General features: G+C 46.5%; 1 protein-coding gene across 2 annotated transcripts; it reads left to right on the forward strand.

Annotated features, from left to right (window-relative positions):
- Window positions 1-13634: 13634 nt before the first annotated feature.
- PKP1 (plakophilin 1) lies at window positions 13635-60699 on the forward strand. Of its 2 annotated transcripts, XM_075055345.1 has the most exons (14): window positions 13635-14015; window positions 21172-21272; window positions 30878-31302; window positions 40035-40179; window positions 41767-41974; window positions 42678-42855; window positions 45010-45124; window positions 46327-46482; window positions 46585-46761; window positions 48791-48944; window positions 49401-49587; window positions 54462-54546; window positions 55849-55949; window positions 56998-60692. In XM_075055345.1, exons 1-13 carry the CDS (start codon window positions 13814-13816, stop codon window positions 55918-55920), a joined length of 2205 nt encoding a protein of 734 aa, XP_074911446.1. In that variant the 5' UTR covers window positions 13635-13813; the 3' UTR covers window positions 55921-55949; window positions 56998-60692. The 2 variants fall into 2 exon arrangements, 1 of the variants encoding a protein (XP_074911446.1); XR_012654107.1 differs by having other exon boundaries at window positions 54462-55949; window positions 56998-60699.
- Window positions 60700-60948: the final 249 nt, after the last annotated feature.

Consider the following 60948-nt stretch of genomic DNA (forward strand, 5'->3'; position numbering starts at 1 on the left):
ATTAGCACAGGCTGTCTGTTCGTGACTTTAGAGGGGTGCAGGCACTGAAAGCTAATATTGTCTGGGTTAGTCACCCTCAAATGCTCTGGGATGCCTGGCTGAAACTCTGCTGCAATTGGCAATGCAATGAAGTAAAACTGGACAAGTCTGGAGTATTTCTAAACCCTCTGCAGCATGTCTCAGCAGTGATTCAGCATCTGATGGGAGTCCAGCAGCTGCCCATCTCAGCTGAACCTCTCATGTGATTTAGGCAGTTGGTGCAAAGCTGCAGCTCACAGGGCACTTCCCTGCCATGCTTACAGTGATGGTCATCCAAAGCAGATTTCCTACAGGGTAGCACGTCAAGATGTACAAGCTTCTTAAGCTCTGTCTCAACACAAATGGACCTGTTAGTAATGCTGACAGTGCAAAGCTGGATGGAGGTGTTGACCAGACCATAATTTCCTGCCTAATCTTACTTCTGGGCCTGGTAACATGAAAGACAAAACAAAAACACTGCAGCAAGGATGATGTTAGCTGTTCACTGCTAAAGTCAGGTGAGGTGAATACAGTGTGGACTGGATCTCCATCTGTGTTAGCACTGAACGTGGTCTATGGGCCATAGGCGTGTGATTAAACTAAGCGCTGCGGTATCTGATGGAGCTCACTGTTGTTCAAGGAGTTTTATTTTAAGCCAGGATGCAGCAGGCATCACCAGTTCAGTAAAAGGTGATGCTGTGTGCACTCGGTTATTCTGACAGCAGCCTCAGGAGGCACCTTGATTCATGGAAAAGATCCCGTTAAGCCACAAGGAGCTGGGGTGTTTGCACAAAGATAAGGAAATCATTGGAACATCCTTGCAGCTCACCTGCTATTGTTGTAAAAAGGGACTTTTGAGGCCTTCAGCTTCACTCCTTTCTGTCTGCCCAGCCCTGGCACCACCAGAAGGACTGGTTGTCTGTCCCACAGGGTGTGGTTCTCCTAGGGGTCAGAGCTATCTGAAAGCTCAACAAAAAAAGGATCATGCTGAAATGAAACTTGAGTAACATCACCAGAGTAGCAAACCATAATGTGCTTGTACTGGCTGACACTTGTTTCTCTTAGCCTCCCCGGTGACACCAGCTCGTCCTCACCCTCAGCAGGCACGACCTTCTCCAGCAGATGCAGATTTGCATGACAGACCCAGAGGCACTGACCTATGAAGTTCTGTTATCCTGCAAATGACATTTCCTCTTATTTGCTCGCTCCTGTGCAAGTGAAGCCGCTCTCTGACCTGGTCTGAACCTCTGGTCTGGGCAATGCCATTCCCTCTAGGGTGGCCTCGGAGTAGCTGGAGTTTCCAGAGGTGCTGGCTTGTGCAGCTCTTTTTGTCTACAGCTCTGCCTTTCTCCCCCACCTTGTCCATGTACAGCTGCCTGCCCTTTGTGCAGTCCCTTTGGTGGGATGGTGGCTGCTTCCCCCCTTGCCTGCTGCTGCTTTTGCTGCTGTAACTGCTTAGCACTGTGCAGGCAAAACCAGATTTCTCTGCCCTCTTTCCCCTCCTCTCCCTTACCCACCATACCCCAGCTCCTTTGCTGGCAGCAGCAGCCACCCCAGCTTTCCACATCTCTGATGTAAGGCTGGCAGCGGGCTGAGGTTGTTTTGCTTCCTCCAGCAGACTGCCGCCTGCCTTGCCTCTGCCTACACCCGGCTCTTGGCTCTTCTGCCTTGGTGTGGCACGTAGTGGCCTTTGTTCTCACCCGTTGCATGGCGAGCAGATGAAAGCCGACTGTGAAGCATAATTTATAGCTAGCTTGAAACACAGTTTTGGCAGGGCAAAGCACGCCAAAAGATGTAGCAATGCCTGAGGAGCTGCGCTCATACTGCTTATCAAATGATGCTTGAAAGGCTCAGTAATGCAAGAGAAGGGTTGAGTTGCTCAATTCTAGCAGAGGATAAACTGCCTCTATTACAGGGACACGTGTTTGGGAGCAAGGAGCTGATAGTTGGCTTTTGAAAACTTGTCCAGCAAGGCAAATCACAGCTTCAGGAGCCTCGGTCCAAAATGCAGCAAGGCTGCAGGAGAGTGCCTGTGCACATACCTAAACAAGGCTGCACCACCTCCCCTTTCCACCCTTCTAGAAAACTGCCCCAGAAAGGAGCTCATTGCCTTTAATACAATCAAATTTGTGAGTAAGCTTCACACCAATGACCCTGAAATCTCTGGGCAGCCGGAATTCGGTGCCGGCACACCCCGCAGGGGTGCATGCTAACTGCACAGTTACCTCCAGCCACCAGGAAAGCCTGGCCGTGGGTCGGACACGTGGCAGCCTATGCTCAATCAGGCAGACAGCAACGACCAGCCGCTGCAGCAGCCCTCTTCTGCTGAGCAAACTATGTGCTGCTGCAGGTCCAGTGCAGAGCCCTGGGCAGCATGCGAGGAGTGCGTGCCGGCATGGACCACACACCCTGGGAGCACAGCTTGCCTCTTCCAAGCTGGTCATGTGGCAGATGCCCAGAGCATCCCTGCCACTGCTTGTCTCTGCTGTGAGATGCCGCTGTCCTGGCTGCTGGCCCTCTGTGGTGGAGGGAGTCTCATGGTGCTCGAGGAAGGGCAGGATTTTAATGTTGCAGAGTGCGAAGGAAGCTCAAAAAGTCTCCTGGTCCTTCCCCTGCTCCAGTGCAGGACAGTGCAAATGACCCTTGCTCAAAAGGGGTGTCTGTCTTCTCCTTAAAGACTTCCAGTGCTGTAGGCTCCATGCATTACTGGGTACAAGGCACTTGCCCCAGATCACTAGCAGCTGCTTTTTTTCCCCTCAAGACCCCTTTTTCAGTCTGCTGGTAGGAAGAGTCCAGCAACTACCCTCCCCATTACCTGCCCCCAGCAGCCAGGATAGGTGAGAGTTTGGGTGCAGCCTCCTGTCCCCTGGAGTAACGTCAGTTGTGAAACCCTGGGACAATGCTGAACCTTTAGGACACCTGTGTTTCCTGTGTGGGAAGGACCAGGCACTGAGGAAAGATGCTGTGATGCTGCAGAAGCTGTTTCAACAGCTGTGTTGGGGTTATTGAGCTTTTTGGGTTGCTGGGGGCCTTAGAGAAATCTGGACCACACATGGATCTTCTGCTGGTGTCTCATATGTGTTTGTGTCCCAACATGGAGACACAGTGACCTATCTGCCTAGGTATACATGTGCTGCCAAGGAGGGGGATCCAGGGAGCAGCTCCAGTCCTGACCCAAGTTCCTCCATCATCAGCTCACTCTTCAGCTTTGTTTTGAGTTATTCCACCCAGCTCTCTCCAGGACAAAGCCTGGGTTTCATGCTATAAAATCCCTACCCCACCACTGCCCTCCAATTATTTCTGACATTTGAGCCAGACAGAAAAAAAACGCCTCTGAGAATAATAATTACGTTGTAGGCCACCACGTGGTCCAAAGAGCATGATCTGTAGACGCAGCCTGCTCTGAAGAGGGACATCCCAAAGCAGGGTGGCCAGGAGCCTGTCTCTGGGGATTAGTCTCTATCCCTCTTGAATTAGCTGTGATGACACCACCAATGTTGCTAAGCAGGGAAGACCTTCAGGGCTTCCATGGGGTGGGTGGGAATCCACACATACTTCTGTGTCCTAGCCATTGGGACAGGACTTTTTGTACTGCCCAAAGCCGAAAAAGTGTCCTAGTTGCAAATTTGTCCTCTTTTCCTTCCCACAGCCAGTTTAAATGCTTTGAATGCCATGTGCTGTGCCAAGGACAAGTAGTTTCCCTTCCCAAGGAGGTCCCCCTCCTTCAAAAGCTCCTGCTCTGCTGCTGCAAGGTGCCCTTTCCTCTCCCATTCAGTTGCCCATGAGGGCAGAAAATTTCCAGGACTTGAGGCCTCAAATAGAATATGGAGTAGAGATTTCTAGAAAATTTGTGTTAAAACACATTTCTGCACAGAAGGCTCTTAATTTTATTGTATATTGTCAAATCAACTTAAATCAGAGATTAAAAATTGTTTGGGGCAGCTGCCACTTAATAACTAGTGAAACATCCTTTCTGGTTTTCTAGATCAAACATTTGTACAAAATGTCAGACTGTTTTTATTACAAGAGGAAGACGAGTTACTTTGATCTACAGAAGCAAGGTAAGATTTTTTTTTTCAGTCATTCCTAAGCAGTAGAGCAGTCCTTAATGATTTAATTTTAATGAAATTATATATGTATTTCAACCTCAGCAGTTACTGTGTCTTTAAAGAAAAGAGAAATTTCTTTCTGGTGTGACAGAAGTAGTGAACCTACGCTGCAACCATGGCATCTTCTCACTGTAAATCATTAGCCTTGAGTTTTGCAGAAATGGCAAACAAACTTGGTAGACCCAGTCTTAGCCACGGTTTAGCTGCCAGACTGCTCATTCCTACCTTTTCAAAGGGATGTTTGCAGTCCCCTAGATGTTATGAATGACTTTGTAGTTAAAAATGACTATATTTGGCCAGTTTGGTTGCACAGTGATCATCCCTAGTCTGTGCACTGAAACAAGTCCATGAAGTTGCTGGTCAACTTGCTTAAAAACCCGTTTTTCCCTTGTCAGAGAAGACAGTGGGGCCAGAGCACGCCACGTATGGGGAGGCTGAAGGAGGTGGTGCCTTCAGCCAGGAGAAGCAGAGGTTACCCAGCAGCCTTCCTCCACCACAGGAGGAAGGGCCAGGTCCTTCTCCAAGGTGCACTGAGAAAGGACAAGTGACACTGCAGAAGCTGCAACAGGGACAATTTCACCTGTGCATAAGGAAAAAGCTTTTTCCCATGAGAGACATGCAGCCCTTGAATGGGATATTTTATTGAAGTTATTCAAAACAAAACTGGGCAAGGACTGGAGCACCCTAAGCTGCCTTTGCAGTGAGCCCTACTTTGAACATGACGTTAGACTCGGGACCTTTCAAAGTCCCTTCCAACCTAAACCTTTCTATGATTTTCAGGGCAGTGACACACACACACACATGTGGTAGCTTATTGCATCCTACAGAAGACTTGAAAAAGGGAGATGACCCTTGACAATGACATATCTCACTCGGGCTTTGGCAGCTTAGAAAATGGTAGGAGGAACTGGCGCAAAAACCACAGCCTGCTTTCTCTGCACCAGGGCATGTCATGTGTAGGACATTCCTGCACAGATGACTTGGTTAGTCGTCTCCATTATAAAAAAGGGGTGGGCGTGTGCTGTCCTCCAGCAGCATGGCGGCAGGTGAGGGATGCACTCTGGAGGATGAGCCTCCTGTTGTCCTCCTTGATTTTGTCATGGTCAAGACATCAGAACCCAGCTGAAGGCCAAGCGCCGTTTCTGCCCCCAACTTCATTTTGGACTTGCCAGCCAGCGTCGCCAAGTCCCTCCATGGTGCCTGGGGCTGCCGGGATGCAGAGCAGGAGCCCAGCCAACTAGCCAGGAGGCGGGATAAATTGCATCCTTAAACCAAGGCCGAGGGGAGGTGCACACCTCCTCTGCCCTGAGCTCTTTGAGCTTGGGTGTTGGAGCCAGGTCAGGCTGTCCCGGCAGAGGGGTAGCCATGCTTGCTCCCTAGCGCATGGTGCCACAGGGAGAGGGGCTGGGCAGGCAACACCCTGCTTCCTGGTGCAGACCAGCTTCCCCCCTGCACATATAGATAGGACTGCAAAAATTTAGCCTGGCGCTTCAGCATAATTCCAATGGAGAGGGGATTTTGCAAGAAGCCCTGGCAAAAGGGACTCGGAGGCCATGCAAGGATCAGCACTGAGTGTGCAGGTATGACCTGGATGGTTGAACATCCTCTTGGATGTCAGGGAAGCTCTTTGCCTCATCTCGAGCACTGTTACCTGAAGATGGTTCATGTGCCCAGCCATAAATCAGCTTTGAAAATCTGTTTTTCCCTGTTTAGTCTGAAGGTGAACATGTGAATACTTGTCCATCTTGAAAATCCAACTCAGGATGGACTCTTTCTGGAAAGCAGACACGAGTGAAACAGATAACCCCTGTATGACATGCAGATTAGCCTAAAATATTATCTCTACTTGCTAGTGTTAGATTTCACTATTAAAATAAACAATATCCTTCAGAAATAATGTTAGTAGCATGACTCACATAAATCTATTGATTGTTTCATAGTAGTTTTTAACAGTGTTTCATAATTTATTTAGAAAAGAGAATGAGCTTCTAGGTAATCTGGTTCATCCTTTATTATCATCAAAGTTCCTCCCCACACCTCACAGTGGATGCCAGATAAGTAAATAATGTCCTGAGAGGACTGCCTCTGCCCCACGCTGGATGTCCATGTACCCTCTTCATCCTCCCATGCCACTTTGATTCCTTGTGCTTGACCCTGGCACCACAGGACCTCTGGGCCCTTGGGATGGGGTGGGATAGAGGACATGTCCCCATGGGTCAGCCCTGCTCCACGTGTCTCCCACCCGGTGAGCATCCCCAGCATGGAGCAGAGATGTGCTACCACAGCGCATGGCATCCCAGAGCCTTTCCTGATGGGAGCCTGGTGCCTTTCACTCGGTCTTGGGAGTAACTTGGGAGTCTGTGTCCTCTTCTCAATCATCTTCTCTTTTCCTCCTTGGCCAGGGCTCCTCGCAGCAACTGAGGCTCCTTAAAGGACGGCAGGGGGGATGCCACCACCCTGCATGTAGGTGGAGGAAGGTCTCCCTCAGCAAGGCCCAGGGCATCTCATACCAGGGAGGAATTAGGTGCTGTGCAAGCATCAGAGCCTTCCCAAATGCAAAACAGCAAGGAGGATGGGGAGACAAAGTCCTCTAGCAGCTGCTTTTCCAAAGGAGGGGATGTGAATGTCTTCAATGTGACTGATGAAGGACATCGTTACCCACCACAGATCCCAGTGGGCAGCAGTGCCAAGTGGTGCTGGTGTCAGATACCGATGGGATTAATGCTGCAGGACACTACGTGCATGAGGTCAGCCCAATTTTTCAATCTGGAGAGGACCCACCTACATTGGCAGTTGTACACAAACTCTCTTGGAGTTTGGGTAGGCAAGAGGCCAGGCCTGGAGGACCAGTAGTGAGATGGCATCACCACAAACTGATGATCCTAGTGCTCCGGCTGCTCTGATCCTCCCTGTGAGAGGGCAGCCATGTCAATGTGAAGCAGTATGTTTGTGCTTAAGCTAGGATGACACTCTGATGGGACTCCCTATCGCAGGGTGTGGGGAGAAATAAAACCCTGTTCCAAAGCCCTGCACTGGAATGATGCTCTGGAGGGAAGGGAAAAGGCTCTGCTGATGCCAGGAGCATCTGCACCTCCCTGCAGAGCACACAATGATGGAGCGATGGTGCTGCCAGATGGGGTGTGGGCACAAGGCCATGCGTAACCCAGTGGAGCACCTGGCGTTTGCCATGGCATGGTTCACAGGCCACGCGGCGCTCACAGCCCTCCTCTGCTCTTGGTCACACCCCATGTTCCCCATCTGTCTCAGGGGACTATGGCATGATCATGTCCCTCTCCCCACTCCCCTTATCAGAGGCTGCTTTAACGAGTCGGGTCACACTAGGATGTGTTGCTAAATCATTACATAAGCTGGTCCATGAGGTTTCCTCCCCCACCAGCCATGCAGGGGATTTCACAACGCCGTGGAATCGAGGGCATCCTCATGCCATTTACATGCTTACTCCCTTTCTAAATTTTGTCCTGTCACCTCTGTACCTTTCACGATGGGAACAAGCTCTCCCTTCCCTGCAGCAGTTTCTGAGCTGGTCCAGATTGCTACGGGCACGGGGAGGTGAGGAGTCTAGGTACCATACTGGTGGAGGTGTCTGTCTACCTACACTTCTCCACCTGGGTCCCAGCTGGGGCAGACCGTTCACATGTCTTTGGTTGCAGTCACCTCCCTGAACTGTGTCTTGACTTATGGTGGGCATGGGCTCAAGTCGTCTCCTTGACTTTTTGCACAGTGCATTCATATGCCCCTGGGCCTGGCAGCATCACCTCTGGAGATGGTGCCCCACACCCCTGCCCTCCCTCCAACTGCTCCTGGAAGCAGCAGATGCACCTGGCAGGACCTGACTTGACTGCATTTACAGGACACCACCCAGGTAATGCTCATGCACCCCACGGCGCCTCCAAAACACACTTAGGTTGTCTCTAGGGCTTTTCGTGGCAGTGTGAGCTCTTCTCCCCCACGAGTGTGGTTATTCCAACCCCAGCCATTCTCAAACACTGCCTCCATTGACAACCAGCTTCCTCTGGACTTGCCGGACATGGGATGGCATGGAGAAAGGGGACCCTTCAACCCATTAAACATCTAGAAACAAAAGAGACACTAGTTAGGTCCTTGGGTGGTCCTCAAAACCTAGAGAAACAGAGGAGGTAGATGAAGCTAGGGAGAAGGTGTCTACCACAGAGGCCTGTCAGGTCTTCTGGGCATGGTCAAGCAGGATTCTCTGTCACTTGGCAGCCTGTAGCAGGAACACAACCTTGCTGAAGGGCTGCCACATCCTCACAGGCAGCCACAAGAGCCCAGACTCGAGTGCACATGGCTGGACATGGTGGGCAGCAGCATGACACAGACATGTACACCAAGCTCCCACCTCAAGAGCAATGCCCACTTTCAAGGGAAGACTCTTGCAGCAATCCCAGGTAATTGCTCCCCGAGAACAGGCTGCAACACCACCAAAGTTAAATGCCATGAGCACAAGGAGTCCCTCATTGCACCCATCCCCTCCCACATGTTTGCTCCTGCCGATGTAACAACCTGCTACTGAGGTGCAGCAGAACCAGGGAAGTCCTTGGGAGAGGGCCAACCCCAGAGAACCTGAGCTGGGATCTTCATGCAGCCTCCTGGGACTCTGTCTGCAAAGGAGCTCATTATCCCAGACTCACTCAAACACTGTTGCAAGCTTTGCCCTTGGGCTGCTAGGCAAGGACTGGAGCAAGGAGGGGCTTTGCCAGCAGGGTCCCACATGGTAAGACTTGGTGTGAAGCATCTCCCCCACAGTGCATCTCCTTCACAGAGATGGGTGAAGAGACAGCTACAGGCTGAGATCACCCTGAACTGGACATTGCCCTGGCAGAGAGTACTGGGCAGATATGGGAGGAGATCAGCAGCTCCTTGACCGATTTTGTAGAGGCTCCTCAAATGAGATGGGGACACAAGGAGATGAAAACTGGGTGGACTGGCCAACTTGATGGTCTTCTCCTGGAAGGGAAGCAGCATTCCTTCCTTCTCCATCACCATCCTCCCCTCCCAGGGCACCTGTCTGGTGCCTGCCCTTCCCTGGCAGCTGCGTGGCCTCTCCTGGTGCTTGTTTCCAGAGTGACCTGCTGACCAAGGCATGTCCCTTTTTAGCTGCTGACAAGCCTGCACAGCCCTCTGAACTGTAAGCAGTTCTGAGTTGCAATGTAGTTGCTCATCAAAGGTGGGACCTGGGTTGTGACTGTTTGACAGGGGATGTCTGAGTGTAGGGAAGGGCAGAGGGGACAATCTGTTTCCTCAGCCTTGATAGTGCTGACTCTGGACCTGCTGTCATGCACCTGCAGGTTCCTGCACAGGGCTTCAAGGGTGGCCTCCAGCCCACAGACTTCCTGCCCTGCTTCGTGTCCCCTTGTGTGCATTACACGCGCCATCTGCCACAAACAGGGGCAGCCAAAGCAGGGAACCAGGAACATGAGCCCATGGAGGTCCAGCTGACAAGGGCAAGGGCTTGGCCTGCTCTTCAGCCCCAACATGGTCAGGAGTGGAGCACAGGACACACAAGGAAAGGCTGGGAGAGCTGGGTTTGTTCAGACTGAAGAAGGGAAAGTTTGGAGGGATCTTACAGCGCTCTGCAGCTAATTAACTGGAGGATGCAGACAAGATGGAGCCAGATCTTCTGAGGTGCATGAGGAGAGGAAGAGGGGCAACTGGAACAAGCTGGAACATGGGAAATTCCTCTTAGATACCTGGAAAAAAAATTCACCATGAGGGCAGAGAGGCTGTGGGATCTCCATCAAACCTCAGCTGGACAAGGTCTGCAGCAACTGGGTCCTGAACTGGTTCAGCAAAGCTGGCCCTGCTTTGGGCAGAGGGTCAGTCCCTTCCCATATAAGTTATTCCATGTTTCTGTTAGGGCACACCTTAATGATGCATTAATATTGTTCCCAGGTACTTTATCTACATTACGCAAGGCTTTCATCTTGCTGCATGTAGCCTTGCAGCGGCTTTACATGAGCCATCCTCCCTTTTCATAAAGAAATCAGGGATTTCCTTACTTTCCTCACCTAGGCTCCCATCCACAATGGGGGATCTCTGGGGCTTGGTGAAGTCTACCTGCTTTGCCAAGGGCCAGCCCATGATCTGCCCAGCTCTGTTGCCTTCTCATCCTCCCACAGCACCACCCCAAAAACATCTCAATGCCACACATTTGCGAGGAGTGGAGGGAAGTTTTTGCTCAAGAACAACCTGTCCACATGTCTCAGCAGGCTTCTGCGTGGCTTTCCTCAACTTGGCAACTCGATGCTCACTTTCAGCTGGATCCTGATTACCCTGTTGGATCTGAGCTCTCCCTCTGGCCCGTTCCTGTGGTGCTTTCTGGTCCCACAGAAGAAAGAGAGCCTTTCATGAGAGGCAGAGCAAAACTAAGGCTTTGCAAATCTGAAGAGCAGGCTTCCTCCTGGAGAAACTATGCCAGGCTCTGGGAACTCTTAGCTGTGCTGGGGCGAGGCTGAGTCACTGCTCAGAAAATGGCATTATCCTGGGAAATACAAGAAATTCCCAGCACTCTTACCTCTGTCCCTCCTGGTGACCACCTGCCCTGAAGAAGTAGTAAACCAAGGTGATAAAAAAGCAACCACAGCAGGACTCCCTGTCACCAATTTTGGGGACCAACTATTTTTCCCCGGCAGATTTTGCAGCAATCTGTAGAGACTTTCAGCTCAGGAGCGCCTGACAAGTTTGAACAGCAAACCCTGCACCACTCTGGGAGCAGTATTGGGCCAGCGAGCCCTTTGATTGCAATCAGTGAGTTGGCAGGAATCCCAGGAACTCGTACAAAAATGCTTTGAAGAGGCCAGATGCACAAGGCGTGTCCCTGTGTGGGGTGCGGAGTGGTGATTCATGGCATCGCCATGCGATGCTTGCTGTGCGCACATGCAGCCGTTGGACCACAGCGAAGGCCCTCATCTCCCTCAAATCACCGGTTGCCTATTTCTTTTCTTTTTTTTTTAAGCTTCCAATCTTTTGCTGATTGTACCCCAAATTCGGCACTGGTTTTGTTTCCCTTTCAGCCTTCCCCCGCTGCTGCCTGTGAGCTCCAGACAGAAAGGCAGACAGGGAATTTGCTTGAGGCGCTGGTAGATGCAAGCTCTGCTGCTGCGCCGGTGCTGTGCCGGGCTTGCTGGGGATGACACTCACCATGCCCTGCTAAGTAAGCATCCCGAGCCCGTGATTCAGAGCAGAAACAGCAGTTTGCATAGAGGTGCAATAAACTCCTTTATTTAAGTACCTTCTGCTCTTTTAGAGCTGGATTTGAAGCCTGTTGCAAAAAAAACGGGAGATTCCCTCCCTTGGGCTAGACCATGCAAACTCGCCTGAAGAAACTGTTGTTTCTTGAAAGCCTCTGTAAGCTCCTTGTCCCCAGCCCCGCAGCCCAGCTCAGCATTTTGGGCGAGTTATGAAACAGGGCATATGCCAGAGCGTAACATTTGTATTATCCGCCAGCAAATGACGGGATGTGATAAACACTTGGCTCTCCCGTGCGGGGACAGGGTGAGGGCTGTTCCTTGCCGTGGGGCAAATGACATTAGAGGTTTGCAAGAGCTGGGCACTTTGTTGTGCAGAAGCCATCTGACGCTGACAGCCTGTCATTGATTTGCGAAAACATCATTTGGCATCGATAACAAGCTTTCAGGAGAAACAAGTAGGACAGAGCAAAACAACACCCAGGTATTGCTTTGCTGTTCACTACCCGGACTAGAAGTCCCCACTCTGTGAATGCACAGGAGCAACAGAAAATCCTCCTCCATCTCACTGGGCATCATCCACCTGGTCTTGGACAGCACTCGTCCCTCATCCTGGCTGGCCTTTCTTGGGCATGGTTTAAATGTCCAGGCTGGTTGAGTGATGGAGCAGAGTGAAGCCACTGCATCCCCTGGGTGAGGTGTCAGGAAGTGGGGGGAGGGGGGACCAAAGGTAATTACCCTCTAGTTGCTCTAGTCCTGTGCCTCCTTGACAAAGCTTGGGTTTCTGCTGTTGGGTTTCACTGGCGGAGAATCCTGGACCACCAGAAGAGGAAGGTGCACAACATTCATCTTCCCCAGCAGCATGCCCTGTGTTTTCTGATACTGCTCTTATTCCTATGAAATACAAAATATGGCACCTGCATGCTCACAAGCCACCATGGAAACATGAAACCTGATGAATGGGAATGAAATAAAGTGCTTTCCTGCTGCTTTCAAGGAAGTACCAAGCATCTGTGAGCTGAAGGCACCAGGCCTGTGGGCAGCCAGACCCTGGGCACATATGATTCCCACCAGAGAGAAACCCCACAAGTCCTCTCCACTACAGCACCCTCCATCTAGCAGTGTGGAGGAGCTTGCTCCTCCTGGCCCTTCTCCGGGCTGTGTGCTGACACAAGCACCCAGGACCCAGTCCTGGGGGGCTCAGGAAGCCTCTGCCCTGGGCACCCTCCTCTTGGCCTCCCACCTGATGGGGTTTGTGCCTCTTCTGTATCAGCCTCTTGTGGCTTGGCAGCTTTGTCAGTGCTTGCTGTGACCTGAAACTGGTCACACCAGCACCAAGGTGTTCCGTTCTCTGCAAACGAGTTGCTGCAGTGTGGCTTGGCAGAGAGAAAATTCTTTGCTCAAATTCATAACCTGGCATGTCATTTCTTGTACAGCCATTTTATCTTCTATTCTGCTTTCTAAAAGTCCTATTTTTCTCCATGTTACCCCAAGTTACTTGCAAAGATTGCCCCAACTCTTTGCCTGGTGGCTGCCCTGATTTCTCCATAGGGTTGTCCCTGCAAAAAGTGGGACCCCCTTTGGGAAGTGTTCTCACCCCCATGGACGCAGCAGCACCCTGCAGTCAGCAGGACCCTCCATGACCCCTACTTTAGGTGCTCTGCAGGTGACCCTGCAGCCCTGGGCTCAGCAGGGTGGTTTTGCAACTTGTGCAGGCAGAGGAAGTTTTTGCAAATGGGGATCTGGACACATTGACCCAGGAGCATCTCAGCAGGATGGAGGCTGGACACCCAGGTAGGAATGGGCACTGCGGGCAGTGTTGCTCCTCTGACCCATGGTGTATGCAATACTAGCAGGGGTGTCCCCAGGCTCTTGGAACTGAGACACAATTTTGATCCAGTTTAGACTAAGGGGAATAATAAAATACAAGATGAGCAGGCTGTGGTGTGAGATCCTCCAGCCTCCAGCTGCTGAAGAGCACCGTTTCCTACCCAGACCACAAAGCCTCAACCATGAGCCCTTCACAGTGAAGGGGACAGTGATGTCCATCCCCAACCTTCACGCCTCAAGCTTTGCCCGCTCCCCCTTAGTACCCACACACCCCCTCGACCCACCCGTTTCTCCACAGGCTGGGGGAGGCAGGTTTGGGGCGAGGGCAGCAGGGAGCCACGTGCCCTGCAGCGGCGGCGCGGGGGCTGCGAGCGAGCCGCGGCGGGGAGCGCGTGGGTGTGTGCAGGCAGGGCTGTATATCCAGTCTGGCAGAGGGTGTGCCTGCTCACACGCTGGGGAGCTGAGCCAGGAGCAGGAGCCCTGAGACACCCTCGGCTGGGGGACGTATGGCAAGGAGGGGTTCGGGAGATTAACCCCAGCACAAGACGCGTTTGCTGTCGCCTTGTGTTGTGCGCAGTCAGGTGAAGTGCAGCCCCCTCTCCCCCGCAGCCCCACGGTCTGCTTGCAGCCATGCTTCTCTTTCCACTGAAAACAGCGTTGGCTCATGAGTGTTTCCAAGACCAGGCCAGCTCCACTCTGGCTCTGCCCTCGGACCACAAGCTGAAAACTAAGGGCACAGGAAAACAGCGGGTCCAAGAGCAAGTGATGATGACGGTGAAGCGGCAGAAGCAAAAGTCGTCTGTGTCGTCGAGCGTGGGCCACTCCAACCGAGGTAAAATCCCACCATGCTCTGGACAGCAAGGGGGTCCCCGCTGGGGACAGAGCAGATGCTATGGGGTGCTTTTGTGGGGTTTTGTTTGTGGGGGACAGACCAGTTCACATCTTTCACGGGTTACCCTGGGCAGGGGATGCTGAGGTCTCTTGCACTGGATGGAAGAGTTAGGACAAGACGTGGAGCTGGATGCATCGACCCCCTCCCTGGTGGAGCTGATCTCCTGGGAGTGCCGTACTGCTCCACATCCCTGAGGCACTTGGACATTTCATTGTGGTGCTATTAACCATTTGTTCCCTGGCTCTAAAGCTGGGGTAGCTGCCTAACCTTTGCAAATCCTTCCTCTGCGAGTGCCCCTATGGTTGGAATCCTCCAGACCCATGCCCTCCTGTGGATGGCCAAAGCTAATAGCATTGCTCTTCCACCATGCCATGGGGCCGGGAGCTGGCCACAAGCCGAGGCTCGGCTGTGTCCTGAGCATTGTGGAAGGTGGCGAGCAGGCAGCTCTGCCTACACAGGACACAAACCTGAGCTCGGGATTCACCTCTAAAGCTCCCAACACGTCTCCCATTTGCAGACTGAGAAGTGTGGGAGCCTCCAGGACACCCCATTGTGAGTGGTAGGAAGGAGATGAGTTAGGAGGAGAGATGTCCTTTTCTCACCACAGTGGCTTGCATTGGTTCAGTGGGGATGCTTTGCAGCCCCCTCCATTTTGCAGATGGGTAGAAAGGGGTGTAGGGGTCCAGGCAGCTGCTCCACCTCCATGCACTGAGTCTGTGCTACAGAAGGCAAGCAATCAGCTGAGTCCTGGAGCCAGGTTTCCTACTGGAATATCTTCCTCTTTGGGTCAAGGCTTGGCATATGGTTTTCTTCACCGTCCTTGCATCTGGAGAAGGCTGATTTGGAGGTAAACCCCAGCTTTCCCCAGCTGGGAGCTGCAAACCCAGAGGGCTGCGACAGCCACAGTGCAAAACCTCCTGGCTCTCAGAGGTGTTTTTACCAGCAGCTGCAGTGAGCTCACTGGCCTGGCTGAGTTCACCGGGAAGAGGAAAGCCCGAGGCTTTTGGGGAGAAGGGGGTGCCAGGGCTGGGACTGAACTGTTCAGCCACGTCCAGAGTAAGCAGCATGTAGAGGGGTGTTTGCTGGAAAGCTGATAAGCTGGGCCGGTCTCTGCCACCTCTTTCAGGGACTATGGCTTGCCCGGCAGCTTTTCCAAGTTGGATCATGAGGCTGAATCCAGCACTGGTGAGGTGTCATGGTCCAGACACACGTTTTGGGCTGGTTTACCAAGAGAATCCAGGTGGCATTATGCTGATGGGTGGAAAGTGGAGGTGGTGCTCCTGTAGGTGCCATCCTGGCTGTATGTGTTGCAGTTGCTGCGATGGAGGGAATAGAGCAGCTTCACGGTGGATGCCATGTGTACAGTGACCCGTGATGGGCACTGCCAGGAACAAATCTCTGCTTTCTCTTTTTTTGTGTGTTTGTGGACATAGACTCCAAGGGGTGGGCGGGGGATGGGGCAAGGAGAGCTTTCTTCTGCCACCAAAATGGAAGATGCAAATCTCCTCCTACCTCAGGAGGGTTTATTGCTTAAGGTGCCAGACCTGACAAAATAAAATACAAACCAGGATGAGACAAGAGGCTCTGGATGGGGACTGGGGCACTGCCAGCCTCCCTTTCCAATGGATGGGTATTTCAAGGGGAAGCAGGCAGAGAGATATCTCCCATTGCTTCCCATAGGCAGGAAAAAAAGGGAGGCAGAGAGGGATTATTCCACTTCGAGAGAAGCCCAGGTGAAACCTCTGGGAAAGGAAAAAAAAAACCAAATTCCCAAGCTGCCCGTCTCTGCTTGACAGGCTGAAGCTAAACCCCTCCTCCAGACACTTTTGGAAATGTCTAGGAATGGGAATTGCGTGGTAATGTGCAGCTCTGGTTTCTGTGTCCCAGGGAAGCTGAGTCACGTCCAGCTCCCAGGAGCTGCCTCCAAACACAGGGCTGAGGCCGTCCCATTCCCACTGCGGGGAGGTTGGCCAGCATGAAGGTCCTGATGGCTGATTCACCCTGGCAGCTGCTCTCTCTGCGTTTCTGGACAGAACCCCAGAAGGGCAAGAAGTTGCCATTTGTTCTTGGGGTTTTCTCCTGGGCTGAAGCCTGAGAGGGTCAGGCAAAAATTTCAAATATTGATTTTCACTGATGTAGGTCCAAAGGTTAGCTAAGCAGACCTAATGAGAAGCATTAATGTTTCCTACAAACAGACTGCATGGGTCTGTGAGGGGTGGATGTCTGCCTGTTCAAATGCTCCTCCAACAGCAGCTACCTGCATCCCCCCATGATTTCTCAGAGATGCTTCTCAAAGGCAGCACAAGCTGGGGAATTCACAAAGCCCCTTGATAAATTTTCGAGTGCTTTGTTCCTTCTGCACCCAGACAGTTTCCTGCATGCTTCTGGTTAGGTGTTGGTCCGGGTCCAGCCATCTGTTGTTGCATTTTCATCTGTGGTTTGAGCAGGAGCTGAAGCGTGGTGCAGAGTTTCCCCCAGCTTCAGCAACACATGCGCCTGTGTATGTAGGATGGAGAGCATCAACATGGACCCCTCTTGCATGTAGCAGGGATGGGCGTTGTTGTATCCCATAACTGGAGTTTCTTTAGAGGGTCGACAGATGTTCCCTCAATGTCCTGCTAATTGATGGATACATAAAATTAGTTGGTTATTTTGTGTCCAGCAGATCAAGGCATTGTGGCCACTCTCTGAAGATCTGATGTCACCCAATATGTGCACAAGCCACAGCAGGGCAAGATGATCCATCTGGGCTCACACTGCTGTGCATTAGCATAGGGCAGTGAGCGGAAACCAGTTGCTAGCAGCATAATCCTGCACCCACAGTGGGGTGTTTTCTCAGCACAGCAGCTATGGCTATTTCCAAGGACGGCTGCAGAGTTTTGGGTCTGTGGGGTCTGCCCTAGGGCATATCTGCCCTTCTCACCATGGGACTAGCTAACTGGATGGCTCCCTCTGAATTTGCGAGTAATGCATATTTCCAGGGAAAATGAATTTCAGTGGCATAGCAGGAGAAAAGGCCAAACTGAACCAGCTCCTCATAGCCAACAGTGCTAGTCTGCAAAGTCCTCTGGCTAAAGAAAAGGTTTGCCAGACAGTCGTCACTGGCTGGCAGGCTACAGCAGGAAGCAAAGATCTGAGGAAACCCAATTGAGGAGTGTCGTATTCAACTGTCTGTGATTTAGAGGTTTGCTATGCTGGCTGTGGCTGAGAAGGGAGAAATCCCACCTAGCTCTAATGGGGTTCATTACTCTGATGTGAAGGAAAGAGGAGATTTTGGAGATAGTAAGTCTTTTGAAGACTTCTGTAACCTTCCCCCAGCATGAGATGATTCAGTGAAAGCCATCCACTCTTCCACAAACCTTAGATTACTGGTATAGAAAAAAATGCCAAAACTCTTCAGCTCATAGGCCAGAAGGCAGAAATGAAGTTTGGTCATTCCTGCAAGAATCTCAACTTCTGGGATTTCACTAACACCTCTCTCCTAGGAGGCATCCATGCTTTGCTTTGTGCCTCCCACAGGCCCTCTTCTCTTACTACGTTTTTCCTATGTTTAATCATCCTTCTTGTTTTAAAGCCATGCATAGTTTATTATGTAACTTGTCTAGCCTGCATTACCAGTGACTGGTTCTTGTCTTGCCTTTCCCTTCCACAGATTAATATTTATTAACACACATCCATTTCCACAATGGTCCCTGTTAGCTTTATTTGTCTGGCTGAAGTCTTTCACTGTCATGCTTGAAATATGGCACTTTTAACACAATTCTTCTCCTTGCCATCAGTCTCTTAGCTTCAAGGGGTGTAAAGTTGCCTTTGAACAACATAAATAACTCATTAAGCACAGGTGTATTGGGTTAGATGGAAATCTTAGTTTGCTCTGTGATGATTGATAACAGCTGATATAGAGTGGAGGATGCAAGGTGAGCACTTAGTGGGTCTCCTGGTGATTAAGTGCAAGATCTTGCCGTTCTTACCTGTTGTAGTTAGTTTTTACCCTCGTGAACCGTCCACTGAAGTTAAATGAGATTTTAGATTGACCAGGTTTTGAAGGAAATGCCTTGGGGGAATGACAATTTGGGGGTGGGAGAGAGGGGTCCCTATGACAGCCCAGTCAGCACCTGAGAGCCCTCAGGGGTATTTTCTGCCCACAGCCACCGTTGCTGGGAGGCTGTGCTTCATCTCAGTGATTCTCATCCATGTCTTTTCTGTCTCTATCCCATCTGTTATCTACTACTAATACAGTAGCTCTTTGTTTGTCCAAGTGCAAGTGGGCACTTCAGAGACCTAAACAGCTGCTTGAATGACAACAAATGGGACACAGGCTTATGGACATAGCTATAAAAAAGCACCAGGGAGGCATCTTCCCCAAAGAGCATTTCCACCCCCTGCCAAAATGTTTTTTTCAGGAGGTAGTCTGTTTTTATCCCAGATTGTCAGGATCTGTGACCAGCTTGTATGGTCTTTACCCTTGAGGTGGATGAAAAGAGGAATATCCTTCCTCTTCCTCAGGCTGGTGATACACCTCCAAGCTGGCTCTCAAGATGAACCAGGCAGAGAAGTGTCTAAACTCACAGGACTAAACAAAGTTGATGCTTGCTTTAGCCACCTCCATCAGAAAATCCCCAGGTTTTTCCTGGCCTTCAGACTGAGCTCTCCAAGCAATAAATCACAGTTGTGTGGTGGCAGGAGAAGCACCTTCTCCAACCAGCAAGGCAGCTTCAAAATGCCTCGAACATTTGAGGTAATATATAATTATATATTTATAAGCTCTTATATACAAGTTCTTGGAGGTGAAGGCAACTCTTCAATGACTGAAGAACATAAAGTTGCATAAACTGCCTGGTCTTTTGAATTTGGCCATGTAGCGGTGAATTTATACAAGAAAATTAGAGATGTGCCTAAACTGGCTTATTTTTGGTGTCTCCTTGCTCAACCCCAAAGTCTTTAGTGCAGTGCATGGCAAGAATGGATCCTGAAAGGAAAAGCATGGTCCCAGGGAGGACTGGTCAGATTAACCTATGAGTCATGTCCAGAAATCCTTTCTTCCAACTACTCACTTGGTATCAGGAAAATGCTCCCAGGTGCTCCTGCCTGCAGTTACATGATGTTTGCACAGAACAAGAGGTTGATTATAAGAAGGAATTCCCAGGAAACTGTTACCATGGGACTGTTTTATCTTTGTGCTCAGAGCTGTTGTTATTAGCTAACTCTGTCTCTTGGTGAATAATCTGGCCCAAACTTACCATTTCAAGCCCTGCCTTGCTTCTGCTGAAGCCCCACACTAATGTCCTGATCTGGAGTTTCAGGGAAAAGCCAGGGTGGAGAGGGAAGCACAGAGTGAAGAGCACAGCTGAATTGTATCTCCTGTAGCATGTTGATGGCCATTTCCTTGCCTTATCAGAAAGTTCTGTGCAACTTAATATATACGACGCAAACAGGGCTGGAGACATATTAATAGGGAACGATGGCCACCAAGGCTCTAGACTGGAAAATGAGATCCTGTGGTTTTCTGCAGAAGTGCATGTCTGTGAAACTATTTTGCTGTTGCTTATTCTGCATTCAGTGATGTTCTTCAGATGCTGCCATCCGTGCAGTCTTGCTCCTCTCTTGTTGACAATAGAAAGCAAATCTTATTATTTATACCACATCTATGGGAATCATCTTCCTGAGAAAATGCAAGAATTTTTAGCCACAAACCAAATCACCATAACAGGTTCTGGATGCCTCAGGCAAGGCAATAAACTAGATTTATTCCAAGGATCAGTGGCTGTAGAAGAGCTAAGTGGCTTCAGGGCCTTTGTGGTTGAGCTTATCCAGTTTATCTAAGAGATGAGTCTTATCAAACAATCAGAGAGATTAGGATATTTCTGACATTACCCACCAGTTTAGGTGCATAACTTAAGACAGGTAAGTCCTGATTTTGTAGTTCGTTAGACATTCAGAGCTTCCCCTGTAAGTTAATTGGAGTGTAGAGTTTGCACTTCCTCATAACGGGACTTGGGATGCCACAATTATTGAGCACTTTTTAAAATGAAACTTAAATGACCTTAAACTTTTTTGGACTGTCTGAAGGGAATTCCAGCATGGAAAGAGAATTACTTGTTTTGTTTTTTCTTGTAGTGATGAATGTAGCATTGAGTAAACTACTTTTAGGAGGGATCCAAAGATTGCACTGCCAAGGGCTACTGGTGAGGGACAGCTGGAAGAGCTTTTAATAGGGCTGGTATAGGTAAATACAAACACTCTGAATAAAGCCCTGAGAAACAGTAGAAATGGCTGATGGGTTCCTCCCGGTCCAAGATATTTGCATCTTTACAAAATATATCTGAGACCTAGTCTCACATATCTCCCCAGAGTCCTCAAAATAATGATGGACCTTAATACATTTTCAGCAAAAGAAAGTACAAATACACAGAGTGATCTTTTAGAGACTGGAAATCAAAATTTAAGGCAGTGCAATTAGGTTTTTTTAGTGTTTGACTATTTCAGATCCCTGGGTGTTAAATAGACTTGACCATCATTTATCCGTCATGTTTGTTATTTACTATTTATTGAATTTAGCAAGCCTTCCTCAGGCTGCTTGTGTTGATGTGATTGTTAGAATTCAGATCAGGAATGCCAGACTGACAAAAGGGTCGGGGGTGGGTTTTGCTGTCAGAGAAGAGGCAAATTTTGTTTACCTCCAAGTCAGAATAAAGGAATTATGTTCCAGGTTCAGACCTTCCAGGATGTGTAGCACAAAATATCATCCAGTTCCCCTCATATAGCAAATACCTAAGACATTGGCCCGGTGTCTGACCCTGCCTGCTCTTGTCCCCTGCAGATTTTATGGCACTTGGTCTTTTGTGCTGAAAACCTTAGGCTGTTGCTTGTGGTCTGAGGGCTGGAGTATCCAAGAGCTCTTCTGCAATGAACATCTTCTATGAGTTGCCTGCAATGGGAAGGGCTCAACTTACTGCTTGTCTTTCCTATGTTCCTGTTAATGTTTCTAACTGTTATTCTTTGGTAACTAAACTCACTGAAAAAAAGAGCGCTATGCTCTGAAAGGGTGCCTGCTGGGACCACTTTCTCCTGCTGACCATGCTTTTTCCATTTACAGGGTCCATGTATGATGGTTTAGCTGATGGTTATGGCTACGGAACATCCCGGGGCAGCTATTATGCCAAAACCCAAACGGGAAACAGCAGCTGGGGATATCCGGTAAGATACTCTTTTATCTGGGAACTGTGGCATACTCTTGAGGTAACCTGTGCAGAAAGCACCCTCTAGCAGGAGCAGTCATGTAGCAAGGTCATAGCACTTCAGAAGCTTGCCCAAGAGAGATTATGCATGGCTATGGCTATCTTAGAAAGTAATTCAATGCAATGGAAAAGGACGATTGAGGACCCTATATCTATGTTGTATGTGGTTGGAGATTTTAGTGTGGACAAGATTTAGTTTGGTTTGGTGGATTAATATCCACATGGCACAAGAGATTTGAAGCTGTCTGCAGGATCAGTCATGGGTCCAGACTCTTACAACTCAGTTCAAGTCTGGAGCACCTCCATTGCTAACCTGCAACAGTTTCCGTTTTTGTTTCCATGTACAAAACTTCTTTGTGAACAACATTAATGTGGTTGAGTGGTGATAATCAGGGGATTTGTATTATAACTGTGTTGCTATTCCCAATCTCAGCACTAGTGCAGACCCTTTTCAGAGATTCTCTGAGTTTGGAAAAGAGGTGGTCCACTTCTCCCATAGTGATTATTAGAGAAAATATTACAGATTGCCAGAAAAAGCACAGGTGAGATGATAGTACTTGTCTTTATGCAAGCTGAGTTTATACATCCCACAGAGGTCTTGTCCTTGGTGACAGACTCTTGGTACGCTGCATTGTCTACTGGGACAACTTGTGCTCATGTTGCCTCTCCACCTCAGACCTGTATTCTGTTCTTCCTTGGTTTTCATGAGCTATAAAGTAGAAAGGAGTAATTCACAGATCTGGGATTTGAATATGGGGAAAAGAAAGGGCTCATTTAAACAACTCTGGGACTGTAAAACAGCTCCCTGTCAACCATCAAAGGGTTGAACCAGGAAAGGTGCTTATGTTGGCTTCAAGCACACAGACAGAAAGTTGAAGATTTTCCTGGTAGTTGCCAGATCCTCTGCCTGTTCGTAGCATCAGCATTCCTCAGCTTCAGAAAGATTTATCTGTTGACTTTCTTAAGGGCCTTGGTGTAGCACGCTTGCTTCAAGGCAGAGGTGTCACTTGCTAGGTTTGCATCATGGGATTTGCTGCCTACTGCATGTTCAGTAGGAAGGACTGGGAGCACTGGCATGTCTTTGAAATTTTTATTTACAGACTGTCTGTTGACTTGTTTCAATGTCCTTTGCTGAGCTGGTTAAATCCCAGCCAGTGGTGTTTCTGCCTGATCTAAGACCAAAAGGGTGACTATGATGGATCAGAGCAGAGGTCCATCCAGCTAAGTGTCCTATTTCCATCATTAAGGCAGTGATGGGCCCCTGCAGAAGGGTCTAAGCATAGTAAGCAGTCAGTGATGCATCCCAGAGTGGTTTTGTGGCCACCAGAAATCTGCAACTGAGGGACCTCCTGAGCCAGAGATGGAATCTCTGAGCTTCATAAGTGAAATGATTGTGAAGTTTTGTTCCGATGATATATTGTTGTTTGTCTGTCATGATTCCTGAATGGAGTTTGTCATGTTTTGTCTAAGCAAAACTGCTCTGTTCCAGCCATTCCAGTAGTTTCTAACTGGTTTTTGTGTTAAAGAGAGAGGAAGCTAAGCCCCAGCTCTGCAGTTGCCCCTCCAGCTCATGCTCATGTTGGCAAGGTGGTACTGCAGCTAGTGTTGATGGTGTGAGGATTATTGTTTCATTTTGTTCATTCCTGATCTTCCTTCCAATCATTACAACAGCTGGACAAATACTGGGTAGTTAGCAATGACACTGGCTGCTGGGGATTTCAGTCTAGCAATGGTGGTCTTCTGGTGAACAGCTTGCAAGATGATTACGAAGACCAGGGCCTCCATTAGATACCACAGAGTACTGTGGACACAACAGTTCAGTCACTTCTGGTTCACCATGGACTTATGCAGCTAATGGCTTTTCTCTGAAGGGCTCTTTTGCATTAACTGATGAGGGAAGGTCTTTCTCCAAACCTAAGTGTCTTACAAGCCTTTCATTCTAGAAATTTTTGGTAAAGGTCTTCAGGACCTGGGCTATGTTTGTAAAAGGGACTGGGACTTGTGAAGGATTCACAGTAAAATTTGTCTAACCTAACTGTCTATCAACTGAAAATCAGCCATTTAGTCTTAACAAGTCATCTAGACTCCTCCCATAGCCAACAAAGAGAGAGGTATGAGGAGGTGATTCATCTCCTCTATCTTGGAGATCTGTCAGGTCAGGATGAATCAGCCCCTCTGGATGCCTATCTCCTTCCACTGGTAGCTGGATCGGAGCAGTCACCTAACAGGTAGGTGACTGCAGTTAGGGGCGATGAGTCCCAAGTGCCATTGGCACATTGGAACGTATAACCTCAAGCCTAAATCTGCTTAACAAGCTTAACAGACATCATATTCCCCAACCACACCAAGGAACCTTCTACATTTTGCTTCTTCCAGAAAAGAAAGGTTTACACACAACCAGCCTCCAGCTTGGGTTAGCTTTAACTTTTGTCTACGGACCTGTTTGAAGTTTGTGCAGGTTCTAGACATTCTAAAAAAACGTTTCTTAATTCCTGGGCTGTAAGACATGAAAACAAATATAAAGCAAACCTATTTTTGAAGACAAAAATTGCTGGACTTCTTTCCAGCTGGAGCTGGTGCTGTGAATGTTTCTGAGAAGTCACAAAGTCCCTTGAGATGCACAGGCAAATTCAGGTATTTCAGGGAAATGACCAAGTATAGTGTTCAGGAAAATGACTTAAGTCTTAATACTTCTGGAGTTAAAAAGGTGTAACAGGCAATCCATGTCCATGTTGCTTCTCCACAGCACCTGCAACTTAGGCACTGCTTTTAGATTGCCTTAGCTGGTGACTCTAAACGACAGGAGGTATCCTGTCTCACCCACAGCTCTTAAAAACTATTATTCCTGACTTCTTCCTTCTGTCTTGTTTTGTGTCTTCTTGGAAATCTCAAGCTTTTTGGTTCTGAGTTTTCTTCCCAACCTTATGATACTGATGTTCAAATATTAGAGCAAAAGAAATGATAGATCTGAAGGAAGAGCTCTCTTTGGCTCAGTCAACACTTCTAACTAAAACCTTTGATTTACCCATTATTAAAAACTATTTTCTGTTTATTCCTCTTGTGGAGTGCCTTGTTTGTAGCATCATGGTAACTAGCGTTGCAGTGAGTACCTACTCATTATCTGCGTAGGTTACACTGAAATCAGTGGGACCACTCCAGAAACAGGCACTCTGAGGGCAGCAGGTTTGCACTTGGCTGCAGCGTTTCCTTGGCTCATGTGTCAGGGGTTGGCTCAGCCTTCAGGGATGAAGTCCCCAGTCCCATTTGCACAGTGGCCACGGTGGGATGCAGTGATGGGTACATTAATGACTGCAAACTTCTCTGTGTTAGGTGATCTTTCAATCCAAGTGCTGTTGAGCCCAGAAGACCCTTAGAGACATTTGTCACCCTACTGACAGTATGTAAGTTATGAGTGGCCACCAGTTCCCAAAGCCATCTGACTGCCGGAGCTGGCTATGCCCTGTCCTGATGTAAGGCCTGAATAGTGCCTGAGGTCCCACAGAAGGTACAGTGGTGACCACAATTTACACAGACAAACCTGAGGGAGGTTTAAGTAAGCTAAACCAGACACCTAGAGCAGTGCAGTCATGGCAGGAGAAGTCTCAGCATGAGCTGCACCCTTGAGTCTGACACCTCAATACCACCCCAAAAATGGGATCTGTTCAGCACTGGGCTCAAAGCCACTGTCACAGTCCAGTGGCCCGTGGGTTGCAGGGAGTGTGCTGCTCACCCCAACTGCAGGCACAGTTTTGGAGATGCACAGCCAAATCCTGAACACCAAGGGAAGGCAGTATGTGGAGCCAGGATGCATGCCATCAGCAAAGACCCTCTAAGGCTTAATTCCCACCGGCAGCAATGCTGCTCTTGCCTGGGTCTGCTGGGTTGGCAGGTCCATCCCCGCTAGAGAGTCGAGGGAGTTCCCAGGCCCCATGTCTGTTTTGCCACTGTCAAGATGATGCGTTATCAAGACAAGGCGGAGAAGCACGCCCAACGTCCCTGTGCTGCTGCTTCCACAAGAAGGAAATACACGAGCATGATGTGGGTGTAAGATGCAGCAATTTCCCCCCCAGCACTGCCCTGAACGAGGGGCAAACAAGCCCCTGGTGCGTTGGGTAGGGAAGGAGACGCATCTCAGACATTAGGGTGCTCTGCCTCCAACAGGGTGATCAGATCATCACCCCCCCAGAGCTGACCTCAGCCTGGGGCTTTTAGTGAGTAACGTTTCTGAGAGCAGCCCTGCTCCCAGACCAAGGAAGATTTGGCGTGTCTGCTGCTGCTTTGATTAAAGAAGTTAACTGAGTTGGATCCTGGCACATAACAGCTGGGGACCCGTGGCTACCAGGCCATTAGCGCTCACCACTGCTTTCCTCAGGCACCACTGCTGGGGTCTCGGGCTCTGTGCTGCACTGGCCCACCCAGCTTGGTTTCTGTGGTAATTATGTCCGTTATGGCACTAAGGAAAATAATGCACTTTAGTGATCCCTCTGCACTAGAGACTGTATGTAGATTCTTAAACAAATGTTCTCTGTGGGAGAAAGTTGCAGAGCTTTCTCTCCCAAATGCATTATCTGCATGAAAGGCATTTGCCACGAGATGGGAACACTCCCTGCTATCCCTGGCTGGCTTTGCCTCTGTGGACAAAAATCTCTCATTGCCAGTGGAGCTTTGTTCCATAAGGATTTCAGGACAAAATTTGTCATTTGCTGTGATGACACATTCAAGTTTAAAAAAACTCTAAAAATAGAGTGGTTTGGGCAATCTTATCAAAGAAAACAAAGATTTATAGCTGTTGCACATCATTGCTCAGTCAGACCCTGGTCTCCCTGTGAGGTTTTGCAAGAGGCTTTATGCTTTGGAGTAGCAAGTTGGACATTACCTTCCCTGGCTAGAATGAACTGAACCATCAAGACCTAAATCTCAGCTGCATAACGAACCAGATGAAAAAGCATACCGAAAGGCAGCAACCAGGTGAGGTGGGAAATAGCATTTCAGAAATAGATAAATAATATATTTGCTGGTTTTGCAATTTTTCTCCCTACAATGGAGTGTGTAGCAGGCAGCAGCTAAAGCATTTCGCAAGTAACATCAAGAGTTTTCCCCACCCATCACTTAGGGTGGGACGCTGTCATGTTGCATTGCCTGTGCTTTGCCCTCCAGCCTGGGAGAAACCTGCTCCTGACGTGTTTATACGGAGTCCTTTACTTCTCTCTGTCTGCTGCTCTAGAAACAAACAAATTGCAAGGGAAAAATTAGAGCCAGGTAATGAACTGATCGCGTCCTTAGATGCAGAAGTCAGAAACACCCAGTTATCTGGGAGGGCCTCTGACATGGAAAGGCAGTGCTGAGATCAGAGTGAGATTCCCGGAGCTGGTGTGCCTTGCTCTGTGCTTCTGCTTCTCTGGAAAGCAGGAGGAGGAGATGGACTTTTCCTGTTAAACAAAAGGGTTTATGGAAGAAAAAGCCAGAAAAGGACTCATGGTCAATGATTGGGATAATGCCATTTTGACTTTAGCACCATTTTTATTCCAGTTGAAATAAGAGATTAAAAATCATTATTTACCTGTCTTGTGTGACTGTTGGATATTCCAACTGATGTTCCTAAAATGCTCCCATAGTGCAGGCTGAGAACTGGTGATCCACAAATGCTCATTAATTTGAGGCAGGTCTTTGCTGTGCTGGTGAAGGAAAGCCCTTACTGTCTGATAAGAGCACCTGCATGCTATCAGTGTTCATCTTTGCTGCCTTTCCTCCCCGTACCTCCCCTCCTTGTTTTAATATGAATGAACGGCTCCCAAGGCTTGGCCTCAAACCTACAGGCTCATTTCACAGCAGGGAGAAGTTCAGGCTAAAATTCAGGATGTCAGCATTGCCTGGCTGCACATGAACATCCTCCTGCATGAGGATGGGGTGCAGGGGACTGCTAGTGCATGATGGTGTCTGGCTGAAAGGAGACACCTACCAAGCTGCCCCAACTTCTCAGGTGTCATGGGGAGAAGTCTTGGTGACAGCCTGTGCTCTTCTAAAATGGCTTCCAGATCTTGCAGTGCAGGGGGAATCACTGTTTTCTGTCTCCACCCCGCTTTGAGGGACTTCATTGTCTTTTCCAGCATATCTCCTCACTCCTAAAGGAAAGAAGTGTGGCCCTGGCCCACCTCCCCCATGCAAACACCCACAAGCAGTGGGCAGATACAATTCAGGGTGTTAGGAAATCTGGGTGGTTTATGAGGTTTGAAGGCAAGAGATTGATTATTTCCTTTCACTAATGCTGTTCTGCATAGGGAGAGCTCACTCTACACACGTAATGGCATCAGCAAAAGTTACGAGATTGTTGTCAGGTGGCTCTTTAAACCACAGACTATGTAATAGCATCACCTTCACCTTCAGAGATGTCATCTCTTCTCCAGACGGCAGAGTGCCTCGCTTCTACCTTGCTGTGCATCCTATCTCACTGATCACTGCATCCAGCAAAGAGATAACAACATGGGGAACTCCATTCCCTTGGCCATGTTTGCTCCAGTGTTAGAAGTGAAGGTCTCTGACTTAGCTTGATGAACATCTGAAATGGGGACGTAGGTTTTAGTCTGAGAAAGCTGCTCTTAAGGCACAGACACGGCACTTTGCTGAGATCAAGAAGCGATCAGGTCAGCTATGTCTGTGCAAGGATTCATAGAGACTATTTGGCAAGCAGGTCTGAAATCCACTGAAGCTGGCAGGAGACTTCTCATCGATTTGGAGGCTTTGGATCAGGCTCCTGCTGCAAAGAGGAATTCTAAGATACCAATTAGGTCCGTGCCACTTGAAAGAGATTAAAATGGGCTCAGCCAAGCATCTGGTAGAATCAGCAATAAAAGTCATGCACTGACTTTGGTAATGAGCTTCACATCACACGGGAACTATTTTCCCATGAGTTTGCAAAAGGCTTCCCCACCCTGCCAGGACCTGCACTGACTTGCTGCTCCGGGCTCCCTGTGTTGCAGAAAGGTGTCTTTCCAAACAGGCAGTCGCTTTGCTTCACCCGTCTCAGGGCTGGCAAGAAAGAAGACAATGCTATATGCCACTATAAAACACAGCAGGAAATACAGAATTGATAGTTCTATATCTATAAACACAGACATAATCACAACTTCCCTCGCCCGTTCTGCTGGCAGAGAGCCCATGTGCATACACTGGAGAGCAAACAATAGCTTTAGATAAATAATAAGTTAGCTCTTCCATGGTTAGCTGAATTGGTTTCAGCAAATGCCCAGGGGCTCCACAGCTCTGCCAAGCTTCTGACAGCCCTACAAAATAATCCCATCTTATACTGACTCATAAAGAAAAACAACAGGGCTCAGATCTAACAAGCTGCTGCTCTGTCCTCCAGCTAGACACTGCCAGCAGCAAGCCCTGGGAGTGGGTTCCCTACTCCACTGAGCAGCAAAGTCCACCCTGCACCTTCCTGCCACTGCCCTGTCCCATCCTTCACTGTCCTGAGGGTTTCTGAATCCAGGAAAATGAAGAAAAATTGAGGATGATATCACCTGTAGAAGGATATACTCATCCCCAGTGGGGTAGATCATGACTTCATGAAAGGTCATTTTGCCTTTGCTGTGTGCATGCTGCATCCAAAGCAAAACCAGGATGGAGAGAACTTCCAGGCATGGTCACCCTGGAAATTTCAGTGGGCTTGCCCCACTGGCAGGGAAGCCCCCAAGACTTATTGCACTTACCCATGTGCCTTGTCCTTGCTTTCCTTATCACATGCAAATTTTTCTTCCAAATCCCTGGGAGCCCTGCAGTATGCACCAAACCAGTTACCTGCCATGCTGCAGTACTAACAGGTTTTTTCTGTGTCCTCTGGAGCAAATGCAAAGAGAATTTGCCCCCCTTTTCTCCCCTTCCAGCAATTCACCTGTTTAGATGCAAACCTGCGGAATGAAAGTATGAAAACTACTTCAGACTGGTGCTCAAATGACAGAGCAATCTAGGTATTGGCATAGCTGGACTAAAGCTTTTCTTCTTATCCAGATGGCATGCCTGCTAGGTAACCCCTTTTAAAAGTGTTCAGCCGTTACATGTGCAACTCTCTGGGATGCAGCAGAGAGGATTCACTGCATTCCTGAAGATCAGTTTGTTAATGGAAGTATTTGGCTTAATTAATTAACATAATGACAATTCTGCAGAGTCTTGGAGATGGGAATGATGCTGAGTGTGGTCAGGGCTGGGATGAAGTTGGAGCAGAGCAGCGGGACTCACGGTGAGCCTGCAGAGGATACCAATTTCTTTGTCACGTGGTGTTTCTAGGTTAGGATTTTTTTTCAGTGACATGAACTATTGCACCAGGCACAGACTTTTCACACCTTGTGCCTTGAACCTCCATGGAAATAATAAGGTTGACTTTTCTCTCCCAGCCCAAGAGATCTTTTGGTGGCTTTTGCAGAAAGAGGCATCCAAAGTACCACTGCTTCAAGTTAGGTGAGAAAAAAACCCTTGCCCAACAAGAGATCACAGATGAGCTTTCCCAAGATAAAACAAAGGGGGATGAGGCAGGCAGTTTTATTCTTTAGTTCTTTTTGTGCCTGTTTGCTGTATGTCTTGGAGATCTGCTTGCCAGCATGCTGAGTGGGAAGCAGTGGAAAAACTCAGTATCATGGGGCAAACAGCACTAAAATAGCTTTATTTATTTTCCTTTCTGGAGTATACACTTTAGTCACTTGTCTCGCACTTGGATACAACTCTGCAGACTACCAGGTGCCAGCATTGACATCCAGAAGGTTTAATATTGCAAAAGAATATTGGATTCAATCCTGGTGTACTTGGGGCAAATCTGGAGGACTTTTGGTGAAATGGTGAAGACATTTTGAACTGACAGCAGGCCAGCTAAAGCCATTTTTTCATTTGATGAATTGCAGTTGGTTTTTTTACTGTCTTTTATTCTTTTTTTTTTCTTCCTGGCTTAGTCATCTCAATTCCTATTGCATATCCCCCATTGTTCTCAAAACATCCCATTTTATGAGCTGATACTACACACCTTGTAACTCATAAGCAGATCTTCATTGTCTCCACTTGTTTCTTGGCACAATGAGATTCAAGAATACCTTCTTACTCATTTTTCACTCTCTTTACTCCCTTCCTAAGGAACTTATAGGTAGAAGGGCAACAAAATAGCATAAAGAAATTAAAAATAAATGCAGGCAGCGCTGGAAGGTCAGAATGGGGCATCATTCTCTGTGATGGCAAGAGATGTGATGTGAACTCCTCTAATTACAGGTTGGGTTAGACCCCATGTATTGGAAATAAGGCATTTTCTCTAATGCCAGCATCATATTTGAGCTTTCAGTTCTGCTTTCAAGTTCCTGGATGCCATATCCTGATCACTAAGTGTCCCCAGGTTTCAAGGGAGGCTTTGGTACCTTTGTAAGGGCTGCAGGTGGGCTAACCTCCCATAAATCCAGGGCCACAAAAATGCCTAAGAGGTATAGGAATTTGGTAGCCGTGACACCCACACAGGAGTGGGCTTGGCAATGTCGATCTTCAGCTCAACCCTTTCCTAATTTTTTTGTCTCCTGTTTTCTCATTGACCAGCTGTACAATGGGACCCTGAAGCGGGATGTGGAGAACAGGCGCTACAGCTCCTACAGCCAGATGGAGGGCTGGGGCAGCAAGCACTACAGCAAGGCTGTCTGCAGCCCCACCAGGGCCGGCAGCGACTACTGCTTTGTGCAGAACATCAAGAGCAGCCGGAGCGAGCCCGACCTCTACTGCGAACCACCCCGGGGCACACTGAGGAAGAGTCAGGTGGGAGGCCGGGCAGAGCACAAGGCAACCTTGAACCGCCAGAGCATCTACAGCAGCTGTAGCACCCAGCAAGGAACTACCAGGACAAGTAAAAAAATGCCGGCACGAGCCCTCTCCTGCCCCTCAAGCAACAAGCCCGATGTGGTCTATGCCCAGCCCATGATGAGCTGCAAGCAAGATGTGGTTTATGGACAGGCTCAGTCCAGCTCCAAGTAAGTCTGCTGCAATGGGCTGAATCTGAGTAAATGTAGACATCTTCTGTGGAGGTCTGCCATCAGAGCTAGTCACCTGAGCTGTTTTATAGCCACTGGAGATCTGCTCACCAGTGCACACTGTGCTTAATCGCATCCTGCAGTAGAGCCTAAAGTGGGTCAGATGAGTCACACTCTTAAAGGGCTTATTTCTTTTCATGAGCTATGGAGGAAAACCAATATGACTGGCTCAGTGTATATATCTCTGCTGTAGCTGTGTGACGTTGGGCAAGATGATCTCCCAGTCTCTGTGGTGGTATTAACTGACAGCTCCTTTGCAAGAGAGAGGTGAAGGAGGTGGGGAGGTGAAGAGCAGAAAGCCTGCTGTGCAGTTTGGGTGCTTTTCCCGATTGTTACACTGTTTTGATTTGGCAGAAAACAAACCTAAAAATCAACTAACTTTGAAGGAGTTGACTCCTGACGGTCTGACTCAGAACAGAGCTGAGAATCTGCTGAGTGGTCATATTTACCCCTGTGTCTTTCTACCCAGCCCTTGCTTCATTCACCCAAAGGTCTGATTTGGGTTCCAGAAAAAAATTGAGTCAGAAATGGAAATAAATAGCCTAATTGGAATGATTTACCTAGCCAGAAAAGAGGAGGGAATGGAAGCTGTTCAATTCCTTCCTATCCAGAGCATCCAGTCCCATTGGGGTTAGGAATTATGCAAGGGTGGAGGATGGTCCTTCATGTCTCAGCATCAGGCCCCTTCCTGTAAATGTTGCCTACAACAATAGGGCATGTAAAACACACCAGTGAGCTCAGACACTCCCAAGTTGGTATATCTGTGCAATGCAGCAGAGCTGTCACTAAAAAAAAAAACTAGTGGAGTTTTGATGGCATTACAGTGATGTTGATTAAAAGCTGCCCTGATGCTGATGGCTACGCTGCCTCTGGCTCTGGAGCACCAACCACAGCCTTGGAAGAGATTTGGTCTGCACAAACTATAGTCTTGGAAAACTATGGTTTGCAAGTTTTGAACTCCAAAACATTGCAGTTCAAGGTTGCAGTGTTTTACTGGGCTGGAGAAGGAGGGTCTACATCTTCCACAAGCATTCCCAGGGGCTACTGCACTACCGTTGCTGCATCACTGTCATATACAGCCTGCCCTGCACCAACACAGAAGTCACAACTCCCAGACAGACGTGGCAGCTTGTCACACAAATCCTAGGAGCTCCCGAGCTCATTCCTGGTGGTCCCTGGTCCAAAAGAGAATTTGCACACTGCAGCATAAGTGTGAGACTAATTAACAGGGCTCATAGCCTTTGTCATAACTCACACCAAAGGCCTGAGATTGTTGAGCCGTTGACCCAAGTTGTGATGCAGATATTAAGAAACCTGTCATCGTCGTCCCCCCAGTCAGCAGTGTGAGCCAAATCATGCTCTTTTTCACATCTGAATGTTGATTTCCAGATTTCTCTGCTCAGCCTCCCTCATTTTGTATTGAGTAGAAGTATGTCCCAGAGCATCTATGCCAAGAAATGTCACTCACCTGTTAGCATGTTGTCATGAAAACTTAACTTCCCATGTGCTAGTTATTTCATGTTTAACACATGCAAAATTAGCCCTGGCCAACCTGGAGCACCAGTGGCATTGGCTTGCTGCTTTCAGAAGCTTAGTAATTCCTCTGGAATAGGAAACGGAGAAGTTACATAAACTGCAAGTAACTTGTTCTAGAGAATTTCTGACTAAAGAGCATAAAAGTGTAGTGGGAGGGATGGCAGAATGATTAAATATGGGACTACAGCCAGCTTCTGCCTAGGGAAAATACTGCTTTTGAGAAGTTAGTCCCGGGCAGGCAGGCTCTCTCCAAAGCAAGCCCTGCTCTGCACTGCACTGCACTCACAGTTATAGACTTGGTCATTTCTTTGGAAAGGTCACTTGAAGAATAATGGCATTTTCTGAAGAGAAGGAGAACTGCTGTTGTGAGAGGAATACTTTCCAGCACTGGATGCCCTTTGGTTAGGGAGTGGTTCCATTTATACACTTCTCCTGGCTTGGGGCATAGCTAATCTGGCAGAACTGGTTCTGATGTGGAAACGTCGGGCTTCAAGTCGTAGGCTTAGCTGGGGCTGTGTCCCCTGAGTAAATCTGATTTGGCTGGGGTACACTCCCCTGCTTCGCATGAAACTGACTGCAAAACTAGATTAGTTTGGTGGGCAGTTTGTACAAGCGCTTCTGCTCTTGACTCAAAGGAGATGAGGTTGGCAGCAGTTGTCCTTAAAGTTTTGGAAACATACTAGTGAGCTGTTGTCTTTGAAAAAATTACTTATTTGGAAGGCCTTTAGCCCTTATAAATGTCTGGCAGGCCACTGTTAGCCTTGGTCTGTAGTGTGCTTTTGTTGGGAAGGGGCTTTCAAAGATGGGTTAGGACCATATCTGGGCTCTCTTTGCTGTGTAGAACTGTTTCTGGTTGGAGGATTCCACACTTGGAGAGCTTGATCTTCATTTGAGTAGCCTGATCTTTGAGTAGGGAGAGGTTTGCTTGTAGGCATCCCATTATTAGCTTCTGCATGCAGGAAGAGGGCTTAGCTGGGTAATAGCTGCTGGTAGTTCCCTGTTTGGGGCTCTGCTCTTCCTATTCTAGTAGTTCTTCAGGTAGAGTTTTTGCCTTCATAACAAGGATAATTTTGTGTTCAGTTTTCATGCTGTAAATCTCCTGTGTGGGTGTCTATCTTGTCTGCAGGTTAGCAAACCGTCTCTATGAGCAAGGGAAGGGCTAGATAGTTTCCAGGCTTTCAGAGGTGATCCAGTGGGGTGATTTCCATTGCTGTGAGAGTGATTACAGTGGGACCTATGATCCCTGGGTCTGTCTGTGATACAAAATTGCTTTGTAATTCAGTGACTGAGGACAGTGTCAGTATTGGTCCAAGAGTGGTGCTTCTCAGGTGTCCAGTGCTACAGATCTGATCTCCTTGGATGGTGTAAGATGAAAAAGGGGTCGTTGGATGTTCTCAGGTAGTGAGAGTATCAAAATGCAAGAACTGTCAAACTATCTGTACTGAACAGTTCTTCTGCATTTGGTCACAAAGTTATTTAATTTCTGGAATTATTCTTGATTGTGTGATTGTTTCCATTTATTGAACTGTCTTTGGCTGTGTAAGACTTAGAAGAGCTGTCTCTTTAATAACTATCTGTCAGAAAAGTCCTTCCTCTTACAGAAGCAACTCTAGTTGATGAAAGCACCTTTCCTCCAGTTAGCTGATGAGTAGTTTAACACCTAAATGTTTTTTTGGAAAAAACATTCTATGATTCAATGATAAACTAAACTGTGATGTAGGGTTTTACTCACCCCATAGCATTGGTTCTGGTAGTGAAATCTGAGGTTTGCACTGTTTGTTCAGATCAGGAGGTGAAACAGTACTGACTTGCTTTGAGAAACCTCCTCCTGAACTATATTGTCTTCCACCACCCCTGTCGTTATGATCCTGCCTCATTGGATGTCCCTTCCAGACATACTTCTCTATAACCACTCAGGAGCTTAAGCCTTTGTAAACATTATGTCATATCTGGAACAACATTTCCAAGCTCACTATATCTCTCCTGGGCTCAGAATTTCATGGGTTATTCTGGTGGCTCCTGCCCAAAAAGCAGTTCTCAATGAGCAGCACTCACATTTTGCCACAATACAGCTCTCTGGAGTGAGTCCTTCTACCTGATAGAGCTGGAGGGAGTCTTTTGGGTGTCCAGGAGTCCCTCTTCTCCGTGGAATCCTTCTCCTTTTTGGGCTCTCATGACATCCTGCAGATCTGCAGCCTTTCATCCTGGAAACCGGCAGCAATAGTGGTTTCAGCAGCTGGTGAAGACTATGCATATTTGCCTGCTTTTAACCATTTCCTCTGATGGCTGGTACTTGCAACATGCTCCAAGTGATGGTGTGCCATCTTGAGCTAGCCAGCTTTCAGCTAAATAACATGTGGCAATTCAGCCCAGTCAGGAAAAAAAGTTTCTACATCCTCCTTGGTCATCAGGCAGCGATAACAAGAAGCAGTAATAAAGGATGTAATGTTTAATGCATCCTAGAAAACTTTGAGTCTTTGTCCCCCCACAGCTGGAACTTGAGATACAAGAAAACTGTGGCTACCACTGGCTGACACTGTATTAGTGCTGCTTGCAGATGTATTTCATGTAGTGCCTCAGATACCACATGCACATGGGACTGACAGCCCAGGGCCAGACTAGATCATGATGCGTGGTGGTTGTGGCTCTGCAATAGTCTGTGCAGTAGTCAGCTGGTTAAGTACATATCACTTCTTTAGGAGATGCCTGCATCTCAGCTGGGTGCTCCTGTTGCCCTTGCAGAGATGCAGTCAGCGGCCAATGGAGCTGAAATCTGAGGTAGGTCAGTGAGTTACCCCCTAACAAAGTCAGTGCCTCTTGGTTGACTTCAGGGGAAACCCCGGTGTCTGAGCTGGAGACATTACTGAGAGGCCAGGTTAATCTCACCCCTTGTGAAGGATTTAGGGTGTTCTCATTTGTGAAGATGAAGAGGTGAGCTGGGGTGTCTGCAGACATTCCCCAGCTTGAGGGTTGCTGATATGGATCAGGAGCCATTAATGGACACCTACAGTATGTGTTGTCTTCCATAATACCACATGCACCTTTGGCATCATTTTAAGACGTGGATGTATTTCCCTTTGGTGTTCTCTGTATATAGGAGAAAAAGACTAAAACACCTTATTAGAGATCATGTGAAAGCAAGGCTTTCTCAAGGCACCTGAAAATACATAATATCTTAGTGCTACTCTGTTAAAGGCCTTGAACACCCTGGCTGGCAGCTATGGAGAAGGCAGTAAAGGCGGGGGCAACCCTTTGGATTTTCCATATGGTCATATTTCTCTATGGTGATGCTGACTTGGCCCCAGCCGAGCTGCAACAGCCTCTGTGAACTGTGGCTAAAGTTCAGGGATAGTAAATGTGTGTTTCATAACCATTCCTTCCCAGGCAGGAGCTCAGTCTCTCTGGAAATACTATAAACAGTGAAAACACATAAAAGTTATTCAAAGAGTCAGAAAAGGTACTGAGAGTGTTTTCCTCTCTTTTGGGATAAATAAAGGTGATCAGTATCAAAACATAAATTCTCCAGAGCTATGCCACGCAATGAAAGCAGAACCAAGCATGATGATAAGCACCTTCATTTTGCTTTGTTCTTTTTGGGGTAAACTGCCTCTAAAAATTACTCTTTCACAGTGCTGGCTTCTTGTGACGTGAATTTGTCTGCACTGTGCATTTGCACCCAAACCAATTGCTGTGGATCTGTGTGTGATGCTGTCCTGGCAGGGTTCATATCATTGCACATGGTGAGGATCTCCTCCTCCCCAGTTCACTGTCAATCTGTGCCCATCTTCCCTAGTACCTAGCCACCAAGCAAAGCCCAAGGGGAAGCTCCAGCTGAGCTTCCAGTGGCATCAAAACCTTGGTGCCATGTCCCAGAGGTGGATATGGCTGCTTGGTGTGGAGCATGGCTATTGGGTTTGCTCCAGTGTGGCCTGATGGGAAGGCTTGGATGTGCTAGGCACTCTGGTTTGCATGTCTTCACTCTGATTTTTTTAATGAACAAAAGAATTTGTTAGAGTTTTCTGACTTCCTCCTCTCCTGGGACTTGTAGCCCTAACAACTAGGATGGAGATATAGATCTGATTAACACAAACCAATCTGCTAAGAGAAAGTGAACGAAAGGCATTAGCATCAAATGAGGGAATTTGCCTTTCTGTGATACTGATCCTCTTAAGTATTTGTTTCCCTTCCACACCTGAATCTGATCATCTAATTTGTCTGCTGTTGAATCATTTCTAATTGAGGTCTCTCCCCATTCTGATTGTCTCTTTCTTGTGGAAGAAGAACAGCCTTTGGAGCTCTTCCTACCAGGCACATTGGCCCAGATTGGAGATGGCCGCAGTCCAAGAATTTGTTTTGGAGCAGGCTGTTGTTCTCCTGGTGTAGATCTGGTTAGGAATATCCCTGACTGGCTGATGAACAATCTCCCATTAGCATGGGCTTTGCCACAGTGATTACATTTTCAGCTAGGAGAAATCGCTGCTTCTTCTCGGGTGGCATAACAGCCCATGCTCACCCTTTGTGAACTTCTCCTGTTGGTGAGCTAGGAGGGGAAATGCAACCTTCCCCATTTTTTCCCACACAGGACTGGATCTGGATACCTAGTTTTTCCCTGCTGAAGGAGGGTTTGGCCTTTTTATGGAGTGGATGTGTAGAAAATTGCTTCCTTGAGTCGCTGGGCCAAGTGGACATCTTTCTTTCTCATAAAAAGTGCACCTGTTTTAGGGGTTTTCTCAATTTGGTAAATTAAAAAGAAAAAAAAAATCACCATTATTACATATGCTGCATGGCAATGACCTAGTATTTTTATTAATATGCCTCCCTCCTCACACTGCCAACCCAGGTCTGAACTCTTAAAGGAGAAGTCCCTCTGGTGCTACTCATGCTGGATCCATTGGTGTTTTAGCTCTTTTGTGTGTCTCAGGAGCATGAAAAGAACTAAGAAAATCACAGCATCTTGGATCCAAACAAAAAATTTCTGAGGTTCCATAGTTTCTAGTTTAAACTTTGTCTTTCCAGTTTCATGTTTCCTTGTTGCAAGTGTAATGGAAGTTTCTTGGAGCCAAGTTTTGATAGAGGTTCAAACTGATGAAAAATCTTATGATGAAGTGATGTTTTATTGTTAGTGTAGAAAAAAAAGTGGAATGAGTTTTATCTAACCTTAGACATTGAACGCTTAAGGTCTAATCCAAGACTGTTGTCTACCATTCCTGTATACCAACAGAGGCAGAAGCATCTCCAGAGGGCAGGTCTTCCTGTCTTAGGAAAAATGTCTAAGACACAAAGGCAAGCTGTTCTTTGGAAGCACCTATTTCTCTCCATTGACTACACAGGTGCTTAAATGAGTAATTTAAACTGGGTGCAACTTTATACCAGTGAGGGTAGGGGAGACAAAACAGTCTTTCATGCTGTCTTCCAGTGTCACAATATAATTGTTGGTTTTTGATATTTTGTATGAAATTTGCAATAGAATTGTAGATATTATTCACTGTTCTGTGCTGTGTGGAGGTCAACCTTTGGATGGTTAAGGACAAAATATTTTATCTTACTGTAAGCTGCTTGCAGTGGTGACCACACTTCAGTGTCCTTTCTAGACCTTTATTCATAACATTTCTTTGGCACAATCAAAATGAGTCTGCATATCTCATGCCTAAGAAGAAGCCTCTCCCTTGTAGTAATATTTAATACTTCAAATGTAATAGGTTCATTTAAAGACCTTATTAAAAAACACTGTTTTGTTAGTCTATCGGATTGTCTGAAGATGATGAGGCCCTCTACATAGTCACTCACTAGTATGACATGGAGCAAGAGCTTATATACAAATTAATGTCGTTCAAACAGGAACTCATCTCCCCGATCTCCAGGTAAAACTCCCCATCAGTCACAACTGGATCCTGAACAGGGAATAACATCAGTCAGGCACAATGATGACCTAGTTGTCCTAGTAAAGCCCCACGCTTTTTGATTTCATCTGCTGTTAACAAAACCTTTCCCATTTACAAAGCCTTTCCCATTTGTATCCCGTCACTGCTGAAATAGTAATAACCAAACAGGAGTTTGGGTTTTGATTCTTCTCAGTCCTGAACTTTACGTGGTCATTTACTCTGATGCAAATTAATGTGGACCCTGCTGCCGTGAGCAGAGATCCTGCTGCAGCCAGCTGCAGGCCTAAGATGCAAGGATGCTAAGAAGAGATAGTAACTTTTATTAGACTGACTGATACAATAGGAAACACAGACAAGCTTTGCAGTCCAGAGCCCCTTCATTAGTCTGAAAGTTTGTACCCTTTTCTAATTTTATGTGGTTAAAACATCACAGATGATGCTAAGTACAAGCCAAAGAGAGCAGAACCTTCATATTTCTAGACAAGCGGACAAATCTTCAGGTGTTTGTATTTTCCCCAAGGTTTCAGTACTGCTTCAAGCCAGAGGGATTCATACCCTTCTTCTGGAGTCTGTCGGCACATTCTTTACCTATAACAGGGGATGATGACAGTGGCCAGCTTTTATGAAGAGCTTGGAGACTACCAATGTAAACATACCCTGGAAGCAGGATGTCTCAGTGCTATTATTAGTATTTCATAAACTCAATATTTGTCCATCCCATCACTCCAGACATGCCTGTCACCTTTTTATAAGGGATCTGCTCTAGCCTCCGAAGACCATCAACTGCCCTCACATTTTTGCTTCCACCACATCTCACATCAAAGGATCACATGCTGTGGGAAAAGCATCTGCCTAATTTAGATTGTCCTAATAACCTGACGGATGGTTTCACTCTTGTCCACTAATTCTTTTATTTGAGGAAAAATGAATACTGGTTCTCTGTTCGTTAAACCTTCCACTTCAGGCATGATTAGACATTTAGCACCTCAACCGAGCTTTTATATTCTGTCTCCTTTGTTTCTGGATAGACTGGATCCATAATTTATTAGCCTTAGTGTCCTCCACTGTATAATTTCCACTTTTAGCATCTCTTTTTTTGAGATGGAGAAATGCACTAGGGGTGCACCATGTAGTTTATGTGGCAATGTGATAATATTTTACATTTTGTAATTGATTCCTTCCTAATAATTCCCAGTACTGATGTAGCCCTTTTGGCCAAGCACTCAACCCATGCTGTATTTCTTTTTAACACAGAATATGTGGTGATGAGATAGATGGTGGTACAATGACCATCCAGAAAGCCATACAACTTCTGTGCTCCTCTGATGACAAATACCAGGCCATGGGTGCTTACTACCTCCAGCACACCTGCTTCCAGGATGAGTCTGCCAAGCAAGAGGTGAGCAAACTCCTTCAGAGCTCTGCTGTCACACTGGATGTGATGCCACACGAGGTGGCTGAAACTGGTTTTCCTCAGTACCAAGGATCCATAGCTCCCCTTGATTTTTATGATGGAGCCTTATACCTCATTAGTTACACTCAGGAATTAATTAAGTAGATTTTTCAACTCTTAGTGGCCACTTTCTCTTAACAGTGATACGGAAGCAACCGTCCAGATGCAGTGTCTTCTTCTGGATGCAATTGTACCTGGTTCCACATGAATCTTTTGCTATCTCAGACCTGCAGTGTCAGAGCCACACAAAATTGCCCTAAATCCCACTGTGATCTTCACTGTGCATTGCCCAGTGACATTTCAGCCATTTCAGCCGTCTAAGCCAATGGGTTAATTAGTGCTCATGTACAAAAATATTTGATCAAACAGAAGCCTTTCTTATAGTGCAGCATACTTTTCTTATGCTCTTACTCTCCGATTACTAAATTTATGCCACCATGCAGCAAAGGAGGCACTCTCAAGGATGGATCTGCTGTCAAAAAAGTTTATCCCCACCCTGGCACGTTTGCATGCCATGCAAACACGGGTTTATCAAAATGCCATCCCTATAGAGGTGGTTTTCCATTTCCTGGCACAATAGTGGAGCTGGACATGCTGGCACAGTGTGGGGACGTACCTCTGTGCCCTTGCTGTGGCTGAACTGGGTGCAGGTACCCCAGCCCACATTACAGTCACAAATTGTGGGGTGGCCACACCCTTTGTTACCGTTGAAAACACTCTCTGAGCACTGGCCTGTCCCATTGCTTCCCAGAAAGATGTGTCAGAGCAGGTATGTGAGTCATCTGAGCACACGCTTGTTTTCTTTCCTCTCTAAAAGGTGCTCATTCATTTTCTATTGTCAGCAAATCTCCAGCTGATGGGTTGGTTTGTGCCAGGATGGGCTCCATGTGGGGTTGTGTCCCCGGGAGACCTGGTACAGAGGACATCCTGAGTGGGAACCCTCATCATTTTGGAGAGCTCAGCTGGAGCTGTCTTCAAACCTCCCTGGCATGAGTGTGGTGTCCTGCAGGTCAGGGTTCACACCCTTTCTGGTGCTGCCCCTGTTGAGTGCTGGAATATGGCCTAGTACTGCTCCTGGCTGACCTCGAGGGTGTTTACACTGTACTGTGACTATCCCTCTAAGCTCAGCCTGTGATTTCAGGATGCAGATAAATTACCATATCATGTCATTATATTGCTACAAGTGTCCTCTACAGATACGCAGAGCAACATTTTCACCTGATGCAAACTAATGGAGGTGGGTGAAAGTTTGTGGGAGCAAGCACATTTACATCAGCAAAGGATTCGGTCCATGGCCATTACTCATAGACATCCACATCTAGAGTTTAAGCTTCAACCTCAAGGCCAGCACCTTCATGCTCATGACCTATGGCCTGAACCAGACATGCCATCTGCAAGCTCTAGCCATCCTTTACTGCCAGGTCTGAGTATGTGTCATGTTGACTCCTTGCATTGCCGTGACAGTTCTCGTTGTCCCTGTCCCAGCAATGCTCTGCACACCATCCTGATGGCAGGATGTCTTTCCTGATACAGGTCTATCGGCTGGGGGGAATCGCCAAGCTCGTTGAGCTGCTCCGCAGCACAAACCAGAATGTACAGCGAGCAGCAGCTGGAGCCCTCCGAAATTTGGTCTTCAAGAATCCAACCAACAAGATAGAAACTCGGCGGCAGAATGGGATAAGGGAGTGCGTGAGCCTCCTACGGAGGACAGGGAACACTGAAATTCAGAAACAACTGACAGGTACACAGCAGACTGCTCAGCCCTCAGCAAGGATCATGGTCCTCCCTGCCTGTGGTCTGTGTTGCTCCAGCACACAAAGGCCCAGTAGCCATGGTGCTGCCATACCACAAAAGGGGTATATTATGCTCCTGTAACACAAAATGGCAACCTAAAACAGAAGGCAGAGGAGGTCTTGGCCCTTTGATGTCCCATAAGGGTTCTTCACATCATAAGTGCCCACTGGGGAAGCACCTGCCCTAGGTTTCCCCCCACAGCTGTGGTCACCCTGTCATTCCCATGCCTTTCTGTACCCCGTGCTGTTCCCAGGGAAGGCCAAGGGAGCTGGCATTCCCAATATGGTTGAGCACTGGTGTCTCGCCTTTTCTTGATGGATTGACATGAGTTTGTTGGTGTGACTGAGGTCTTGTGAGCAAGCCTTTACGAGATGCCTTCCCCCTGCAACCTAATGGCAATAAACACCAATTTTGGGAGGAGTGAGGATGCTTAGATGCCCACCTCCACATGATACCATGCTCCTGGTGCTCATCCTGCCTGTCTCCCATAGGGATGGACAGAGACTAGGGTTTAGGGCAGCCTCTTCACCGTTAGTTCAAAGAGGGATGGAATGAAGAAGGACTTTGGGGCTGGAATTCACCCTGACCTAAAGGAAGTTTCTAATGCATGGTGACCCTCTGCTTGAGCTTGTCTCCCACCTCCTTCCTAGGACTGCTCTGGAACCTCTCCTCCACCGATGAATTAAAAGAAGAGTTGATACAGGAGGCCCTCCCTGTCTTGACAGACTGTGTTATCATCCCTTTCTCTGGCTGGTCTGATGGCAGCTGCAATAGGACAAGAGAAATTATTGACCCAGAAGTATTCTTCAATGCTACAGGGTGTTTGAGGTGGGTCATCAAGCAGGGATTTACTGTAGCTTGTATCTGTTGACAAAAGCTGAATCTGTCTAAATCCTCTTACAATAAGCGAAAGACATGCTTACTGCAATTGTATTAACAAAAAATTCTCCTTGAGGAAGTTTTCCTGACTAAGGGAAGGTACAGAAAAAATTACATGTAAAATATTTTTCTTGGTAGCTTTTTTCTTTTTTTTTTTTTTTATATAAGTTTGTTCTTGCTAAGTCTCTGCTCAAAAAATCTAAGTTGCTTTGTCACAGGACAGCTGCAATACTGAAACCTGACAGTGTTCGGCTCAGACCAGGAAACTTGACACTTTTCACCCTTAGATTTTTGAGGCTTCCAAAGAAAATTTTGGTTGCTAGAAAACAAACTGGTTTTAGGTGACAAAAAGGCAGAATCCTCTACATGGGGAAAACAAGCATTTTCCCACTGATTTTAATAACTGTTTTAGTACAGAGCAGTCCCATTGCCCTGGACTTTTCCTGGATCATTCTATCAGACGGGTCAGCTACAAAACAGGAGGTGCTGACTGAGACCAGAGTAGTTTATTTTTTTCACAGGAAAGCCAAAGACCTTTTGTAGAGGATATTCGCCCTGACTTGCTATTTCTCCTACCACCCTCCTCCACTTGGATGCAAGCTCCTTGTCTCACTGGGAACAAGTGGGGGAAAAAAAATACCCTGTATAATTAGGTACTTTCATCAACTGAAGCTCTCCCTGAGGGAGTGCAGCACCAACCACACCCTTACCAGACATGCAGCTAGTAGGAGCTGTATCTGCTTATGAAACGAAATGGGTGAATATGGTAGGGGCCTTTTGAGACATGATACTATCATCTTCTGTGGCTGGGAACCATGTCTGAAAGATAGCGCGTGCTGCTCCCTTCCCTGTCTTGGAAGACACCTTCCCCATGCACTTGCACATTGGGATGTGTAGTGTATGTTGCATATGAGGTGCTCCATTTTTAAGACCATCTCAATGCACAAATGCCACAAAATACCCCATTAAAATGAAGGAAAGGGTATGATGATAGTTTGTGAAAGGAGGTCTCCGTGGAGTTTAACTCAAGGCAGGCTCTGTCTCCTGAGACTTATCACAGTCTGTGACAGTAATATCCAACAACGCCAGTGAAGACTGCCAGATGCAGGTCAGCAAGGCAGCTCAAACGGCTGGGGGGAGCAGGACTGGGGAGCAAGCCAAGTAAGGAAAGCAGGGCGGCTGGGTCCAGAGCCCCTGCTCCGAGGGGTGAGCCTGGATTGCTCTGACTCACTGCCCTGCCACATCATAATGCAGAGATGAGAACAGCCTTGGGTTTGCCCTGGGCTCGAGCCATTGCTGCTCAAGCATTTCTGGATTGCAGATGAATTCATGTTAATGAGGAGGCTGCAAATCACAGTGAACATCAAATCCAGTTCTGGAACGCCTGGAGTGAATATCTCACAACGACTGCCAACCTCTCTTTGTTTTTCATTTGCAAGCTACAAGGCAATAAAACAGGGAAGGAAAAAAAAACCAAAAAAACACAACAAAACAACAAAACCCATTTCCTGTTACTGGAAAAACTCCCCTGTCCTGGCAGCAATCAGTGCTCAGGAATACATTACAACATTACAAACTGGTCAGTCCCTCTGGTCAGAGCGATTGCTGCTCTTCAGCATCTCTGCCTCCATTTCCCATGCAAATGTTGCTGTTGACCCTGCATAGCTCCTTATGCAGGGTCAACAACCTTATGCACCTTCCTGATTTTCACAATAGTCCCAGATGGTCTTTATTCAGTCTACTCTTTGGAAACACCTCCAAGGAGGCAATGAGTCTGTGTAATGTCACATGCATAGCCTCTAAGGCAAAATATTGCTGATAGTTACTTTCACTAAGAGGATGTCTTCTATGCAGAGCTCCTTAACAGGACATTTTCCTAGATGAAATCAATCCTAAAGAGCAACAAGAGAGCTATGCACCAGTGCAGTCCTACAAAAGGCCTCCAAAATGAAGGCAGTACACCAGCCTTGCTGAATCTACAAAAATATCCTTAAATTCAATTACAGCTATAGCCAGAGTAGAGCCCATAGAGACTAGTAAGTGAACCCAACTAATACTCTCTCCTCCTTCTCTCCTGACATGCTTTGCAATGGCTTTCTTCAGAAACTTGAGTTCTGCAGACATGGGGCGACAGACCATGAGGAATTACCCTGGCTTGATCGATTCAGTCATGACTTATGCCCAGAACTGTGTGGCTTCTAACCGACCTGATGATAAGGTACCAGATGCTCACTCCGAGCTGTTTGCTAGAGTTCAGCCACATAGTTAATAATTACAACTTTGGGAATATCTCCAAATCCTTTTCAAACAAACACAGGAGGGGACTGGACTCTTTGTGGCTGCTCTTTTCCTTCCAGATCCCATGTGATCTGTTGTAGGATTGCAAGTTCTCTGTGCTCTGGGCCTGAAGTAGAGGTGGGTTTTACAATTTCCCTTTACCAAACACAGAGACACAGCAAAATATTTTGGCTCCTGACCCCCCAATATACTTTCCTCCCTTCCCCTCCCACCTTGGGATCCTTCCAGCATCTTAACCTCCATCTCTTGCTCTTCCCACCACCACATCTCTCCATCCAGCAGGACTCAAGTATATAGACCCCAGATTGGCATCACATTCAGCAGGAAGCCAGGAGCTGCCAGTCCCCTAACTGTGACTCTGATTGCTCTGTGTAAACAGCACTTACCTTGGACAAAATAGTGTTTGTAGCCACATTTTCGGGAGTTCAACACCTGTGATACTAGCCAGACACCCTAAAGTCCTCAATGCCCAACAAAGTACCAAAATTTTTTCAAATGAGCTCAGGATTGAGCAAATCCTCTTTTGGGGACAGCTTTTGCAAGAAGATCAGTTTCAGCAGCACATACTGAACACAGCTCTTTAGAAATGTAACCACATGTTTTGGTGTTGGTTACAGGTATCTAGTGAAAATTCTCCCTTGCTCTACGTTGGGCACTCTGACCTCCAGGTAAAGGAGGCTTAAAAGCCTGTTCTTCGTAAAAAGTGTCCCCTAATCTGTACCTGTGACTTGGATAAAGTCATTGGAAGTGGACTATGGCAAGAGGAAGACCTTCAAGAGTTGGCATTTCATAGTGGGCAGTTTGCTATAACCACCCTCTGCACTCTCTTTTCCTGTTTATCAACTTGTCTGTGACAGTGGGACCTAACAAGGCTCACTGAGTCAGCTCACTGAGATCCACAATATAACATTTGGGCTACGTGGCCTTCATTCATGTCTAGTCTACCTCCTTCTACCTTCCCGTCCATTGCTACCTTAAGCAGGGTCAGGAGCTTATTTTGTATAACTGCTAAAAAGCTAATTATGGCATGGTATATATGCTCTCCATAGCTATAGCAATGTGCTGCTCCATATTTTTCTGCCTAATGTGATGCTTGCATTTTTATTCTGGGGGTGATTTCAGTCTGTGGAGAATTGCATCTGCATCCTGCACAACCTTTCCTACCGCCTGGATGCTGAAGTTCCCAACAAATACACCCAACTGAACCACATGGCCAGGAGCGTTTATATGGACAAAACTCTCACAGGCTGTTTCAACAGCAGAAGTGGTAAAATGGAGGTAAGATGTGCTGCAGAGGCTTGGAAATGTGATATTCAGCCCCAGGCAGGGGCTGCAAGTGAAGAGCAGGATCTGAGCTTCCAGTTTCTTACCTCTTTGTAGAATGATGAGTACGGTGTTCCCCTTCCCGAGGAGGATTTTAAACCCAAAGGACCCAGCTGGCTCTACCACTCCGATGCCATCCGCACCTATCTGTCCCTGATGGATCAGAGCAAGAAGGATGCCACCCTGGAAGCTTGTGCTGGAGCTCTGCAGAACCTCACTGCGAGCCGAGGGCTGGTAAGCACTCTTCTCTCTTCTGCATACATGCAGCCAAACATGTCAGCACTTTACAGTAATCAGAAAGGAAAATGTCCTCCTTAAACTTCAGGGCACTATTGCAAGTCTTTCCACAGTGGATGCTCCAGCTGAGGTATTTATTAATGCCAAAAATAGGGTCTCATGGAGGGCTATAATCAGTATCCCAAGGGTCTATCCCAGATCCCTACACTGGGTTTCCAGGTTTCCCCAGTCTGATGGTCATACTACCAGCATCTACTGGTATTGGCACCCGCCACCCAGGACACCAGTGAGGATGTGCCCAGATGTGCACATGTCGACAGATGTCATTAAAGGAGAGAGAAAGGATGTGCAGGCACCACTACCTGTGTGTGTTTTTTTAAGTGGGAGGTGGCTCTAATAACAGGGTGGATTGTGCTGTGGATTGTGGCTTGTCCTCACATCAGAGTTGCTTGTAAAATAGCTCTGACAGATGTCCTAACCCATAGGTATGGCAGTGTGGAGGTGACAGGGACTGCATGACACTGTGGGTATTGTGGGAGCTAGGGCATGGTGAGGGACACATCACGACAGCAGCTCTGCTGTGCCCAGTTTCGCTACTGTGGGCATGTCCTTGCAGGCTGCATTCACGTGGACAAACCTCAACTTGTCTGTTTGTGTCGAACTTCATCAATTCCAATTTAAATAAGATGGCTAGGGAGATAAAGAGATAATTATTTCATACGTAGGAGAGGCGTGTCACGTGTGCAAAGCGTTCCACCCAGAAACACGGAGTGACTCACGAAAGGAGCCTTCGCTGCTAGGACAGCATTAACCTGCCAGCTCTGATCTGCTGGGAGCTTTTGTTACGAGTCTGTCAATGTGAAATACTTTGGGAACCTTTTTTTTGGCCGTTTAACCAAGCAGTGCCACTAACAACAAGGTGGAGAGAGACTGTCACAGTATGGGTAGAGCTATGTGCTCCACGGAAATAAGAAGCCTTTCAGTAATCAACATCATTACACAAGAATGTCTTTTGGGAAGGGGGGAAGAAAACAAACAAAAACCAGCTCTGACAGCGTTGAAGTAACTTATTTCAGCCTTCTGGTTGGAATTTGCCTGGATGTGCAGAAGTGGCTTCTCCTTTCAAGGGTCTTATTCCATCTCAGAGCTAGAGTTGTGGTGGGTTGCTGGGTTTGCTGTCACCTGAAGGAAAAGGAAGCAGAGGACAAGCTTACAAAGCTTACTGTAATCTTTTAGCTTAAAGAGGATGGCTCCAAATCTCTTCTCAGACTCCACTTTACACATCCCAGTCCTGTTGGTGTGAAACTGTAACATGGCACATGTGCCTCCTGGAGCATAGGAGGGAAATTGGGTCTCATCCCACTGGAAGAGGGTTGTCTTCCAGCCCATTCCCTCCATTCCCATGTCACTGTTGATGGACACTGATGGTGACAATCTCCAGCAGCCTTTCTGGTGGGGCAGTAGCTGAGAAGTTCAGTTTAAACTCTATCAATAAGAGGGCAATTTATTAAGGGTATGTGCTTCAATGTCCATGAACACTCATCTGTATTGGGTACATCCTGAGATCTTCTAGATTTACATAAGCAAACATGAGATCAGGATCCAAGAAGAGTAATTTTGGTCTTCAGATTGTTTTTTAAAGGTATCCATTAGCTGTTCCTATTCCACCACAGCCTATTACTTGTAGCATGGCAGGGAGCTGCAAGGGTGTTGAGATGGGCAAGGGAAACATGGACATGGGGGTGAAACTTCAGCTTTTGGGAATATCAGTTGGGTAAGCATCTGTCCCCACTCAGGCTCCAGAAAGAGGACAGAAGTACCAGTTGTATCACAGAAGATGAGGCTGACTTTGCAAATGTCTGTGAAGAGGGGAAAATGACAAAGTAAGTGGGACTATGGTAGCAGAAGAAGGTATTATACAGATGCTTATTTTATAGTGTAGTCATGTTTGTCTGGCCCCGTACATCATTCCAGTTGTATTCTCCTGGCTATAGAAGTCATGAGACATCTCTGTTCTGCCTCCTAGATGTCCAACGCAATGAGCCAATTGATTGGTTTGAAGGAAAAAGGTTTGCCTCGCATAGCACGGCTCCTCCAGTCCAACAGCTCTGAAGTTGTCCGGTCTGGGGCTTCTTTGTTGAGCAACATGTCCCGGCATCCTGTTCTCCACAAAACCATGGGTAAGTAATTTCCACCACAGTGGATTCCAGAACACTGTCTAGTTTCTAACTCTCTAATATCTGCCCATCTTGCTTTCTAAACCCCATAATAGGACTCCAAAATTGGTGCAAAGCAGTGTCATTTCTCGTGGTCAAAAGGACAGTTGCAGGTGATATCTGCAGGCTTAATTAACAAAATGTGTCCTATCTGCAGGATCATAAGGATGATAGTGTTTTGGGAACTGAGTTGGACTTGACTACCTGTGACCAACATCATTGCCCTTCCGGAGGCCTGCAGCACTTATTTTGTCTCTGAAAATCAAGTGATTACTATTATGCCACTACTGTCCAACATTATTAGTGTCTCCTTCCAGAGATAACACTGCATTCTTGCATTGAATAGTGCTAACACAAATAGTATCATTCACTTGTGCTAGGTTTTATTTAAATGTTGATTGGAACATTCCACCTCTTTAGCTCACCAGGTGCTCCCAGATGTATCACGTCTCCTGTCATTCCAGTCTGGAAATACCAACAGCTATGGCGAGATCATGACATCAGCTTGTTACACTCTGAGGAACCTCATCATGTCCAACCCACACCTGGGAAAGTCTTACTTGACAAGCAACATGCTAAATAATGTAGTAAGCCTGTGCCGAAATGGGTGAGTTTGGGGCGGAAGGCACGGAGAGGGTCATAGATAGACGTTTTTGAGCCCATATACTCTGTGCAAAGCCAGATTAACCCCAGAGCCTTCTCCGCACCCTTCAGAGCCATAGTAAAGCATTATTCTTTTCCTGTGCTTGTAAATTGAGAGCCAATAAAATTCAAGCATGTTGGTAGATAGAAATCCTCAGCGCTGGTTTCCTGGAAACAGGCATGAGCCATCCAGGGTGGGGTTTGTAAAGGGGCCTCAGGAAATTTGCTGGTTGAATTTTAAGAAATCCTAAAAAGAACTGAAGCACCAACATCTTAAACCCTTTTAAAAATCCCAGCCCTCAAAACAGGAGATATTAGTATGCAGCCTGACTGCCTAGCACCTGGGCTTCCCACTCACAACTTCCTGCAAACCTTATCATGAAGGTGAGGTCTGAGATTCAAGCACTGCTGATACATTGGGGTTGTGCTTAGCTTTAACGTTCAGATTTGTTCATCTTTCTGTTGAAACATCCACCTCAAGTGGCAAAGATGCAGCTGTGATGATACATATATATATGTACCTCCACTGGTCTACTCACATATATTTTAGAACAACTGAGCAATCTCAATGTATTTTACCACTTTCTCTTTTAGGACTTGGTTTGAGTTTTGGTGGTAGTAATTCTGTCCTGCTTGTTATCCATACTCCCTACAGCCCTGTGCAAAAGCTTGTCAACCTTTGCCCACCTGTATGTTCATTTCTGGCCAAACTGGTGTTAAATTTACATGATCTTTGACCACCTACTCTCCTTCCTAAACTTTCATCTTTCCTATCATGTCCTTGTTTTAAAATACCTTATACAAGTAACCTATTGTTTTCTGTTGTGAAAAGACATTTGCATGCCTTTTCCATCATCCTTTGATAAACCACTTACAATCCATCACTTGTTTCATGGCAGCAGAGGGACTCAGTCATTAGAAGTGGCTTCCTTGTTTAGGTTGAATCTCAGCCAATGAACATCCATCAGTTTGCTGCTTTTATACGCTTCCACTTCTACAACAAGCCCAATTAACATGAAACCCATCCCTCTTCTAAGTCTTCATTGTTTTGAATAGTATTTACTTCTGCCTATAGTCCCTCTTTGGATCCCTCAGACCAGTTGTCAGCTAATTTACTACTTCAGCAAAGTGTTGCACAACTGGGGTTGTGTGTACCTTAATTGTCTTGACTGCTTTGTGTGATGAGCTTTGTTTGCAATGACTCACTAAACTGTGAGGAGTTACTAAACTCTGGGGATGTGTTCAGTGTGTTCCTTCTGTCTGTATCACAAATTCCTTCTGAGAAACTCCCCAGTTCTTACAACGTCCAAAACCTGAATTGTTCCTTTTCCTCCATTAATCTTTTTTGTCCCCAAAGGTTTTTATGCTCTCAATTTTTTAGAAAAAATTACAATTTACACCCAGGACTAATCTTCACTTATTCGAGCCATATCATTTCAGGCTGTTCCCATGGAGCACATGTGAAAGAGACCTCCCCTCTAGTGAATCGGACACTTGCTAGTTCACAAGTTATCTAACTTTTCCCACTTTCCTGTGTAGCCTGTGAAGATAAACAAGAAATTTTAGGGTTGGATTTGTCCAGTCCTACATCAGAAAGAGCCTCACCCACTCCCTGATGGTAATAACTAGATCCGACATCTCTACTGGGGGCTGTTACCTAGGTTGGATGCAGACCCCATGCTGCCCACACTGATGCTGAATGTGGTGAGTTCCATGCTATCAACCTCCTCCATCCCAGCACCACAGCCAGCAGAAATAGAGAACAGACGAGGTCTCAGTGGTGACCAAATCACCATGGAGAACACCATGCCATGTTGCACCTTGTTAGTATTTTGCAGAGTTTTCTCTGTTAATCTGCCTCAGTTTCCCTGTGGACACGCCTCCTTCACCTCCAGCACTGGTGTTGATTTGGTTGGTGTGTCTGCATAGTGCCTCCCTGGCATATGTTTCTTCTTCCACCCAACAAATCTTTACCTATATTTCTGAACTGGTCTCTCATTGCATTTGAAAATGTAAATCATTTGTTTAACATGCTCAAACAATTTTATATTCATATTTTAGTAAGAGCTTCCAGGTTACAGACAAGTAAGTTATGGAAGTTTTCCTTTCCTGTGTTCTTCTCAAATGCCAGCCAGTACTCCTTAAAGCTGAGGTCTCTTTTTCTTGATGTTTCTTGTAGCTGTATTCTGAGTGAAAGGCATAAGTGGTTCAACAGTTTATCTGATAGCTGTGGTTTCTTCTCCTTCCTGGAGCATCCCAATTAAATAATTGTCTCCATCTCCTGCATATTACCTCATCTATGACACGGGCATCATAGTGGTGATGGTGTTCGTTCACTCTTTGTTATGTTTAATCCAAGTTGCCAAAATATTGAATATTACCTTCTCTTTTTGTTGGTGTTTCTGAAAAATCAAGCTACTCTTACTGATTTATTGTGATGTCTGATGACCTTTTCATCTTTGCTCTCCAACTGTCTGAAAAATATTCTTCTGCTCATTTTCAAGTGACAGTATTTCACTAATAAAATTATCATTTTCCCAGTAATTCTACTGGCTGCACTAAAAGCTTTTCTCCAAAATCTCTTTCTGTACTTTAGAGCATCAGATTTGCAGTTCATCTCTCAATCCCTTTATCACTGATTTGTTTCAGTTTCTCTTTGTTCATTCACTTTTCACACCTTTTCTATTGTACAATTTAATTCTGCAGTTTAATTCTACCATAACATTTTACCAAAATTCATCTTGCACGCAACTCCGGTCTTTCATTGATTCTTTTCTGTGGAAGAGAGTTCTTCTCATCCACACATATCCAATTTCCCATTTCTTCCAAAGATTGCACCCTGATATCAATTTTGTAAATTTAAGACATCCTGAAGAAATCCTTCTTCCAGGAATTCCTTGGCATGTCCTCTGACATACATAAGGTTCTTGATATTTTTGTCCTTTGAGGAAACATTATCTTCCCCCATTATTGGATATGCATGTAAAAAATCTTTGTCTTTTTTGCTGCCCTCATGCTTACCTCCCTGCCCCACCACCTCCTTCTGATCAGGTTCTTGTTTGTGTTTCACTGAGTCAATAGTTTTTTGGATGACTGCTGCCACTGCCACCAGTGGACACCTTCCTTGCTGTCTTTCAACAAATTTTTACAAGTAATTCTATTTGCAAAAAACAGGCTGTCCTTAAAATCAAATTTGATTTTCAGGCAACTTGTTTTTAAGCAAGTTTTTCCCCAAATCATCTGTCCTTGATATTCTGCTCCATGTTATACACTGCTATAGTCACACCATTCCCAGCACTTTTGTTTAGGATATGCTGCTTTACATAATGAAATTGTTGTCACAGCTCCATCACTTCATGTTTAATCTTTTTATACCTAAATAGTAGCAGTATGAAACAGAATCAGTATCAATCCTTCAAATTAAGAGTGGAGAAATTCTTTTGTCTGAATTTGTAGATGGCTCAGATACCAGATGCTGGTAACTTTGGTTTGAAAAGAAAAAATCTTTTGAGGTATGCTCTGAAGATATAATGGCAAAAAGTATGTATTTGGCATCATTAGAAGCAAATTAAAAAAAAAAAAATAAAAAAAATTACTCTAGCTTAGAAAGAGAAACAACATGAAACAATGTATCCTTGAAAGAGTGTTCAGGACATGTACTGACCATCTAATCACAGATACATTTGGGTTTATTGTTTTTTAATGGCTTTGCAGCCACCAACAACATTTCAGCCACAAAATTTTTTTAAACATCGTCATTCTGGTGACAGGGCATAGGATGCTTATAACCAGAGAAGTGATTTTGCAATAAAACCTAGTTCTTCCGTCCCAAAACTTTGCTCAAGAATTTCTGATTGTCTGCAGCTCCCCCACTCCTTCACACAATACCAATGTGTATAAGCTGCACAATCACTTTGGAATTTATGACCATGTTAAACTTGCTCATTTCTTTGGTAACAACTGCTCTTTATGTTAGAGAAATACCCCTAAATTTACTGAATGCAGTTACATTCCTGCCCTTTCACACTCAGAGTACAGTGCTTGCAGGTCCCAAATTCTTGATGACCACTGTCAGTCCCATTTCTCGTAGCCTGATGAGGACTGTTTTGAGGACACAACGTTTTGTGAAGCTGTATCATACAGGGAGGGTCCTGAGTCTGGTCTCATACCTCTCCATCACCCTGGCCAAGACAGGCTGAGGCTGTTGCACTGAACCCAGGTCAGGAGTCTCCCACAGACAGGACGAGGTCCAGGAGATCAGAAGCAGTGATAAGAACCAGCAAGGAGGTTTATATCTAGGTTGTTGTATGAAATGTTCCAAAATTATAAAAGGTACTGCTATGACTCATGGTTTCGGAGCTGTTACGTGAGCAAGTATCTATTAACTTGTGCTGAGTAAGGACTTATGGTTGCAGATGTTGTTATTACAAATGCTCCCATCTCCTTCATCCTCACCAGGCAGCACAGAGCCCTTTCCTCTGCTGCTCTCCTGAGAGATTCGCCCACACTGTCCCTACAGACTCCAGGCAAGGATTGGCACCATTTCCCTTGTCTTTCACTCTCCCAAATTTCACACTCCAGAAACACTCCTTCAGCTCAGTTTAATGCTCGTTTTTGCACTCAAGTCCTCCCCTCTTTTTCATTTGTCATGTTCTGGTCCCAGAGGTTGTTGTCACATAACATTGCTGAGAGGGCAAGGAAGGTTTTATTGACAGTCCTCCATCAAGTCTAGCCAGCTTCCCAGATGGAGATGGGCTTATTTAAAGGCTGTCGGTAATGCATGTGGGTTGCTGCTCTGTGGCCTGCCATAATTCACCAGGGTTGCTTTCATCTTCCCAGCTCCTGTCCAAAAGCAGCCGAAGCTGCTCGCCTCCTCCTGACAGATCTTTGGTCGAACAGGGAGCTCCAGAGTGTGCTCAAGCAGGTAAGGAAAACGCTTTTCTGCTTTTCGGCTGACAAGAACAACCCTGGTCTTGACTCACTCGCTGAAGACGGTGAGTTTGCAAAGGCCGTGATTCAGCAGCGAGTACGGGCAGTGGCTGGGAGGAGCCCGGGGCACTGGGAGGACCACGATGCTCTCAGCACACGGGCACCCGCCTAAGATCCAAGCAAGAGGCAGCAAGTCACAACCGCAGCTGCCAGGACTGACTTTAGGGACCAAGTGAACAGCAGCGTGTCTGTGTCAGGCAGCTTGCACCCTGGGGAGGTTGCTAGCTTAGGTGGGCTCTTCCACGATGGTCCTGGAGTCGAAGCTGTCCTGTGTGCATGGCATTGCTCTGTGCTGAGAACAGACCTGGATGTTTTGCACTAGCTTGGGAGATTCCCTTCAATTGCAGTCCATCGTGTAGGATCCAGCTTGTCCCAACAGGTCCCTGGCAAGATTCCTTCTCTCTTTCCCCCCATTTTCTTCTGTGTCCATAATCCTACCCTGTGGTTACATCACCCCTACAGTCAGGGTAATCTTTTAAACCAAGAGGAGGAGTATTTAGGATTTGTTTTCTCCCTGCAACAGAAACTGTGAAAGTGCAGAGCCAGATGGGGCACCGAGCCAGCTTCCAGCTCCCAGTGGCTTTCTTTGAACAAGCTGGGTTTTTCCAACTCAACAGCAGCAGCACCTGCAGAGAGTAAAGGGCCAAATTAAAGAGAAGGAGTAACATCCACAAAGGGGAGTACCCTGGGGGCAGGAAGGTAGAGAGTACCTAAATACCGTTCTTATATTAACGGTTAGGGACTTTCTCCATAGGAGCTTGTGTAGCTTTGTGCTAGGCTCTGCTCAGGAGCATGTGCCAACTCATTTTGATGTGATTGAGTCACTCCTGTGTTCACACAGATGTTCATTGCATAGGTACACATCAGACGAGAAGGATGGGAGTCCGCAAGGATATATGCATCATGCATATATCTTTGCTGTTTTTTCCAGGATGAGGAATAAGATGAAATATTATTCAGTGAAGGATTAAGTAAAGGTTTCCTCCAGTGAAGCTGGAGAAATCCAGTTCTTGGTGGACGGAAAACGATGCAAAGAAGATGAAGTCCATCAATAAGGGTGACGTATTGAAGGCACACAGAGGGAGGACAGAGGAGGTTGTCTGAGAATGAAGCACACTTTTTAAGTGGAGGATAGCTGTTGAAGTGGGGCAGGAGGCTTTCTCTCCCAGCAATAGATAGCTATCAGTTTTGAAATTGATATGCGCTCACTGCACTTCATATACATCTGCTTTTTCAGCAAGGATTTGATAAGAACATGATGGGATCTTTAGCTGGAACAACATTCAGGACCCTGTCCTCCAGATTTTAGGAGCCTCTCCACACGCGTTCAGGCTGCAGGTGAGAATGGGGCCCTCATGCATGGGGAAGGGGTGGTTTTGGGGGCAAACGAGTGGAGCGTGAACCCTATGAGCTCTTTGCTGTTTTTAATCTCCCCTGAAGTGGGTTTGTGAGATTTTAATCCCAAATCTTATCAGCCCAAACTGCAAAGTGTTTGTTTCGATGAAAGGTCATAAATTGTGCAGTCCTGGGTTTAGTGCAGGTGTTGCCCACACTACACAGCTATGTATTTTAGACATGCTCAGCACAGATGCCATAGGACAAACCTGCTGGACTTAACTGTGCCTCATGTGTCTTCCTTACTTACTTTGCCAAGCAATAACTGATTAATTGCATTTTGCCAAATCCTCTCAGGTGGGGCTTTTCACAGGAATCTCTCTGACAGTACTTTCATTCCTGAATTTTGAATAATGTTATCCAGATAGTGTCAGTAACATGCAATTAATTCCAGCACATGCTATGGCATTAACCATCACCCCTAGGGACTTTTTGAGCACTTAATAATCTGCCTGTAAGCCTCACATCAAAATTTGGAACTTCATGCTGTCGTCTGAAAAATCCCAGTAGAGAAACCAGGTTAGAGAAATCGTGGGCAGACTTTTCAGGGCATCATTATGGTTTTTTCTTCAGTGTGAAATGAGGATTGAATCTGTAAGGTACTTTTGGTTCATAATTCCCACTGAAGGAAAAAGCTTTAAGCACTTTTCAAATATCTGATGTCTCTATGATGGGGATTGAGATTATCCAAAATGAATTATTTGCTCTCTTCCCCAACATGCTCTTTGCACAGTCCTCAGGTAAGACGAAATGGTGCAAAAGCCCATTGCTTTCCTCTGCCCAGGTGTGGATTTCACTTCTTGCTCTGTTGGGGTGTTTCCACTGAGACTCAGAGGAGCATGGAAGTCTAGGGTGAAAAGCTATGGGGAGTACAGAAACTGGGTACAGGACAAGAAAAAGATTTAAAACTGGTTTTGAATGTAATGAAAAGATTTCTTGAATGCTCTAATTACCTGGGCTTTTGGTTTTTGTTTGTTTTTCTCCATTTCAGAATTTGGAATTGGTTCATGTCCAGGAAGACAACCCTTTCACATTTACTTAGGATGTTAAAGATGTAGAGTGTTTCTGAGTTTAACTCAACTGTAAAGCAAACTAAACATATGGATTTCATGTGGATGATACTGATATTTTTAAGCATTTTCTTCTTTTTAGGGGGAGAAGGGACTTCTATTGAGGTTATACTTTCTTGATGTCAATAATTATTTTTTTTTTTTGCAAAGAGTGTGTCTGTGTAACTATGTACGTGTCGCTGTGTATGTGTGCATGCAGGCAACATACATGCGCACACATGGTGAGTAGGATCTCCCTCCAGGCTTAGTCCCCTGTCGTCCACCGAAAGTCGGTGTAAGTTGTGCAGTTTAACCCCCTTGCAGAGTTTTTTCCAATTCCACCCGATCCATGCACCAAATACTGCCACACTAAAAACATGTCACAACCTATTTTTACCCACAAGTATAAAAATGACCAATTTTAGGTCCCCCATTGGATATGGCCATTATAAACAGATACACACAACAATACTCTTCTTTACAAAGGCTGGTTATTCCTAACATTTATAAACACAAGCTTCTTTTCTGCTTATGAATTTTTCTCCAATGAGCTCTTCTAGTTATTAGTATTTTCTTTCCTGTCACGTGAACTCTTTATCTCAAGAAGCAAATTGACGTCTGCAAACTCTCTCCCGGGTCTCAGTAACCCTTCTCAGAAGCTGTATGTGAGGGGACAATTGCAACACATCTGCAGAGCATGAATATTACTGGGTCCCGAACCATTTTGAGTGCCAGAACAACTCAATCTCGTGACTGTACCTGGACAAATGTGGCATTTGAGAAGCTGAGCTGGAGACAGGCAAAGTGTTTTTCCCCTGGGATCACTGACCGCCACACAGGACTGAAAAAAGTGAGGGATGTGGCCTTTTTAATCACATATTGGTTTTACTGATCAATGTAAAGAAATAGTATTAATATGCAAAGGAATGTAAGCACTTGTGTGAAGTCAGGTTTGGAAATATTTTATTTCTTGTGATCTTTAATTACATGAATCACCCTGTGATGCTAAGGCTGTGATAGAGGACTGCTGAACTCATTTCAGGGCAACCCACTTCTTATGACAGGAACCATGTGATGAAAGAGGCTGATCTTCCTCTCTCCAGAAGAAAAATATTCTCTACCTGTCCCCAGAGGGGCTGCAGCTCAGATCCACAGGGAAAGAACCAGCTGAGGATGCATTTGCTGGCTGTCCAACACACATGGTTATTGCTTCGTCAAACAGTGCAGGGGCACAGGATCCCGTTTTGCAAATATCAGGGATGCAGGAGGTGCTTGGGAAGGATGAATTATGAGCCTGGAAAGGGAAAAACACTCTGATTTTTTGCAAGTGTCAGACTCCTAAATTGGCGGAAATTAGCATGTCCCCATTCACTTCACAGAAATGGGGTGATTTGTGCCCGCTAAAGAACCGTCCATGAAGTCCAGATTTGCTCTGACACAGCTCTAGAGCTAAGAAATGCGGTCCACTTGTTCGTCCCCCATTTAGACCATAGGGAGCGCATGTCCACAGAGGGAGATCATTTTCCAGCTGTTTTTTCTCTTGGACTACAAAGGGTGGCTTAATCTTGTGCACTTTAATGAGCAGCAACTATTTGCTTGCCTTCACCCACGTTCAGTCCAGAGCTTTCTGTGCTGAGCTCCCAGCCAAATGAGAGAGAAACAAAGCACCTTTGAAGTGGAGAGCTAGAACCAGGCGAATCCGGTAGGACAGTTTCAGGAGCATTTAAAGAGCAGCAAAGGAGCCCCAGCCCTTGGGCATGCCCTTGCCATACCTGCCAACTCTTCCCTAGCTGGATGTATATTCTCAGATGCACAGTTCAAAATGTTTTCAGCAAGACTCAAGACTATGGATGTCCGAAATGGTTGCAGCATCCACAGGCAGGATTGTTACAGTTTTGGTGTAAAAGTATGTTGTGTGCAATTTTGCATTCGGATTTGTTCCTGTAATTACATGTTCGACAGAAGTCCTGGGAGCTAATGTTTTTCTCTGTAAAATTAATTGGGCAAACCTAACTACAAAATGTAATGATGGAATATTGAGGAAATCCATTCTAATTGACTGTTATTTAGGCTTTATTTTAAAACACTGCTGCTGCTTTCACTGGTAATGCAGTTTGCTGGATGGCTGTATGAGGCACAAAGAGCTGTAGCTATATGATCATCATCTCACAATTAAATTTACAAGTACTGGAGATTTCGTTATTAAGTGTTAGACTCAATGAGACAGATACATCATTCACACAAATTTTATTAAGTACAGCAAAGTTGGTTTTTTCCAAAGCTAATAAAGAGATAGAAATAAAATCTGTCTCCATCCTCAGAGATTTTCAAAACATGACTGGGCACAGCCCTGAGCAATCTCATCTAGCTTTGACATTATCCCTGCTTTGAGCTGGGCAGACCAGAGAGGTTCCTTCCAATCTAATTTTTTTTATGATGCTGTATGTTACTGCTTTCATACCTCAAAAAATAGCTAACTCAAGAAAGCAGCAGGCTGTGTGAATTGTAACCACTCTGCCATCCCAGGGCTATTTTGCAGCTATTTCTTCCCCAGGAAATTCTCTGACGCTCAACTCTATTTTCCTCTCAGTCTCTCTTTTTAAAATCTGGACTACAGACTCCACCCAAGTCACTGAAGTGATACTGATGCCCAATTGTGAGAAGAGAAAGGAAAATCAGACTTATCAGGGTAACTGGCATTGCTCATAACCAGCAGTTTCAGGAACTCAGTGAGGTTTCCTCCATCATAAATGGATGCTGTTTTCATCTCCAACAATATTTTTTTTTTTCATTCTAGGGAGGTATTGTTTCTTAAAGGCATGTTTTTAACTGTGACATCTTCTTCGATGAGCTGGTTTCCTGTTTCTTGCTTATTTAAGAGCCAAGGTAGGCCATACCCCCAATGACAGGGATGAGGGCAGGTCTACAGCACGTAGCACATGCCCTGGGTCATAGTGATGGAGAATTACTGAGGAGGGAAGGACCATAACTAGCAGCACCGTTAGCTCTGCTGGCAGCAGAAGTAAGAGCAGTTGGGGCCTGATTTGTGCACAGGACACACAACCATGTAAATAAATACCATACTTGTTTGTCCTGGACTTAGCAGAGCTTTTTTTGGTCTATTTTCTCATAAATGCTTTGTTTGTTTTGTGTATGTACAATCCAACCCACCCCAGCATTTCAGAAGCCTCATGGACAAGTAGAAGGCAGTAGGCAGTTTTATTCCTCTCTGACCCCACACCAGTTTGAGACCAACTTAGCCTACCAGTCCATAGCTATACAGTGTATTCTGTAAGATATAGGTATGTGAGAATAATGTATCAGAGTTTTGTTTTGGCTGTACTGTATGTATTTGCTTCACTGGAAAAGCTGAAATCAATAAAAATAGCTGAAATTTCTTCAAGCTTCTCATTTTTTATGGTTTTATTTTGGTTGTCTTGCCAGTGTTAGGAAAGAATAAAGCGTCTGTTTGAAATGTTCATAAAAGCCTGTTACCCTGCAGCAGTGATCAGTCTGGACTACCCTGCCTTATGCCAATATGAGTAACGAAGCTGTAAATCCCGTTTCCTCCACCATTACATCCTTGGCAAGCCTCAGTGAGTTTCTCTCCCATGAGTTTTTACAGTCACCACTTCAATCCATGAAAAATTTAATTATCGATAGCATCATTTGTGTCACTGCTGTATGGTTTCAAAGCTTGTTTTGGGGAAAACCCCCACACCTTAGTTTCTTCTGAACCTGGCTCATATGAGCTGTGTTTGAAGCTTTCTAGGTCTTACATTTAAAAACTGTGACGAGTTTCTCTTTGGTCCAGTCTGGAAAGTCCCAGGACACAGACCAGTTCCTCAGACAGACCCATTAGCTTGTCACATGCAGTGACCTTCTCTGAACCT

The sequence above is a fragment of the Buteo buteo genome, chromosome 23, assembly GCF_964188355.1.
Source record: "Buteo buteo chromosome 23, bButBut1.hap1.1, whole genome shotgun sequence".
NCBI classification, from domain to species: domain Eukaryota; kingdom Metazoa; phylum Chordata; class Aves; order Accipitriformes; family Accipitridae; genus Buteo; species Buteo buteo.

Coding starts and splice junctions, on each gene's coding strand:
- PKP1 (XM_075055345.1), top strand. CDS start 13,814: ATGCTTCTCTTTCCACTGAAAACAGCGTTGGCTCATGAGTGTTTCCAA. Junction 14,016..21,171: donor CGTGGGCCACTCCAACCGAG/GTAAAATCCCAC, acceptor TTCCATTTACAG/GGTCCATGTATGATGGTTTA. Junction 49,588..54,461: donor GTAAGCCTGTGCCGAAATGG/GTGAGTTTGGGG, acceptor TCATCTTCCCAG/CTCCTGTCCAAAAGCAGCCG.